Source organism: Phocoena sinus, chromosome 17, assembly GCF_008692025.1.
Source record: "Phocoena sinus isolate mPhoSin1 chromosome 17, mPhoSin1.pri, whole genome shotgun sequence".
In the NCBI taxonomy this organism is placed as follows: Eukaryota; Metazoa; Chordata; class Mammalia; order Artiodactyla; family Phocoenidae; genus Phocoena; species Phocoena sinus.
This window is the reverse complement of record NC_045779.1, coordinates 35105761-35177849: the sequence shown is the minus strand read 5'-3', so window position 1 is coordinate 35177849 and position 72089 is coordinate 35105761. Positions and strand designations below refer to the sequence as shown.

Genomic DNA, 72089 nt, shown 5'->3' with positions numbered 1-72089 from the left:
GTAAAAGAATGAAATTAGAACACTCCCTAACAACATACACAAAAATAAACTCAAAATGGATTAAAGACCTAAATGTAAGGCCAGACACCATCAAACTCTTAGAGGAAAACATAGGCAGAACACTCTATGACATAAATCACCACAAGATCCTTTTTGACCCACCTCCTAGAGAAATAGAAACAAAAACATAAATAAACAAATGGGAACTAATGAAACTTCAAAGCTTTTGCACAGCAAAGGAAACCATAAACAAGACCAAAAGACAACCCTCAGAATGGGAGAAAAGATTTGCAAATGAAGCTACTGACAAAGGATTAATCCCCAAAATATCCAAGCAACTCATGCCACTCAATATCAAAAAAACCAAACAATCCAATCTAAAAATGGGCAGAAGACCTAAATAGACATTTATCCAAAGAAGATATACAGATTGCCAACAAACACATGGAGGAATGTTCAACATCATTAATCATTAGAAAAATACAAATCAAAACTACAATGAGATATCTTCTCACACTGGTCAGAATAGCCATCATTAAAAAATCAACAAACAACAGATGCTGAAGAGGGTGTGGAGAAAAGGGAACCCTCTTGCACTGTTGGTGGGAAGGTAAATTGATACAGCCAGTATGGAGAACAGTTTGGAGGTTCCTTAAAAAACTAAAAATAGAACTACCATATGACTCAGCAATTCCACTACTGGGCATATACCTGGAGAAAACCATAATTCAAAAAGAGTCATGTACCAAAATGTTCATTGCAGCTCTATTTAAAGTAGCCAGGACATGGAAGCAACTGAAGTGTCCATCAGCAGAGATGAATGGAAAAAGTTGATGTCAGACATATATACAATGGAATATTACTCAGCCATAAAAAGGAATGAAACTGAGTTATTTGTAGTGAGGTGCATAGGCCTAGAGACTGTCATACAGAGTGAAGTAAGTCAGAAAGAGGAAAACAAATACCATATGCTAACACATGTATATGGAATCTAAAAGAAGAAAAAAAAAAGATCAGAATAACCTAGGGGCAAGAATGCAGGGGAATAAAGATTCAGACCTAGTAGAGAATGGACTTGAGAATACGGGGAGGGGGATTGGTAGGCTGAGACAAAGTGAGAAAGTGGCATGGATATATATACACTATCAAATATAAAATAGATAGCTAGTGGGAAGCAGCCGCATAGCACAGGGAGATCAGCTCAGTGCTTTGTGACCACGTAGAGGGGTGGGATAGGGAGGGTGGGAGGGAGGGAGACGCAAGAGGGAAGGGAGATGGGGACATATGTATATGTATACCTGATTCACTTTGCTATAAAGAAGCAACTAACACACCAATGTAAAGCAATTATACTCTAATAAAGATGTTAAAAATAATTCTGTTTTTTAAGGTTGTGACAAGTATAGTTGGGTTTGTTTTACACATAAAATTAATGCATATATAGCATATTAGTTTCAGGTTCAGAGATTAATTTATAAAAATAATATTAAGTTGGCCAAAAAGTTCATTTGGATTTTTCCATAACATCTTACGGAAAAACCCAAACAGAAGTTTGACCAACCCAATATTTTCAGTATTAAGTTATGCTATTCTTCGGGTGTTCTAAACATCTCTGTTCTTCCTCTGTCTTTGCCTTTTTCTCAGATGTAATCAAGCACTTCACCAGAAAGATAAAACTATGTATTTCTACCTACAGGTGGAAATTTTAAAACATTTGTTTTATCAGGAACTGGGTAAAGCACAAGAAAAATTGAAAAGAGAAAAATTGAAAAAAATACGTTTTAAGTCATATTCTCCAGTCCTCAGAAGTCTGTGACTTCAAAATAAAGTAGTACTTCCTTTGTTTTACTGATTTATCTTGGTACAGACACTTATCCTGTTTGACTTAGAGATGCTTGTCTTTTGTTAAGTTTCCTTCTCCCAGGTGCCTCTGGAAATCCTGAGAGCGTTTGTTATGCTCTCAAAACATAGGCTTTCAAAATCTTTTCTGGTACTCACTAGTCACTTGGACCCAGGACCCTGATTCTAGACCTTGTTCCCCAGTTCCATGCTGAGCTTCAATTCATATATATCTCTGGAAGGGTTCCCCTTCTTCTTTGACTTCACCTCAAGCATAGTGGCAAGTTCATGTCTCAATTCTCTGAAGCACAACAGGCGTATGCAATGTGTTTAACAAGGCTGTTCCAAAAAGAAACAAGAGAAGGGAACTGTAATACAGAAAACATATATTTGGTTGTGGTTGTTTATAGAATCTATAATCTCAAGCCACAGGTCAAAGGTCTCCTGGGACCATTTTTTCCATTAGATTTTGGCCTCCCTCACTGTGGTAAAAATCAACTTCTGTGCCATCTCTTGTCTTTCCTGTCTCATAGAGTTCAGCTTAATTCCTGGTAAATGGGCAAGGAGAATTTCCTAACTACACCTCTTCTTCTGTAGGCTAGATGCCAACTCCCTGAGGCTAAAAAGAAAAGAAATAGATTTCCTCTTGACACCCCCAGGAGATCTCAATTTCTGCCCTTGATTGACCTGTCCCAGCCTGATTCATGGTGCATATGCATTCTCTTCAGGGAGAAATTCACCCCCTTCCCACAGGTGTTGGTCTACCCAGGCACCCTTAAGGACAATTCCACAATACAGAATTCCCTGTGTATTTCCCAAAGTGTAGAATACTATACATTGAAAAACATAAATGAAATCAACAAGGTTGGGGCTAAGTAGTAACACTTTAGTTTCTGTTTCCAGCATTTTGTGAGCAAATGCTTGCATGGGAAGCATACAAACAAATGAAGAAATAATAGGGCTAACCAAGGGCAATCTAAATCAGAGCCACATTACCAAAGAGAACATCTGCTAACTTAGTCTTAAGTGTCTGCATATAGATTACTTTTCTGATATCAAGATATTCTCAAGAAGAAAACGTAGGTAACTTTCTGTATGTCTGAATAACTTTAAAAATCCTCAAAAGATAAACCTTCCCAGGATAAAGAAAAAAATCTTTCACAAGTGGAAAAGAAAAAAATCTCCATCCTAAAAAACAGAAATTAAGTTCTAGTAACTTTTTAAGAGTCAGCATTTTAGAACAGTTTTAGGTTCACAGCAAAATCAAGAGGAAAAGACAGAGATTTCCCATATACTCCCTGACCTGACACTCACATAACTTCCCCTATTACCAGCATCACCCACCAGAGTGGGTGGTACATTTGTTAGAATTGATAAACCTACACTAACATAACATAATCACCCAAAATCCTTTATTTACATTAAGGTTCATTCTTGATGTTGTCCATTCTATGGGCTTGGACAAATGTATAATGACATATATCCCTCATTGCAGTATTATACAGAATTTTTTCACTGCCCTAAAAAACTTCTATACACTGCTTATTAATCTCTCCCCTTCCCCCAATCCCTCACAACCACTGATATATATAGTCTCCTTATTTTTGCCTTTTCCAGAATGTCATATAGTTGGAATCATACAGTATGAAAAGTACTACTTTTCACACTGGCTTCTTTCACTTTGTAAAATGCTTTCCATGTATTTTCATTGCTTGACAGCTCATTTCTTTTTTAGTTCCATTGTCTGAATGTTCCACAGTTTATTTATCTATTCATCTATTTAAGGATATCTTGGTTGCTTCTGAGTTTTGGTAATTATGGATGAAGCAGCTATAAATATCTGTGTGCAGGTTTTTGTTGTGGACCTAAGTTTTCAACTCTTTTGGGTTGATACCAAGGAAGATAATTGCAGAATTATATCATAAAAATATGCTTCATTTTGTGAGAAACCATCAAACTGTCTTCCAAAATGGCTATATGATTTTGCATTCCCACCAGCAATGAATGAGAGTTCCTGTTGCTCCACATCCTTGTCAGCATATGGTATTGTCAGTGTTATGGATTATGGCCAATCTAAAGGGTGTGTAGTGGTATTTCATTGTTGTTTAGATTTGCATTTCCCTGGTCACATATGATGTGGAACATCTTTACCTATACTTATTTCCCATCTGTATTTCTTCCTTGGTCAGGTGTCTGTTGAGATCTTTGGCCCATTCTTTAATTGGATTGTATGTTTGTTTATTGTTGAGCTTTAAAAGTTCTTTGTATATTTTGGATAATATTCATCAGATGTGTCTTTTGTAAATAGTTTCTTCCACTCTGACTTGTCTTCTTGAACTGTTGGCATTTCTTTCACAGGGGAAAGTTTTTAATTCTTTTTAAAAAAAATTTTATTGAAGTATAGTTGCTTTACAATGTTGTGTTAGTTTCAGGTATACAACAAAGTGAATCAGTTATACATATACATATATTGACTCTCTTTATAGATTCTTTTCCCATTTGGCCATTACAGAGTATTGAGTAGAGTTCCCTGTGCCATACAGTAGGCTCTTGTTAGTTACTATTTTATATATAGTAAAGTGTATATGTCAATCCCGATCTCTCAATATATCCCTCTCTCCCCTGCCCCACCTGTTATCCCCTGGTAACCTTAAGTTTTCTTGTTACATCTGTGATTCTACTTCTCTTTTGTAACTAAGTTCATTTATACCCCTTTTTTTAGATTCCACATATAAGCAATATCATATGATATTTGCCTTTCTCTGTCTGACTTAACTTCACTCAATATGACAATCTCTAGGTCCATCCATGTTGTTGCAAAGGGAATTATTTTGTTCTATTTTGTGGCTGAGTAATATTCCATTGTATATATGTACCACATCTTCTTTATCCATGTTTCCTACTCCTCCACCATCTTGATCCCTATTCTCCAGAAATTTTTTAATTTTAATGAAGTTTAGCTTATCCATTATTTCTTTCATAGCGATGCATCTAAAAGTGCATCGCCATTCCCAAGATTATTTTGGTTTTCTCCTGTGTTCTCTACTAGGAGATTTATAGTTCAATAGTTTTGTGTTTTCCATTCAGGTGTATGATCCATTTTGAGTTAATTTTTGTGAAGAGTGCAAGGTTGTTTTAATAACTTAAAACTTTTTTTATTTTACATTGGAGTATAGGCAGTTCACTATGTTGTGTTAGTTACAGGTGTACAGCAAAGTGATTCAGTTTTATATATATATATATATATATATATATATATATATATATATATATATATTCTTTTTCAGATTTTTTTCCCATATAAGTTATTACAGAATAATAAGTAGGTCTCTCTGTACAATACTAGGTCTTCGTTGATTATCTATTTTCTATGTATATAGTGTGTATATGTTAATCCCAAACTCCTAATTTATTCCTCCTCCCCACCTTTTCCCTTTGGCAACCATAAGTTTGTTTTCTACATTGGTGAGTATGTTTGTAATAAGTTCATTTGTATCATGTTTGTAGATTTCACATTTAAGTGATATCATATGATATTTGTCTTTCTCTGTCTGACTTACTTCACTTAGCATGATAATCTCTAGGTCCATCCATGTTGCTGCAAATGGCATTATTTCATTCTTTTTTTTAAATAAATTTTTATTGGAGTATAGTTGCTTTACAATGTTGTGTTAGATTCTGCTGTGCAGCAAAGTGAATCAGTTGTACATATACATATATCCATTCTTTTTTAGATTTCCTTCCCATTTCGGTCACCACATAGCATTGAATATAGTTCCCTATGCTATGCACTATGTTCTCATTAGTTATCTGTTTTATACATAGTAGTGTATATATGCCAATCCCAATTTACCGTTTAATCCTACCACCCTTCCCCCCTTGGTAACTATATGTTTGTTCTCTACATCTGTGACTCTATTTCTTCTTTGCAAATAAGTTCATCAGTACAATTTTTCTAGATTTCACATATAAGTGATACTACACAATATTTGTTTTTCTTTTTCTGACTTACTTCACTCTGTATGACAATCCCTAGGTCCATCCACGTCTCTGCAAGTGGCACTATTTTGTTCCTATTTATGGCTAAGTAATATTACATTGTATATATGTACCACATCTGCTTTATCCATTCCTCTGTCAATGGACATTTAGGTTGCTCCCATGTGCTGGCTATTATAAATAGTGCTGCAATGAACATTGGGGTGCATGCATCTTTCAAATTCTGGTTTTCTCTAGATATATGCTCAGGAGTGGGATTGCTGGATCATACAGCAGCTCCATTTTTAGTTTCTTAAGGAACCTCCATACTGTTCTCCATAATGGTTTTACCAATTTACATTCTCACCAACAGTGTAAGAGGATTCCCTTTTCTCCACACCCTCTCTAGCATTTATTGTTGGTAGATTTTTTGATGATGGCCATTCTGACTGGTGTGAGATGATACCTCACTGAAGTTTTGGTTTGCATTTCTCTAATAATTAGAAATGTTGAGCACCTTTTCATGTGTTTTTTGGCCATCTGTATGCTTTCCTTGGAGAAATGTCTATTTAGATCTTCTGCCCATTTTTTGACTGTGTTTTTTGTTTTGTTTTCTTTTAGTTCTTTTTTTTTTTGCTTTTTTTTTTATATTGAGCTCCTGAGCTGTTTGTATATTTTGGAGATTAATAATCCCTTGTCGGTTGCATCTTTTGCAAATATTTTTATCTGTACAGTTTTCCCAGCACCACTTATTGAAGAGACTCTTTTAATTGTATATTCTTGCCTCCTTTGTTGTAGATTAATTGATCATAGGAGTATGGGTTTATTTCTGGGCTTTCTATCCTCTTCCATTGATGTATATTTCTGTTTTTGTGCCAGTACCATACTGTTTTGATGATGGTAGTTTTGTAGTATAGTCTGAGGTCAAGGAGCATGATTCCTCCAGCTCCGTTTTACTTTCTCAAAATTGCTTTGTCTATTTGGGGTCTTTTGTGTTTCCATACAATTTTTAATTTTTTTTGTTCTAGCTCTGTGAAAAGTACCATTGGCTATTTGATAGGAATTACATTGAATATGTACATTGCCTTGGTTACTATAGTCATTATGACAATATTGATTTTTCCAATCCAAGGACATGGTATAACTTTCCATTTGTTAGTGTTATCTTCTCTTTGTTTCATCAGGGTATTATAGTTTTCAGAGTACAGGTCTTTTGCCTCCTTAGATTTATTCCTAGGTATTTTATTATTTTTGATGTTATGGTAAATGGGGTTGTTTCGTTAATTTCTCTTTCTGACCTTTCATTGTTAGTGTATAGAAATGCAACAGATTTCTGTGTATTAATTTTATATGCTGCAACTTTACCAAATTAATTAATGAGTTCTAGTAGTTTTCTGGTAGCATCTTTAAGATTACTTATGTATAGAATTGGATTGGCCAAAGCTTCATCTTTAAGATTTTTTATGTATAGTACTGAATTTGCCAAAGTTTCATTTGGGTTTTTTCATAAATTCTTACAGAAAACTTGAATTAACTTCTTGACAAAGCCAATATCATGTCATCTGCAAAGAGTGACAGTTTTACGTCTTCTTTTCCAATTTAGACTCCTTTAATTTCTTTTCCTTCTCTGATTGCTTTGGCTAGGACTTCAAGTACTATGTTGAATAAAACTGGTGAGAATGGACATTGTTCGCTTGGTTCCTGATCTTAGAGGAAATGCTTTCAGCTTTTCACCATTGAGTATGATGTTAGCTGTGGGTTTTTCATATATGGCCTTTATTATGTTGAGGTAGGTCCCTCTATGCCCACATTCTGGAGAGTTTTTATTAAAAATGGATGTTAGGGCTTCCCTGGTGGTGCAGTGGTTGAGAGTCTGCCTGCTGATGCAGGGGACACGGGTTCGTGCCCCGGTCCAGGAAGATCCCACATGCCGCGGAGCGGCTGGGCCCATAAGCCATGGCCGCTGAGCCTGCACTACCGGAGCCTGTGCTCCACAATGGGAGAGGCCACAACAGTGAGAGGCCCGCATACTGCCAAAAAATAAATAAATGTTTTTAAATGTTGTCAAAAGCTTTTTCCACATCTATTGAGATGATCATGTGGTTTTTATTCTTCAACTTGTTAATGTGGTGTATTACTTTGATTGATTTGAGGGTATTGAAAAATCCTTGCATTCCTGGGACAAGTCCAACTTAATCATGGTGTATGATTCTTTTAAAGTATTATTGGATTCAGTCTGCTAGTATTTTATTGAGGATTTTGAATATATGTTTATCAGTGATATTGACCTTCAATTTTCTTTTTTTGTTGTATCTGGTTTTGGTATCAGCATTATGGCGGCCTCATAGAATGAGTTTGGGATTGTTTCTTCCTCTGAAATTTTTTAGACTAGTTTCAGAAGGATAGGTATTAACTCTTATCTAAATGTTTGATAGAATTTGCCTGTGAAGCCATCTAGTTCTGAACTTTTGTTTGTTGGGTTTTTTTAATCACAGTTTCAATTTCATCACTTGTGATTGGTATATTCATATTTCCTGTTTATTCCTGGTTCAGAGATTTTCCCTTTCTAAGAATTTGTCCATTCCTTCTAAGTTGTCCATTTTATTGGATTATAGTTATTTGTCATAATCTCTTATGATCGTTTGTATTTCTGTGGCGTCCATTGCAACTTCTCCTTTTTCATTTCTAATTTTATTGATTTGAGCCCTCTCCCTTTTTTTTCTTGATAAATCTGGCTAAAGGTTTAACAATTGTTTTGTGTTTTCAAAGAACAAGCTTTTAGTTTAATTGTTCTTTTCTATTATTTTCTTGTCTCTATTTCATTTATTTCTGCTCTGATCTGCATGATTTCTTTCCTTCTAGTAACTTTGGGTTTTGTTTGTTCTTCTTTCTCTAGTTGCTTTAGGGGTAAGGTTAGGTTGTTTACTTGAGGTTTTTCTTGTTTTTCTAAGGTAAGATTTTACTGCTTTAAACTTCCCTCTTAGAACTGCTTTTTCTGCATCACATAGTTTTGGATCATCATGTTTTCTTTGTCCTTTGTATCTAGGTATTTTTTTATTTCCTCTTTGATTTCTTCAGTGGTCCATTGTTTGCTTAATAACATATTGTTTAGCCTCCACGTGTTTGTGTTTTGTACAATTTTTTCCTTGTAGTTGACTCCTAACCTCATAGTGTTGTGGTTGCAAATGATGTTTGATATGATTTCAATTTCCTTAAATTTACCAAGGCTTGCTTTGTGACCCAGCATGTGATCTATCCTAGAGAATGTTCCATGTACACTTGAAAAGGATGTGTATTTTGCTGCTTTTGGATAGAAAGCGCTATAAGTAACAATTAAGTTTGTTAGGTCTAATTTGTCATTTAAAGCCTGTGTTTCCTTATTGATTTTCTCTGTGGATGAGCTGTCCATTGATGTAAATGGGGTTTTAAAGTCCCCTACTATTGTGTTACTGTCAGTTTCTCCTTTTAAGGCTGTTAGCATTTGCCTAATGTATTGAGATTCTCCCCTGTTGGGTGCATATATATGTATAATTGTTATATCTTCTTCCTGTATTGATATTTTGATCATTATGTACTGTTCTTCTTTGTCTCTTGTAACAGACTTTATTTCAAAATCTTTTCTGTCTCACATGAGTATTGTTACTTCAGCTGTCTTTTGATTTCCAGTTTCACTGAATACTTTTTCTATTCCTTCACTTTCAGTTTGTGTGTGTCTCTATGTTTGAATCGGGTCTCCTGAAGACAGCTTATATACGGGTCTTGTTTTTTATCCATTCAACCAGTCTTCATCTTTTGGCAGGAGCATTTAATCCATTTAAATTTAAGGTAATTATCCATGTGTATGTTCTTATTGTCATTTTGTTCATTGTTTTGGAATTTTTTTAAGGTATTTTTTCATCCTTTCCTTTTTTTTTTTTTTTCTTTTCCTGTGACTTGATGACCATCTTTAGCATTATGTTTGGATTCTTTTCTCTTTTTTGTATGTGTGTATCATAGATTTTTGGTTTGCAGTTACCTTAATGTTTTGGTATAGCAAACTATATGTAAACCTGATTGTTTCAAGTTGCTGATCTCTTAATTTCAAATGTATTTTAAATATCCTGCAAATATCCTCTCCTCTTCTCATGCTTACTGTTTTTGATATCATTTTCTGTGTTGATGCTTTCCTATCTGTAGTGTATGTTTGCTTCTACTAGTGAGCTTTCCCATTTTGTATTTTTCTTGTTACTAATTGTGGCCTCTTCTTTTCTGCCTAGAGAAGACACTTTAGTATGTTTCGTAAAGCTAGTTTTGTGGTGCTGAATTCTTTTAACTTTTGCTTGTCTGTAAAGCCTTTTATTTCTCCATCAAATCTGTATGAGAACCTTGCTGGGTAGAGTATTCTTAATTGTAGGTTTTTCCATTTTATCACTTTTAATATATTGTGCCACTCCCTTCTGGCCTGCAGAGTTTCTGCTGAAAAATTTGCGATAACCTTATGGAGATTCCTTTGTATGTTATTTGTTGATTTTCCTTGTTGCTTTTAATAGTTTCTTTTTTCTTTAATTTTTTCAGTCTGATTACTATGTGTCTCTGTGTGTATATCCTGGGGTTAATCCTGTATGGACCTCTCTGTGCTTCCTGGACTTGGGTGACTGTTTTCTTTCCCATGTTAGGGACGTTTTTTAGCTATTATCTCTTCAAATGTTTTTCTTGGACACTTTTACTTTCTCTTCTCCTTCTGGGACCCCTATGATACGAATGTTGTTGTGTTTTACGTTGCCCCAGAGGTATCTTAAACTGTCTTTGTTTCAAATTATACTTTAAAACAAAGTCTATAATAAAAGACAAAGAAGGGTTTCATATAATAATAAGAGGATCAATTTAAAAAGAAGATATAAGATTTGTAAACATATATACAACTAATATAGGAGCACCTAAATATATAAAACAAAAGAAATAAAGGGAGAAACTGACAATAAAACAATAATAATAGGGCATTTTAACACCATACTTACACCAATAGACACCTAATAGAGACAGAAATCAATAAGAAAATAGTGACCTTAAATGACAGAATAGCCAGTTGAACTTAATAGATATCTACAGGAAACCCCATCCAAAAACAGCAGAATACACATTCTTTTCAAGTGCACATGGAATTTCTCTAGTATAGATCACACAAAACAATCTCAACAAATTTAAGAGGATAAAAATTACATCAAGCATCTTTTTCCAACCACAATGGTATGAAGCTAGAAATCAATTACAACAAGAAAAATTAGAAAAACACAAACACATGGATATTAAACAACATTCTACTAAATAAAAACAATGGGTCTGTGAAGAAATCAAAGAATACTTTGGAAAATACCTTGAGACAAATGGAAAAAAAACATTACTTTCAAAATCTACGGGACACAGCAAAAGCAGTTCTAAGACAGAAGTTTATAATGATACTAGTTTACTTCAAGAAACAAGAAAAATCTCAAATAAATAATCTAACCTACCATCTAAAGGAATCAGAAAAAAAACTTGCAAAGTCAGCAGAATGAAGAAAATAATAAAGATCAGAGAGAAAATAAATAAAATATAGACTGAAAGAAAAAAATCAGTGAAACCAAGAGGTGTTTTTTTGAAAAATTAAACAAAATTGATAAGCCTTTAACCAGTTTCATTAACAAGCAAAAAGAGAGAACTGAAACAATAAAATATGACATGCAAAATGAGAAAATAAAACTGATAGCACAGAAACACAAACCATCATAAGGGAATACTATAAATATTATATGCCAACAAATTGGACAACTTAGAAGAAATGGATAAACTCAAAGAAACATACAATACTCCAAGACCACCAAATCAGGAAGAAATAGATAATTTGGGCAGATAAATTAAATTACTAGTATTGAAACTGAATCAGTAATAATAAAAGAAAACAACTCCCAACAAACGAAAGTCAAAGATCAAAAGGCTTCACATGGAAATTCTATCAAACATATAAAGAAGAGATATTATGAAACTGGCATGCTGCTGGGTATGCTAAGAGGGCAGCTTTCTTGCCTATACTTCTCAAACTATTCTACAAACTGGAATAGGAAGGAATACTTTCAAATTCATTCTATGCAGCCACCATTACCCTGATACCAAAACCAGACAACAAAAAAACAGAAAAAAAGAAAAGCAAATTACAGGCCAATATTACTGGTGAACATAGATTCAAAAATTCTCAACAAAATTAGCAAATTGAATTCAACAACACATAAAATAACATAAAACATGATGAAATGGGATTTATTCCAGGGCTGCATAGTTGTTCAATAGCCATAAATCAATTTATGTGATACATAACATTTAAAAAAAAAAAAGAATAAAAACCACATGATCATCTAATAGATGCAGAAAAAGCACTTGACAAAATTCAACATCCATTCATGATAAAAACTCTCAACAAAGTGGGTAAAGAGGGAACATACCTCAATATAATAAAGGCCATTTATGACAAATCCACATCTAACATCCTACTCACCTTTGAAAATCAGGAACAAGACAAGCATGTCCACTCTCAACATTTCTATTTAATATTGTTTTGGAATTCCTAGCCATAGCAATCAGACAAGAAAAAAAAACAAAGTCCATCCAAATTGGAAGGGAAGAAATAAAATTATCACTATTTGTAGATAACATGATATTATACGGCAAAACTCTGAAGTCTCCACCAACAAACTGTTAGAACTAACAAATGAATTTGGTAAAGTTGCAGGATACAAGATTAATATACAGTTGTATATTAATTGTACAGTCTATTGCTTTTATATACACTAATAATGAACTAACAGAAAGATAAATCAAGAAAGCAGTACCTTTCAAAATCACATCAAAAATAATAAATAAAATACTTAGGAATAATCTTAACTAAGGAGGTGAAAGATCTGTACTTTGAAAACTATAAGACATTATGAAGAAAATTGAAGATGATGCTAATAAATGGAAAGATATACCATGTTTATGGATTGGAAGAATTAGTATTGTTAAAGTGTCCTTACTGCCCAAAGAAATCTATAGATTTAATGCAATCCCCATCAAAATATCCATGACATTTTTCACATAACTAGAACAAAAAATCGCAAAGTTTGTGTGGAACCACAAAAGACCTGGAATAGCCAAAGCAATCTTGAGAAGGAAAAATGGAGCAAGAGGAATGAGGATCCCTGACTTCAGACTCTACTGCAAAGCTACAGTACTCAACAAAGCATGGTACTTGCACAAAAACAGACATGTAGATCCATTGAACAGAATAGAGAGACCAGAAATAAACCCATGCATATATGTCTTTTCACCTATGATAAAGGGGGCAAAAATATACAATTGGGAAAATATAGTCTCTTTAATAAGTGTTGGTGGGAAAACCAAGGAGCTACATATTAAAGAATGAAATTAGAGCATTTCCTCATACCACATACAAAAATAAACTCAAAATGGATTAAAGACCTAAATGTAAGACCTTAAAGCATAAAATTCTTACAAGAAAATAAAGACTGCACTCTGACATAAGTCTTAGCAATATTTTTGGATCTGTCACCTCAGGCAAGGGAAACAAAAGCAAAAACAAAAAATGGAACCTAATTAAACTTAGTAGCTTTTTCACAGTGAAGGAAACCATTAACAAGATGAAAAGACAACCTACTAAATTAGAGAAGATATTTGCAAATGATATGTCTGAAAAAAGGTTAATACAAAAAAATTTTTAATTCATATAACAAATACAAATAACCAGATTATGAAATGGCTAAAGATCTGAATAGGCATTTTTCCAAAGAAAACATACAGATGGGAAACATGAAAAGATGCTTAATATCACTAAACATTAGGAAAATGCAAATCAAAACCACAATGAAATATCACCTCATACTTGTCAGAATGGCTATCATCAAGAGAACAAATAAAAAATGCTGGTGACAATGAGGAGAAGAGGAAACCCCAGTTCATTGTTGGTGGGAATGTAAACTGGTACAGCCACTATGGAAAACATTATTGAGGTTTCTCAGAACATTAAAAATAGAACAACTATATGATCCAGCAATCCCATTCCTGGATTATGCCCCCAAAAACAAAAACACTGATTAGAAAATATATATATTCACCCCAATGTTCATAAAAGCATTATTTATAATAGCCAAGATATGGAAGTAACTAAGTGTCCATCAACTGATCAATGGATAAAGAAATTGTGATAGATAGATGATAGATAGATAGATACTATAGATATAGATATAAAGAGACATGGAGAGAGAATATTATTCACCCATTAGGAAGAATATAATCTTGCCATTTGCATTAACATGGATGGACCTAGATAGTATTAGGCTTAGTGAAGTAAGTCACACAGAGAAAGACAAATAGTATGGGTTTTCACTTCTTTGTGGAATCTAAATAATCAAACAATTATATATAACAAAAACAGGAACAGACTCATAGATAGAGAACAAACTTGAGGTTACTAGTGATAAAAGGGATGTGGGGAGGGGCAAGATAGGGAAGGGGATTAAGAAATACAAAATAATAGGTATAAAATAAATAAGATACAAGGAAGTAATGTACAACAGGGAATATAATGAATATTTTATAACTTTAAATGGAATATAACCTAGAAAAACATAGAATAACTATGCTGTACATCTGAAACTAATATATCATTGTAAATCAACTATACTCCAATTTTTTTAAAAAAAGAGCTAGAATGGCTGAATGGATAAAAAGCAAGATCCATATACATGCTGCCTACATGAGACTCACTTCAGATCTCAAGACACTCACAGACTGAATGTGAGGGTATGGAAAAATCATTCCATGCAAAGGAAACAAAAAGAAAGCTGGGTCACAATACTTATACCAGACAAAATAGACTTTAAAACAAAGATTCTAATAAGAGACAAAGAAGGTCATTGCATGATGAAAACAGAATCAATCCAGCAGGAAGATAAAACAAATTTAAAAAAATTTTAAATATATGTACACCAAACATAGAAGCACTTAAATACAAAAAAAAAAAAAAACAAATATTAACAAACATACAGGGAGAAATTCACAGTAATACACTTATAGTAGGGGATTTGAACATCCCACTTACCTCAATGGACAGCTCATCCAGACAGAAAATCAATAAGGAAACTTGGCCTTATACAACACATTACCAGATGGAATTAACAGATAAGTATAGAACATTCCAACCAATAGCAGCAGAATGCACATTCTTTTCAAGTATACATAGAATATTCTCAAGGATACATCATATTCTAGGCCACAAGTCTCAATAAATTTAAGAATACTGAAATCATGTCAGGAATTTCTTCCGACCACAATGGTATGAAACTAGAAATCGATGACAAGAAAAAATCTGTTGGGGGACTTCCCTGGTGGCGCAGTGGTTGAGAGTCTGCCTGCTGATGCAGGGGACACGGGTTTGTGTCCTGGTTCAGGAAGATCCCACATGCCATGGAGCGGCTAGGCCCATGAGCCATGGTCACTGAGGCTGTGCATCCAGAGCCTGTGCTCTGCAATGGGAGAGGCCACAACAGTGAGAGGTCCATGTACTGCAAAAAAAAAAAAAAAAAAAGAAAAGAAAAAACCGTAAAAAACATAAACATGTGGAGGGTAAGCTATATGACACTAAACCACCTAGGGGTCAGTGAAGAAACCAAAATCATATCAAAATGACCTGGAAAGAAATGAAAATGGAAACAAAATGATCCAAAACCTATGGGATTCAGCAAAACAGTTGTAAGAGAGATGTTTATAGTGATACAAGCCTACCTCAGGAAACAAGAAAAATCTCAATAAACAATCTAACCTTATACCTAAAGGAACTAAAGAAAGAACCACAAGTAAAAACCAAAGTTAGTAGAATGAAAGAAAAATAAAGATCAGAGCAAAAATAAATAGAGACTAAAAAATAGAAAAAAATCAATAAAATAAGAGCTGGTTCTTTGAAAAGATATACAAAATTGATAAACTTTTACCCAGATTCATCAAAAAAAAAAAAAAAAAAACCAGAGGGGTCCACATAAAGAAAATCAGAAATAAGAAAGGAGGAGTTACAAAAAACACCATAGAAATATAAAAGACCATAAGAGATTACTACAAATGATAAATCTCCAACCTAGAAGAAATAGACAAATTCCTAGAAATGTACAATCTCCCAAGACTTAATCAGGAAGAAATACATAATGTAAACAGATTGATTACCAATAATGAAATTAAATCAGTAATTTAAAAACTCAACAAAAGTCCAGGACCAGATGGCTTCACAGACAAATTTTATCAAACATTTAAAGAGGAGTTCACACTCATCCTTCTCAAAGTCTTCCAAAAATATTAAAGGAAAGAACACATCCAAATTCATTCATTCAGGTTATCATCACTCTGATATCCAAACCAAAAACACACACAGAAAAGAAAATTACAGACCAATATCACTGATGAACAATGATGAAAAAATAGTCAACAAAATATTAGCAAAACGAATTCAACAATACATTAAAAGTATCATACATCATGATTAAGTGGGCTTTATCTCAGGGATGTAAAGATAGCTGCAAATTAATCAATGTGATATACCATGTTTAAAAATTGAAGAATAAAAATCATATGATCACCTCAATAGATGCAGAAAAATTTTTGATAAAATTCAACAGCCATTTATGATAAAAGGTTTCAACAATAAGTATAGAGGGAATATATCTCAAAGTAATAAAGGCTGTGACAAACCTATGTCATACTCAATGATTAAAAGCTGAAAGCATATCTTCTAAGATCAGTAACAAGAGAAGGATGCCCATCCTCACCAATTTTACTCATTGTAGTATTGGAATTCCAAGCCACAACAATCAGACAAGAAAAAGAAAGAAAAGAAAAGGAATAAGTAAAACTGTCACTATTTGCATTGACATGATAACATGCATAGACAGTCCTAAAGAACCTAGCAAAAAACTATTAGAACTAATAAATTCAGTAAAGTTGTCAGATATAAAATTAATAACAAGAAAGCTGCTGTGTTTCTATGAACAACTCAATCTATCAGAAAGAGAAATTTTTAAAATATCTTATTTACAATTGCATCAAAAAGAATTTAAAAATACCTAGGAATAAATCTAAATGACCTAAAAAACCTATACTCAGAAAACTATAAGACATTGGTGAAAGAAATTGAAGATAATACAAATGAAAGGAAAGATATACCATGCTCATGGATTAGAAGAAATAGTATTGTTAAAATGACTCTAGGGACTTCCTTCATGGTGCAGTGGTTAAGAATCTGCCTGCCAATTCAGGGGACATGGGTTCGATCCCTGGGCCAGGAAGATCCTACATGCCATGAAACAAATAAACCTGTGTGCCACAACTACTGAGCCTGTACTCTAGAGCCCATGAGCCTAGAGCCCATGCACTGCAACAAAGAGAAGCCACCACAATGAGAAGCCTGTGCACTGCAATGAAGTGTAGCCCCCACTCACCACAACTAGAGAAAGTCCGTGCACAGCAACAAAGACCCAACACGGCCAAAAAATAAATAACTAATAAATACATTAAAAATAAAGACTCTACTAGCCAAGGCAACCTACAGATTCAATGCAATCTTCATCAAATCACCAATGGTATTTTTCCTAGAACTAGAACAAATAATTGTAAAATTCATATGGAAACATAAATAGCCAAAACAATCTTGAGAAAGAAGAACAAAGCTGGCTGTCTCATGCTCCCTGATTTTGAACTGTACTACAAAGCTCTGGTCATCAAAACATTTTGGTACTGACACAAACAAAAGACACATAGATCAATGGAACAGAATAGACAGCCCAGAAATAATCCTGCACACATGGTCAATTAACCTATGACAAAGGAGGCAAGACTATACAATGGGGAAAAGACAGCCTCTTCAATAAATGGTGTTGGGAAAACTGGATATCTACATGTAAAAGATTCAGAATAAGCTACTTTCTTATACCATATACAAAAATAAACTCAAAATGGATTAAAGACTTAAATATGAGACCTGAAACCATAAAACTCCTAGTAGAAAACATAGGCAATATGCTCTTTGACATTGGTTCTAGCAATATTTTTTTGGATATGTCTCTTCAGGCAAGGGAAATAAAAACAAAAATAAGCAAATAGGATTCATCAAACTAAAAAGGTTTTACACAATGAAGGAAACTATCAACAAGAGAAAAAGGCCACATACTAAATGGGAGATGATATTTGCAAATGATATATCTCATAAGGAGTTAATATCTAAAATATATAAAGAACACATATAACTCAAAGTCAAAAAGCCAAACAATCTGATTATAAAATGAGTATAGAACCTGAATAGAAATTTTTCCAAAGAATATATACAGATGGCCAGCAGACACGTGAAAAAATACTCAGCATCACTAACCATCAGGGAAATGCAAAATAAAACCACAATGAGATATCACCTCACATCTGTCAGAATAGTTATCATCAAAAAGACAACAAATAACAAGTGTTGGCTAGGATGAGGAGAGAAGGAAATCCTCATGCACTATTGGTGGGATTGTAAATCTGTTTGGTCACTATGGAAACAGTTATGGAGTTTCCTCAAAAAATTAAAAATAAAAATATCATGTGATCCAGCAATTTCACTTGGGTATTTACTCAAAAAAATCCTACTAATTTGAAAAGATATATACATGGCATATATACATGCCAATGTTCATTTCCACATTATTTACAATAGCCAAGATATGGAAGCAACATAACTGTCCATCAATAGATGAATGGATAAAGAAGATCTGGAATACAGTGGAATATTATTCAACCATAAAAGAGAATGAAATCTTGTATTTTGCAAAACATGGATGTATCTAGAGGGTATTATGCTAAGTGAAATAAATCAGACAGAGAAACACAAATACCAAATGCTTTCACTTAGATGTGGAATCCAAAAAAACAAAGGCAACAAAGAAACAAAACAAAATGAAAACAGACTCATAGATACAGAGAACAATCAGGTGGTTGCCAGAAGGAAGGGAGTGGTGGGATGTGTTAAATAGGTGAAGGGAATTAAGAGGTACAAACCTCCAGTTATATAATAAATAAGTCACAGGGATGTATTTTACAGCATAAGAAGCATGGTTAATAATATTGCAATAACCTTGTATGGGAACAGATGGTTACTAGAATTATCATGGCGATCATTTCATAATGTATGCAAATGTCAAATCATCATGTAGTACACCTGAAACTAACTTAATATTGTACACCAACTATATTTCAATAAATAAAAGAAGTATTTGCATTGGTTAAAAGAAAGATTCTATTATGCATGAAAGAAGGGAATCAATGTTTTGTTTAACTTAATACAATCAATCCTTTTTTCTTTTTTCTCTGAGTGATGTCAGTTATTTTGGCATTTCTTGTTTCCTTAAGGTCATCAATAGCTGTTACAACATATAAATCTCCAAATTTCAGTGGTTTAACATAATAAAAGTGTGTTTTTTCTCACATAACAATTCAATGAGAACATTTGGCACATAACTTTCCATGTAATGATTCAGGACAAAGAATCTTTCCATGTTCTGTCTACCACATCCCCTAAGGGTCTCATGGTGTTTTGTTTACAGCTTGGGAGAAAGGGGAAGTGAAAGTAGAGAAACCACATCTACTTCTTTATCAATTTGGTTAAGAAGTGGTACATCTCTACTCATATTCCATTTACAAGAGGTAATTTTATGTCCCTCCCCCACCTACTAATATGCAGAGCAGAAAATGTAGTCATTTGGACAGCAGCTTCCTGGAAAATATTCTCCTTTATGGAATGGGAGCATGGATATTTACTAGACAGCTGAATGTGTCTGTCACAGTTTCCGATAGCTGGACATTTGGCCTCAGATAGACAAAATCATATGACAGTTATTGAATGAATGAATGAGTGTATTTATGTGCCTGTTTACTTATTTGAGGATATATGTGTTAATTGAACCTATAGAGACTACAGTGAACATCAATTGTTTTAGTTTGTGCGATATTCCTTCCTACTGGTAACACATTTTTTATGGTTTGGCTAGAGCCACAAAACCCACTGCCAATTCAGGAACACATTGATCAGGCCTTGTGATTCAGAGTGGACTTGACCATTCCTCTGGTAGCTGTAATTGGCTCATGAACCAATCTGGGTTCTCCACAGGATTTAGTAGCTTAAAGAATGTAAATATAGGGCTGCCAGCAGCTATCATGCCCTTCGTAAGAGTATTCATTAGAAAGCCTCAGAGACCATTGGAGAAGACCCAGCCCAAAGTTATTTTATTTTATCATCTTCATTTATCACATGTCCTTCTTACTTGTACTCTCTCTGGTGTGGTTACTAAAGAATGAGCAGCAAGAAGAGAAAAGAGATAATTAATAATGAGGATAAGTATATAAACAATGGAGGGGAGCATGTGCAGAAGATGCTGGCCTGGTTGGCAGCAGAGAGGGCAGAGGCTTAAAGGAAGATGTTGTTGCTCAGTAAGGTGTGGCCATATCAGAAAATATTTTTAAAGTTGGAAAAATTAGTGTGAGATTTCTTCTGTGGACAGTAGGTGAACATTAAGATTTTTGAAAAAAAGTAGAAATATTGAAACATAAAACAAGTAAGAATTTGTGAAACTTCAGAGTTAGGGATATATAGAGATCATTTTATCAAAAATTTTTTTCTCTATATATAAATTCTGATTCAGAACTGAAAATTGGGTAATTAGAAGATAAATCAGCATCTTTGTGGGAAAATAAAAAATGGAATCATGCAGGGTGTTATCAGAGTGGGCTTGGGCTAGGAAACTGGCCCGCCCTGTATAAGAATTATAGTAATTAAAAGCATTCCATATAGAGTTCCAAAGTAAGGAAAAGTCATATGCACTTAGATTTCAGGTGAAAAAATGGAGATATGGTACCACTGACTAAAATAGAAAAGTTAAATAAGAATGCCAGTTTTGGAGAAATACCATCAGTTCTGTTTTAAAAGTATACACCCAGAGAATGTTGAGTTTCTGAGTATAGCAAATCACACAGGAAAATTTTCCAGTAGAACTAGTTATAGGGGACTTCCCTGGTGGTCCAGTGGTTAAGACTCTGCACTTCCACTGCAGGAGGTGTGGGGCAACTAAGATCCCACATGCTGTGTGGCGTGGCCAGAAAATAAAAATGAACTAGTTATAGAGCATATAGTAAGGGCTAAGAACTACGATAAGTGATTTATTTACAGAGACTATCAAATTTGATTCTCACAACACTTGTTTGGGTGCTCAACGAGAAGGTTTAATGGCTTTACCTAAAGTCCCAGAACTACCAAGGGTCAGGGCTGGTAGTGAAGTCAAGACTCAGCTGTCTTCCAGGCTCATCCTCTCAATAATGACATCTCCCATTGTCCTGTCTTCCTGAAGATACTTTGGAGGAGTAACCAACTTGACTCAGTGACCAACATGACTCAGTGACATATAGGCCCTGAAGGAGGTGAAACAGTCATTACTTCCAAAGTAAGGTTGTACATATGTATTTTTAAATCATTGGTACAGAGATGATTGTGTATCCTTTGAGAAGGGCATGGGGCAGTTCTCACGCTGTGGTAATGAAGTGAGGAATATAGAACAAAGACAAGACTTAAGTATCTATACCCACAATAAGGTCCTGCACAGAAAAGAAGAACTAATAACAGGGTAGAAAAAGGAAACTCAGAGAAATTGGAAGACTTAGAAATGGCATGTTTTAAAGTATATAGTATCTTAGAAAGCCAGGAAGAAGAGGTTTAAAGAAGATGGATTTAATTACTCAGGTCTAAGGCAACAAAAAATCAAGGTACAATTGTGAAAAAATAGATTTGGCCATTATGATACCATGGGCACCTTAGTGAGTGCAGTTACTTAGCAATGTGGAGCAAGCCTGTGGTGGTGAAATAGAAAGATAAAGGTACAGAAATAGAAAGCTTCACATGGATTTTTTTCTTCATCTGCTTCTGTATCATATAATCATAACTGCATATAATTTATATTTCTACATTTGAAACTCTAATCAGAATATTCACTTCATTTAGACTTTGATCCTTTGCTCACTGGTTCTCTCAATTATTCTCAGGTCACCTGTCAGCTCATAAGCATCTCCATGCTCCAAAAAGAAGAGACGTTGCTGTCTATGTTCTAAATCCCAGTGACTTAGAACATGCAGAAATCCCTTAATGGGGAAACAGTGGGAAAGATCAGTGTAGTGATAAAGGAAAAAAGACAGACTTGGTAGAGCTTTTTAAAGGAATTTTGTCCTTTCCCTACTGTTACCTGTCTGATCACAAATCACTCACAGCCAGATGGAACTAGATTTGCATGAACTGATTTTCTGGCAAAGGCCAGACTTCTCTCACTTCTCAAAGAAAAGTATCCAGTCCTGCTGCAGAAGCAGCCCTCCTTTTAGATTTCAACATGGAATTTTTATGCTGTTTTGCTTGCTCCTCTTTGGTATTATAAAACAGTCAAGCAAGATGAATATGGCTGGTAATTTATACTGGTAACTTGCATTGAATTGTACTTGGATGACTTATTAAATGAAGGATATGATCAATATTACATCTGTCATAAATGAAAAACTCCACTTTTGAATGGATTTAATCCACTCATTGTTTTATGAGCAGAGTGGCCTCCATAGAGAGTCACAAATCCAAATAATGTCACTGAGTGATGGATTTTATGTTCTCTTCTCAGACATGGCTAAAAAATGTGTGAGATCCTTATGCAGAATGAGGGTTCCCCTTTGGCAAATCATTGAAGCACTGAAAGAATCTTTCATAGAAAATTTTCATGAGACTATCAGGAAATGTCTTTGTTCAGCTGCAAAGATTATAAAAAGCAAGGAAATAAATGGCAGATGGGTAAATATGGCCTCAGATAAAAAGAACCTCTTGTTTCCTTACTAGTCCCTATGAAATCATTTAATGAAAGAGGCTAGATTTGGAAATCTAAGGTTCCTTCACTTGGTTGATGTTGTTTAGCTCAATCACTGTGTTTTGCAACAATGACAAGGAAATTAAAAACCACAAGTTTCCTCATTTCCTTAACAATATTTCCTATTATACATAATATTTTGCATTAATTTGTAATGTTTAATCTCTTTTTGATGAACTATAATTCTTCCATACAAGACACAATCCATTTTGTGTAAACTCAACTCTAAGATAAAAATGGATGACAACCATTGTAGAGTTCTCTAGAACAATAGTAGTCATCCATTTTAAATTAATTTTAAATAAAATTAAAATTTAATTCTATAAGACATCAATGAGATAGGTTATATTATTGTCCCATTTTTAGACAAGAAAACTGAGAAATAAATATATTTTTTGTTTTGTTTACATATTGTCTGTGACTGACTGCTTTTTAAAAACTGAAGTATAGTTGATTTACAATATTGTGTTAGTTTCAGGTGTACTACAAAATGATTTGGTTTTATATACATATATATATTATATATATATATATATATATATATATATAATTCTTTTCCATCATAGTCTGTTTACAAGAGAGTGAATGTAGTTCCCTGTGCTATACAGTAAATCCTTGTTGTTTATCTATTTTATATATGGTAGTATGCATCTGTTAATCCTATACTCCCAATTTATCCCTTACTCTTTTTCCCTTTGGTAACCATCAGTTTGTTTTCTATGTCTGTGAGTCTGTTTCAGTTCTGTAAATAAGTTCATTTGTACTATTTTTTAGATTCCACATATAAGTGATATAATATTTGTCTTTTTCTGTCAGACTTACTTCATTTAGTATGATAATGTCTAAGTCCATTCATGTTGTTACAAATGGCATTATTCCATTTTTTCATGGCTGAATAGAAAATATTTTTAAATTGCTTAATATCAAATAGCATGCATCAGAACTCCAGAACTCTCACTCTTAACCATTAAATATAATTCCTCATAAACTTCATAAATCACTTGTAGAAGAAAATTTCCCAGAGTGAATATACATTATTCTACTGATTAAAAGAGCTCAAGTTCCCAGTACAACAGATGAAAAAAATATCTCACCAAAGCTCATCTTTTTGAAATCTCACAATAGGAGTGAGGAATAGTAACTAGAGATTTTAGAAAGAATAAATATCACCTACAAAGGGATGGAGAATTATCTGACATAAGGTACTTTAACAGCAAGTTTCAATGCTAAAAATTTATACCCAGCCAAACTGTTAACCAATAGACAGTAGAATGAAGACATTTACAGACAACTATGGCCTCTGAAACTTTATCTGATATGTCGCCTTTCTTAGGGAGTTACTTGAGAGTGTACTACAGCAAAAACAAATGAGTAAGTAGAGAGGAAGAAACAGGTTTCAGGAAACCACAACTGAAACCCAAGAGAGCAGTAATAGGCCATCCCAGGAAGATGTCTGTGCCCCAGGCCCTGAGAACCTTGAGGCAGAACTGCATAAAATTCACTAAAGAAAAAGCTTACTCATTAAAATGTAAGAAATGATGACATGTTTGTAAAGAAAAAAAAGAAGGAAAGAGGATTACTTTAAGTTATTTTCTTGGGGAATGGGAGAGAATGGATATTTCAGAAAGGGAAAATAATGGTTTGGTTAGAGTATATTGGGGAGGAGATTGGTTCAAGTTGGTGGAGTAGGACATGCACTCACTCCCTCTTGCAAGAGCACCATAATCACAACTAACTGCTGAACAATCAACAACAGGAAGACACTGGAACTCCCCAAAAAAGATACCCCACATCCAAAGACAAAGGACAAGCCACAATGAGATGGTAGGAGGGGCACAATCACAAAAAATCAAATCCTATAACAGCTGGGCAGGGGTGGTGACTCACAAACTGGAGAACACATACCACAAGAGTCCACCCACTGGAGTAAAGGTTCTAAGCCCCACATAAGGCTTCCCAACATGGGGGTCTGGCAATGGGAGGAAGAATTCTTAGAGAATCAGACTTAGAAGTCTAGCAGGATTTGATTGCAGGACTTCAACAGGATTGGGGAAAACAGAGACTCCACTCTTAGTGGGCACACACAAAGTAGTGTGCACATCAGGACCCAGGGAAAGAAGCAGTGACCAGACCTACCTGCTAGTGTTGGGGGGTCTCCTGCAGGCAGGGGGTGGCTGTGGCTCACCATGGGCACAAGGACACTGGCAGCAGAAGTTCTGGAAAGTGCTCCTTGGCATAAGCCCTCCCAAAGTCCATCATTAGCCCAACCAAAGAGCCAGGTAAGCTCCAGTGCTGGGTCACCTCAGGCCAAAAAAACAGCAGGAAGAGAACTCAGGCCCACCCATCAGCAGAGAAGCAGATTAAAGTTTTACTGAGCTCTGCCCACCAGAGCAGCACCCAGCTCTACCCATCAGCAGTCCCTCTCATTAGGAAGCTTGCAAAAGCCTCTTAGACAGCCTCATCCACAAGAAGGCAGGCAGCAGAAGCAAGAAGACCTTTTATTCTGCAGCGTGTGGAATGAAAACCACATTCACAGAAAGACAGACAAAATGAAAAGGCAGAGGGCTATGTACCAGATGAAAGAACAAAATAAAGCTCCAGAAAAACAACTAAATGAAGTAGAGATAAGCAAACTTCCAGAAAAAGAATTCAGAATAATGATGGTGAAGATGATCCAGGACCTCAGAAAAAGAATGGAGACAAAGATTGAGAAGGTGCAAGAAATGTTTAACAAAGACCTAGAAGAATTAAAGAACGAAAAAAACAGAGATGAACAATACAATAACTGAAATAAAAAATGCACTAGGAGGAATCAATAGCAGAATAACTGAGGCAGAAGAACGGATAAGTGACCTGGAAGACAGAATTATGTAAATCACTGCCATGGAACAGAATAAAAAAAAAAAAAAGAATGAAAAGAAAAGAAGACAGCCTAAGAGACCTCTGGGACAGCATTAAATGCAACAACATTTGCATTATAGGGTTCCCAGAAGAAGAAGAGAGAGAAAAGGGGTCCAAGAAAATATTTAAAGAGATTATAGTCGAAAAATTCCTTAACATGGGAAGGGAAATAGCCACTGAAGTCCAGGAAGCACAGAGAGTTGGGTTTAGGTAGGATAAACCCAAGGAGAAACATGCCAAGATACATAGTATTAAAATTGACAAGATTAAAGACAAAGAAAATTATTAAAAGCAAGAAGGGAAAACTGACAAATAACATACAAGTAAACTCCCATAAGGTTAACAGCTGATTTCTCAACAAAAACTCTACAAGCTAGAAAGGAGGGGCATGATATATTTAAAGTGATGACAGGGAAGAACCTACAACCAAGATTACTCTACCTGGCAAGGATGTCATTCAGATTTGATGGAGAAATCAAAACCTTTACAGAAAAGCATAAGCTAAGAGAATTCAGCACCACCAAACCAGCTTTACAACAAATGCTAAAGGAACTTCTCTAAGTGGAAAACACAAGAGAAGAAAAGGAACTACAAAAACAAACCCATAACAATTATGAAAATGGTAATAGGAGCATACATATTGATAATTACCCTAAATGTGAATGGATTAAATGCTCCAACCAAAAGAAAAAGGCTCACTGAATGGATACAAAAAAGAGACCCATAGGGCTTCCCTGGTGGTGCAGTGGTTGAGAGTCTGCCTGCCGATACAGGGGACACGGGTTCATGCCCCGGTCTGAGAAGACACCACATGCCACGGAGAGGCTGGGCCCGTGAGCCATGGCTGCTGAGCCTGCATGTCCAGAGTCTGTGCTCCGCAACAGGAGAGGCCCACGTACCGCAAAAAAAAAAAAAAAAAAAAGAGAGACCCATATATATGCTGTCTACAAGAGACCCACTTCAGACTTAGGGACACATACAGACTGAAAGTGAGGGGATGGAAAAAGATATTCCATGCAAATGGAAATCAAAAGAAAGCTGGAGTAGCAATACACATATGGGACAAAATGGACTTTAAAATAAAGAATGTTATAAGACACAAGGAAGGACTCTACACAATGATCAAGGGATTAATCCAAAAAGAAGGTATAACAATTATAAATATATATGTACCCTACCTAGGAGCACCCCAATACATAAGGCAACTGCTAACCACTATAAAAGAGGAAATCGACAGTAACACAATAATCTTGGGAGACTTTAGCACCTCACTTACACCAATCAACAGATCATCCAGACAGAAAATTAATGTGGAAATGTAAGCTTTAAATGACACAATAGGCCAGATAGATTTAATTGATATTTATAAGACATTGCATCCAAAAACAGCTGATTACACTTTCTTCTCAAGTGCACATGGAACATTCTCCAGGATAGATCACATCTTGGGTCACAAATCAAGCCCCAGTAAATTTAAGAAAATTGAAATCATATCAAGCATCTTTTCCAACCACAACACTATGAGAGTAGAAATCAATTACAGGGGTAAAAATGTAAAAAACACAAACACATGGAAGCTAAACACTACGTTACTAAATAACCAAGAGGCCACTGAAGAAATCAAAGAGGAAATCAAAAAATACCTAGAGATAAATGACAAAACATGATGATCCTAAACCTATGGGATGCAGCAAAAGCAGTTCTAAGAGGGAAGTTTATAGCAATACAATCCTACCTCAAGAAACAAGAAAAATATCAAACAATCTACATTTATACTTAAAGGAACTGAAGAAAGAAATAAAAACAAAACTCAAAGTTAGTAGAAGGAAAGAAATCATAAAGATCAGAGAAGAAATAAAAACAAAGGAAACAATAGCAAAGATCAATAAAACTAAAAGCTGGTGTTTTGAGAAGATAAACAAAATTGGTAAACCTTTAGCCAGACTCATCAAGAGAAAAAGGGAGAGGAATCAAATCAATAAAATTAGAAATGAAAAAGGAGAAGTTACAATTGACACCACAGAAGTACAAAGCATCATAAGAAGTACAAAGCATCATACTACAAGAAACTCTATGCCAGGAAAATGGAAGAAGTAGACAAATTCTTAGAAAGGTATAAATTTCCAAGACTGAACCAGGAAGAAACGGAAAATATGAACAGACCAATCACAAGTAATGAAATTGAAACTGTGATTAACAGTCTTCCAACAAACAAAAATCCAAAACCAGATGGCTTCACAGGTGAATTTCATCAAACATTTAGAAAAGAGCTAACACCCATTTTTCTCAAACTCTTCTAAAAAACTGCAGAGGAAGGAACACTCCCAAACTCATTCTACGAGGCCACCATCACTTTGATAACAAAACCAGACAGAGATACTACAAAAAAAAGAAAATTACAGACAAATATCACTGATGAATATAGATGCAAATAATCCTCAAAAAATACTAGAAAACAACACATTAAAAGGATCATAAACCATGATCAGTTGGGAGTTATCCCAGGGATGCATGTTTCTTCACTATATGCAAATCAATCAACATGAAAAACCATCACAAATTGAAGAATAAAAACCATATAAATATCTCATTAGATGCAGAAAATGCCTTTGACAAAATTCAACACCGATTTATGATAAAATCACTCCAGAAGGTGGGCATAGAGGGAAACTACCTCAGCATAGTAAAGGCCATATACAACAAACCCACAGCAGACATTATTCTCAATGGAGAAAAACTGTAATCATTTCCTCTAAGATCAGGAAAAGGACAAAGATGTCCACTCTCACCACTATTATTCAACATATTTTTGGAAGTCCTAGCCATGGCAATCAGAGAAGAAAAAGAAATAAATGGAATACAAATTGGAAAAGAAGAAGTAAAAGTGTCACTGTCTGCAGATGACATAATACTACATGTAGATAATCCTAAAGATGCCACCAGAAAACTACTAGAGCTAATCAATAAAATGGGTAAATTTTCAGGATACAAAGATAATGCACAGAAATCTCTTGCAGTCCTATACACTAACAACGAAAGATCAGAAAGAGAAATTGCAACAAAAAGAATAAAATACCTAGGAATAAACCTACCTAAGGAGGTTAAATACCTGTACTCAGAAAACTATAAGACTTTGATGAAAGAAATCAAAGATGACACAAAAAGATCAAGAGATATACCATGTTCTAGGATTAGAAGAATCAATATTGTGCAAATGATTATACTACACAAAGCAATCTAGAGATCCAATGCAATACCTATCAAATTACCAGTGACATTTTTCACAGAACCTGAACAAAAATCTTAAAATTTGTATGGAGACACAAAAGACCCTGAATTGCCAAAGCAGTCTTGAGGGAAAAAAACAGAGCTGGAGGAATCAGACTCCCTGACTTCAGACTATTGTACAAAGCTACAGTAATAAAGACAATATAATACTGGCACAAAAACAGAAATATAAGTCAATGAAACAGGATAGAAAGCCCAGATATAAACCCACACACCTATGGTCAACTAATTTATGACAAAAGAGGTAAGGATATACAATGGAAGCAGACAGTCTCTTCAATAAGTGGTGCTGGGAAAACTAGACAACTACATGTAAAAGAATGAAATTAGAACACTCCCTAACACCATACACAAAAATAAACTCAAAATGGATTAAAGACCTAAATATAAGACCAGACACTATAAAACTGCTAGAGGAAAACTTAGGAAGAACACTCTTTGACATAAATTACAGTAAGATCTTTTTTGATCCACCTCCTAGAGTAATGGAAATAAAAACACAAATAAACAAATGGGACTTAATGAAACTTAAAAGATTTTGCACAGCAAAGGAAACTATAAACAAAATGAAAAGACAAACCTCAGAATAGGAGAAAATATTTGCAAATGAATCAACAGACAAAGGATTAATCTCCAAAATATATAAACAGCTCATGCAGCTCAATATTAAGAAGAACAAACAACCCAATCAAAAAATGGGCAGAAGATCTAAACAAACATCTTTCCAAAGAAGACGTACAGATGGCCAAGAGGCACATGAAAAGCTAACATCACTAATAGAGAAATGCAAATCAAAACTACAATGAGGTATCACCTCGCATCAGTTAGAATGGCCATCATCAGAAAATCTATAAACGACAAATGCTGGAGAGGGTGTGGAGAAAAGGGAACCCTCTTGCACTGTTGGTGAGAATGTAAATTGATACAGCCACTATGGAGAACAGTATGGAGGTTCCTTAAAAAACTAAAAATAGAATTACCATGTGACCCAACAATCCCACTACTGGGCATATACCCAGAGAAAACCATAATTCAAAAAGACGCATGCTCCCCGATGTTCATGCAACACTATTTACAATAGCCAGGTCATGGAAACAACCTAAATGTCCATCGACAGATGAATGGATAAAGAAGATGTGGTGCATATGTACAATGGAATATTACTCAGCCATAAAAAGGAATGAAATTTGGTCATTTGTAGAGACGTGAATGGACAGACTGTCATACAGAGTGAAGTTAAGTCAGAAAGAGAAAAACGAATATCGTATATTAATGCATATATGTGGAATCTAGAAAAATGGTACAGATGAACCGATTTTCAAGGCAGAAATAGAGACACAGATGTACAGAACAAATGTATGGACACCAAGGGGGGATTTGGGGGGCATGAATTGGGAAATTGGGATTGACCTATATACACTAATATGTATAAAATAGGTAAGTAATAAGAACTAATAAGAACCTGCTGTATAAAAAAATAAATAAAATAAAATTTAAAGTTAAAAAAAAAGAAAGAATCAAGAATGGGCAGAAGTAAGAAAAAGTTATTTTGAAGCAGAAGTTATTACCAGTTGAGAGAATTTTATATTGTGCTTCTAAGATGACCGTGGTAGAAATTTATTTTATATTTCCGATTAGGCCACTCCCAAGGTACTTTTTTTCTAATCACTTTTGCTGGTTGGAAAGGAACTTTCTTGTGGATGATTCAGAATGAAGGAGGAGGGATGCTAAAGAGCTTTCCTTCTCTACCCCCGCCATCTTCACCCTTCACCCTGGCCCTATTGCCTAGAGGAGAAAGAGACTAGGTTCTGAAACAGAATCGGCCAAAATGGCCTGGATCTAGAGTAATATTTTCTGCAAATTTCCAAGTCTATGCTCGCATTGTGGGAGGGAATTCATCAAGGAGGGATGAGGAGAGACACTTTTAATAAAGGAATCAACATTTCAATTTGGAGTAGGAGTTAGTCAAGTCAAAGTGAGCAGTAGGGAAAATTTTCCCGGCTGAGGGAATAGCTTTGTCAAGAAGCGAGGAGACCATTTCATGTTCTGATAAAGTGTTCTGTGTGACTACATTGTGAAAGATCTCAATTCACGTGAGAAAAATACACCAAAAAGAAAGAGAGCAGTTCAGAAAATCCTTGCTGGAGGAATGGACTCCTCAAACCTGAGCTATTCAACATGGAACAGTTCTGAATCCATGTCCAAACATAGGGAATTTGGATGTTCCAATTTTTTTTTAAAAAAATGAGAAAAGAGAACAAAAAAATGTGAATGGAGAAATAAAACTTTACATAAAAAATCCACAAAGCAAGAAAAATGTTGGAAAGCAAATGGGATCACACTGAGTAAAGATAGTTCCTATAGTGTTCAAACATGTTGAAGAATTAGCTATAGATTTACAAGACCGAAGTCACATTAAGAGCATTTATGAACTATTTTCTCACTATGAAAGTCATGGATGTTGGATGTTCACATTTAACAAGGTAGGATTAGTGACCCACAGGGTGCATGTGCTGTGGCTTCAGGTGATACTTATTGGGAAGAATGTGTCCCAGGACCAAGTCAGGAAGTAAATGGCCTTTTCACAATCACAGTACATATCAAGGTAGCCAGGCCAATAAAAAGAGACCTGAAGTGGGTTTCACTAAAATAGAGTAGATCGCTTAAATTCTGGTCAAAATGACACTCATTTGAAGACAATAACTGCCTTTGAAATCTGAACAATGAGAGTTAAGAAACAAAACAGGATTGATTCAGGACATTTTCTGATCCATACCAGGATTGCATCAAAAGAACTGTGTTTCTTACTCTAGTGGTGTACAAGCTGTGTGTTTTCACATAGAGGTTTTATTGCTGCTTATGCTTTTTCTTATTAATCATATTCCATATATTTTGTCAGCCTGTGTACTGTGCTTTTGTTTTATATCCATGAGATGAGAGAAAATTATTCAGGAAGCAAGTCAGCCATCATTTTTGACAAAATATTCTCAAACATCTTATGGGAGCTCCTCCGTCCTCCAGAAGGAAACACAATTGACTTTAATATCAAAGTCACAGTTGTAGGGAGTACAGCTTTTACTAAGAGGAAAAGGTTGAGGCCTAAAGTAAAGAAGGTCAGGAGGAAGCAAGTTAGGGTTTAAAGAGAACTGGAAGCCTTTGAGAAGCACATATGGGCAATGGATTTTACTGGGCTAGAAGTTTGGGGACAAACATTAGCATGAAAAAAAAATGGGCATTTATCTATAATTTAATTTAATTTTATGCAGAGCCATATATTCCCTGAAAATCCAAGTGGCTGAGGATTCTGTGACTTGAGGCTTCAGTCATTCCTCTTTCCCTCAGGGACATAATTAACATTATTATTACTGAAATATAACTAACAAATATTTTTAAAGTATTCACTAGTTATCTATATATAATGGCTCTAGGATAGAATGTTTCTCTTTGAAATAACAGAATTTTTAAAAAGCAGAATAAAGACGAGTTATTTCTTTTTTTTTTTTTCTTTTTTTTTTTTTTTTGCGGTACGCGGGCCTCTCACTGTTGTGGCCTCTCCCGTTGGGGAGCACAGGCTCCAGATGCGCAGGCTCAGCAGCCATGTCTCATGGGACCAGCCGCTCCGCGGCATGTGGGATCTTCCCGGACCAGGGCACGAACCCGTGTCCCTGCATCGGCAGGAGGACTCTCAACCACTGTGCCACCAGGGAAGCCCAAGAGCAGTTATTTCTTAAAAATAAAAAAGGGAAGATACACAAACTCTACTACATTTTTTTATTACAAATAGATTATAAATTCCTTTTACAAAATTAAGGAAGTACAGGTTAGGAAAACTGTACACAGTTTTAAAAAAAAAACTTTGAATCACATCATACCTAGCTTCTTAATCTGCTTTTTCATTTATACTTATATATCATCAAGAGTAAAGAGTCAGATACTTGGCTTCCTTTTACTCCCCCCTTTCATTTATTTCTTTCATAATCAATAGAGCTGGTTTCAGATATTTTCTCTCAATTTTTTAATTTATCAAAGCTTGAAAGGGTAGCAAGGGAAAACACTAATCTGTATACATAGACAATGCAAAACTAAAACAAAGACTGTCCTCATCTTGGCAAAGAATTAAAACACTTAATACTCCTATGGGAAGAAAAATAGCCATTTCTTTTGATTGAAATACTAAACAATATATGCAATTATCTAGTAAGAATAAAAATTCAGTAAGATGACCAATAATGCTCTCTCTACTTTATATTAATACCCATTAGGCATTACAGAGGAAAAGAAGACTCAACATCCTCTTTTTTTTCCACATTCAGGTTTATGTTATTAAAATAAACAGATTACTTACAGTGGAGAATTTGTCTTGTGTTTCCAAATTCAATCTGATTGGGTAGTATTAAGCCTAGGAGCTTATTAGGAAACCTTTAAAAATAAGCTTATTCTCATTTCTGCTTGAATAAAACATTATTGTGAAATAAATCTCTTAGATGTGCAATTATATTATGTACATATCTTAAACTTTATTTTACCTATTTATTTATTTACTTACTTCAAGTATATCCTGAACGGGGTGTTACCTTCGTGGTCTAAATGTTAGTGAACTGTCATAAGTAAAAGTCAGTGGGCAACCAGGACTTCTGGAATATGAACTCAATCCCTCTCACTTTAATATGTCAGCCTACAGTGCTAACATATGTGAGTATATCTGCCATTGCCCTAAGAGCATATCACACCCCCTATGCCTATCCTTCTTCCTCATTAGATTGGAAACTCCCTGAGGATTGGGATCTTATCTTTCATGCCTTCATGTCATCTTCACTTCCTATCAAAACAATGGAAGTGTAGCAAAGTTGAACAAATATTTGCTAAATGAATTAATATATGTCATTCATTCACACCAGGTCATCAAACTACTTTTTTTGTTGACTTAGTGAGTATATGTCTTCAAACATGTCTGTTAGAAAGAATACCAACCCCTGAAAAAATGTAACACTATTTGAAATGTTCTATTTTATCACCACTCTGTTTATCTGTTCTCAAGGACTCATGGCTAAGGCATTTGAGACAGGAAAATAGAACATACCATGAAAATGAAGATAGTTTGAGATAAAACTGACCCTCACACTTAGCCCATGCAAAATCAAATTAAGTCCTCCACACATATATACACTAACAAACGTAAGGTAGATAGCTAGTGGGAAGCAGCCTCATGGCACAGGGATATTGGCTCGGTGCTTTGTGACCGCCTGGAGGGGTGGGATAGGGACGGGGGGAGGGAGGGAGACTCAAGAGGGAAGAGATATGGGAACATATGTATATGTATAACTGATTCACTTTGTTATAAAGCAGAAACTAACACACCATTGTAAAGCAATTATATCCCAATAAAGATGTTAAAAAAACAAACAAACAAATTAAGCCCTCCATATCTGATCGGGTTATTGAAATGGATGGCAGATCATCCCACAGAAAGATGATACTAATAAATAAATTTTGGGCTCCCAATGACAAGGTAGGGAGAATTTGTATATTTCTCTCAATCTTTTTTCTGGTATTTTTAGAACTTAATCTTCTACATTTGGGTCAACAAAGTTGGGAAGGGTCAACAACTCCCAAGAATAAAGGAGAAAGTAATAAGGTGGTTGTGGGGCTTTGTGGACTATAATTGAAATCCTTACTTTTTAACAGGAAAATTACTTTTACCCACATTTTTCTTTAGAGCTAAACAGACCCTTGAACTATACTTGAATCCCTCTCTTTAATATGTAGCAATACCATGCTTTTTTTGCTAAGAAAGCTGCACTGTGCTAGTATCAAAGTTGAGATGCAAGACTGAGTTGAATATCAAAATGTGTTTCTTTGTAGACATGTTGTGCCGGTTGAATCACCTATACACAAGGGAATTATTTACTTCATTTTAATTTATTTAAAATATCTTAGAAACCATTTGATGGCAAACCATTTTCACTGAAAAGGAAATAGTGACATCTGGTGGAATATTTTTATCTAAAAGCCTAGTCATTAACATTTCTACTCCCTCAAAATAAATGTTTAAAATATACATTCTTTCCCTGGAGAACAAATGTGCCTTTGTAATGGAACAGGCATCTGCTATATATCATGATGTTACATTATGGTTCCAATACCAGTAACTAATTCCCTTCTTAAAATAAAAAACATGGAGATTCTTCAGTTAATGTCCACAGCAATAAATCTTAAAAAAAAAACCCAAAAACTGATTACAAGGATTTGAGTCTTCTATAATCCTAGCCATTTTAGCAATACAATCTGAAAGTCACAAGCAACATGGTATGTACAGAAATATGTAAACATACTTGTATATGTACATGTGCATATATGTGTATGTATATATTATATGCTTATGTATATATTAATTATATATGTTATATTATTACATTATATTAATTATATAGTATATGTGTATCTAATATGTGCATACACATATAATTATGTATAATTATATGTACATACACATATATTAATTATATATTAATATTAATTATATATTTACACTATATATATTTAATATAATTATATATACAATATAAAAACATAATTTGTGAGGTCAGGTAACCTGGAGAAAAGTGAAACATGCTTTTATAATGCTCAAGAGGGCTTAACCCAGACCATAATGAACTTGCAAATATTCAAATGCCTGTGTAGCATATAATTTTTAAATTAATTTATAATTGAGTATGAATAGTGAGCCATGAAGTAGTCATAAATTACAGTACTGAATGATGATCTAGCTTGGTGCCCACATAGCAGCCACAAAGGGTAAATGTTTCCACGATTACTAATTGTACTACATGTCCTGGAATGTGAGTCATTTGTAGCTACTGTGTATTGCAAATTCTAAGTCAAATAAAGCCAAAGATCTCGTCTAGGTTACATGGTTCTTAAGAGGTAGTTTAGATCTTAGACTTGGATTCCCACAGACCTGGGTTAGAATCCTGGTTTCAAATTGGTTAAGTCATTTAATTTCTCTGTATCCCCATTAGTAAAATGAGGACAAAAGTGCAACTGAGTTGTTGTAAGTATGAATGGAAAAATATATGTAAAACACTTTAGCAGAGTGACTGGAAAATAATGCTTATTTGTAACAGTTATGATTACTCTTATTACTCCCTTTCTATGTCACACATTGTATAACACATTGTGTAACACAGTATGTTGTATCACATATTTATTTTTGTGTAAAAATTTCTGACCTTAAGTACAAAGGTCAGAGCTACACAGCACTTGAGAGCTTGGAATCTAGAGCAAAATCAGAATGTGGTTCAAACGTTGGCTCTGTCATTTACTGTGTGGTCTTGGGAAAGTTACTTAATTTTTCAGTGACCCAGTTTCATCAGTTATAAAATGAGGATAAAACTTTATCTTACCTCATACAGTTTTATTATGAGAACTTATTGTGAGGATTAAATGTGTTTATGCATGTGAAGCTTTAGAGCACTGCCTGGCAGAAGGTAAGAGCTTTATAAGTATTACTTCTTAGTATTGCATTGTCTAAAATGTAATAACACAGGAAACAAAAAGAACACTTGGTCTACTATTCCAAATAATTTCAGTGGATGTGAGTAGAGAAGTTGATCTAAATTTGACTCCTAAAGTACAAATAGCCCAGAAGAGAATTCCGTGGCCACTGCCACTGATCACTTCAGCTTGCTTATCCATTGATGAGTATATGTACTCAACTGAAATGTGTAATTGATTTTTCCTTCTTATGTATATATGATCTCACCTTGGGCCTAAATTATGCTCACTGTTGGGATTCAGACATCACTGGATATATCTGGCTGACAGGAAGAAATTACATTGGGGTAGTATTGTGAGTTGGACCTAGATGGTAAATAGAAGCCAAATCAAAAAGGGCTTTGAGTATTAAGCTTATCTATCAAATGGGAAAGTTGTAATGCATAGACTATTGTTCTGTGTCTTTCATGTAGCGTTTCCTGTAATGGACATAAAGCCCTTTCTCCTATATCATGTGGAAAACTAGAAGCTCAGGATTGGGTGAAACGAGCTCCTAATTCCAATCTGAGGCAGGAATCCTGTCAACATTCCTCTTGAGTGATTGTCCGTTCTCTGCTTGAACACCTCCTGTGACTGAGAACCATCACCTCTTGAAATATCACATTACGCCTTTTAGAAAGTAATTACTGTAACTAAAGTCAAACATGAAATATTGAGCAACCCGTTTATCTCTCTTCTTCATCTCCAAAATCCAAGTAAAACAAGTAAAGAATTACTTTTTTTAAAATTCCACAAGAGCAAAGAGCCAGGGATATTAATTAAACTTTGGAAGCTGATTTGGCAGAATAGAGAAATGAGAAACTCAAGTCTGCAAGGCAGAAGACAAACCATGGAAAGGCTCAGGTACATCTGAAGTGTGATGTAGGGCTGAAAATGAGAACTTATTGAAAGGCTGTTTAAAAAGAGTCAGACACCCAGATTCTCTCCCTCACCTCATAAAGCCAGAGAACTGCCCTCCCTCTTACCCAGGCGTATTGAATTCCTTTCTGAAGATGTTGAACCATGAAGGTTGTCAACACCTGGACACCAGGCAGAGCGGATGGTGGAGGTGAAGCACCTTCTGAAAACAAGGGGATTAAGTGTGGTTCTGTATATTGAACACTGAGCCTCTCAAAGGACCTTCCAGCACAGTAGTCACCACCCAACTCCTTCCCCAATTTCATCTGTGGAAAGTTACCAGCCCAAGAGAAATATCTCTGATACTGATACTTAAGGATCTCCCTAAGTGATCACTCTCCCCAAATAATCACTTTGTGGTAAGGTCTACCATTTGCCTAACCTCACGCACATCACAGAATTTAATTGCCTCACTGTTTTGGATTTTGTAGTGTATTATCTAGATTCTCTCTTTAGGACTGAGGTGATGCTCCTAGTTGCTGGCTGTATCAGTGGCTTATGGATCATAGCTGATTTCCTCTTAGGAAATCACCCCAAATGAAGAGAGTTGCCTTGCCCAGAGGACTAGCCCAAATCCATTGATTTGTAGATGATTACAGTCTTTCCCGGAGCACATCCCAAATCCAACAATTTGTAGATGTGAGGCAAAGAGGTCTGGCCCTCTTGCCTCAATTTAGTCCATCTCTCATGTGTTATCCCAATACCAGAGCTTTCCTTGTGTTTGCCTGATAACTGATTGAAACCATATTCCCACCCAATTTCTCTCTCTCCCCTTCAGGTGTTGATCCCAAGAAAATCCTGAGTAAACCTGCTGCACAATCTATTTTCCAGGGAACCTAATCTAACAGACTCACTCTAGAATATGAAAGGATGTCCCAGCCTTTAGTTTTTAGGAAAGACTCTAACATGAAACACTGAGTACAAATCAATGCACAGTGAGGAAGAAAAAAAGGAACTTGAAGGAGAAAGGCAGTACAGAGAATATTAATACTAAATTATTCTCAAAGAGATAATACTTCATTCATAAAATGAAAAGCAGGTTGCTCTAAGAACAGAACTTTCAGAGAACAAAGACAAGCTCTTGAGAATTAAAAATACAGTAACAGAAATAAAAATTTTGATAGACTGAAAGATAGAATTGTGGAACTCTTCAGAATATAGAACAAAATACAGAGAGATGGAGAATAAGAAAGACAGTATGAGAAACTTCGATCTGGGAGGCACAACATTTTACTAGAAAAGTAATTTTAAAAATAGAAAAGTTCTTTAAAAAACTAATAGAGAACATGAGAAAATTTCTCAGAACTGAAGACCAAGAGTTTCTAAAGTATCCACACAATCAATAAAAAATTCCACATTAATGCAAATCGCTGAGAAATTTCAGACTAGAAAGTATAAAGAGAATTTACTGAAAACTTTCCAGAAGGAGAATAAACAAATAAATGCAACATATATGCAAAGGATAGTCTTAGGCTTCTTACCAACAATCCTGAAAGTTAGAAAACAATGATGAAACCCATGCCTTTAAAATTTGAGGGAGTGTAATTTCCAATCCAGAATTCTAGGCCCAGGAATACTCTGAATCAAATTTAGGAAAGAATAGGGACATTTTCAGCTGGTCAAGTTTCAAAAATTTTATTTATTATACATGAGGAAGCTTACTGGAAAAAATGTTCCATTAAAATAGGGAAATAGAACAAGAAAGAGGAAACTGTAAAATTCAGGAAATAGGTAAAGGGTATTGAAAGGACCACAGGTGCATCAAGATAGGAGCCAGTGAGCTGAAGACCCCAAAGAGAATTTTGCTAAGAGAAAAGGGCACTGAAAGATTGACCAACATGTTTTACTGCATTGATTGAAGCCCTGCATCTCTGATGGAGAGTTTGAGGATGGATTAATAAAAGCACCCAGGAGAAATAGCAAAAATAGGATAATCATTAATTCTAAGGAAAACAAAACATTGTATGAGACAGAAAATATCATCTTAATACTTTATGTGACTCAATCATGAGCTATTTATATAAAGTACATTCTGAATATTGATTTAACCAGAAACAGTTATTTAACTAGCTGAGAGAAGGGGAGAAGAGGGACAAGGTGATAGAGAAATAAATTCCCATTTTCTATAGTAGAAGTCATTAGATTTAATGTTTTTAAAGCAGAATATGCATGATATTTAGAAAACAGAAGGAAATACTAGAAACATAAGTGAAAATAGTCCCTAGATGTTGCTCTGGGAGCATAGATTATGGTGGGGAGAGAGAAGATAACTGTTGTTTTAAATTACATGCTTTGCAGTGTTATTTGTCTCTGTAAACTGTGTGTGTATGAATTACTTTGATAAACATTTTTTTTTTTTTTTTTTTTTTTTTTTTTTTTTGGGTTACGTGGGCCTCTCACTGTTGTGGCCTCTCCCGTTGCGGAGGACAGGCTCCGGACGCGCAGGCTCAGCGGCCATGGCTCACGGGCCCAGCCGCTCCGCGGCATGTGGGATCTTCCCAGACCGGGGCACGAACCCGTGTCCCCTGCATCGGCAGGCGGACTCTCAACCACTGCGCCACCAGGGAAGCCCTGATAAACATTTTTAAAAAAATAAACATTTAAAATAAAATTTCTTTCTTGTTCTGACCTAATATCTGTCTCTCTACCTTCTGGTCCTAATTACACTCTCTGTGACTCAACATATAAAAAAAATTAAGACTTTCTCTTCACCATGACTATCCTTCAAGTACTTTAAACCAGAGCTCTTATTCTTCCTTCAGTTTGCATTTATAAGGGCTAAAATCACCTGTTTCATTCAACCGCACTTTATGTGAAACCATTTGCTTCCCTGACTTGATTGCTTTTCTCTGTACTCAATGGAGAGGTATCTGGAGCTGAGGAAGACACTCTGGAGATAAATCTGGCTAATTTACAGCAACATTTTCACTTCTTTCACTGTACATTATAATCCATTAAAGGCAGCAAAATCACATTAACTATCTTAGAATCCAAAACACATTAATGCTTCATAGTGAAAACTTAAAGTCTCTTCTGCACATATTATTTTTAAGTCACCTATCCTACGGGTAGAATTTGCTGTGTAGATCTTTTTTTTTTTTTTTTTTTGTCTTGGTAGAGAGCCTTATATTTACCTCTGTTAATGTGTGACTTATTAAAGTCACCTTATCGTCAAACTGAAAAGAGAATATATTTGGCTCTTGATCTATTCATAGACGATATTAGCTATCTCTTCCAAATTTGTGTCACATATATGTGATAGCTGTACTTTCAATTCAGGTCTTGAGTAAAAATGGCAAACACCACCAAACCTAGCAAGACAGAGTCCTTCAGCCACTGCAACACATGTTTCAGGTTCCCAACCATCTGTTAGTCAGCTTTAAGTTACAACTTGTTCAACTGTTACAATATCATCGAATCTGGCCCAGAGCCAGATAGACCAAGTAGGTAACAGTCCTATATTTTAGCCATTTTATTAGCCCAGTCATTAAAAAGATAAATTAATATAATTAAATGTATTACTCTTTATTCTGATACAAATTATTATGAAACAAATGCAAGCAGCTACTATCATTCCTACTTCATTAGCTATTCAGACACTGAGCCGTCATTTGGTTTGTCTGTTATAGTGACAGACCTGGATACAAGTTTTTTTTCTTTTGCGGTACACGGGCCTCTCACTGCTGTGTCCTCTCCCGTTGCAGAGCACAGGCTCCAGACGCGCAGGCTCAGCGGCCATGGCTCACGGGCCCAGCCGCTCCGCGGCATGTGGGATCTTCCTGAACCTGGGCATGAACCCGTGTCCCCTGCATCGGCAGGCGGACTCTCAACCACTGCGCCACCGGGGAAGCCCTGGATACAAGTTTTGATTTTGGTTCCTGACTTCAAGCCCTATTCTTTAGAAGTGTCTTGGAATATATTATTATTGCTGTTGTTGCTGTTGTTATCTTAATGTGAGTTTGTAAGCCAAAGATTTTTATCTTCATTTTCATACCCTGAAATCCCACGTGGATATAGCATAGCTCAGTCCTGGAGGTCTTGCCATGGATATTTACATTTTAACGTGCAAACCCTGGCCTCCCCAGGCCCAGCTATTCCCATTGCTTTCTGACAACTGACTGAAGATACAGCTTTAAGCCTTTAGATGTTCCTAGGCAAAGAGTCTGTACTTTGACATTTGCATTTATCTCATTATGTTTGACTGGCATATTGAGATCCATAAGCTTGTGGTTAATATACTGTCAAGAATTCTTAATTAAGCTGGTTGTACAAAAAAGGCATCAGAGTCTCTTGAGAAATGTATAATCTTTGCCAGTCATTCACTATGAATTTGCCTTGTTGCCCTGGTGGTATAACAGTAGCACTACAGGGAAGATTGGAGGCTTGACATAACAACCAAAGGCTTGTAACCTGGTTCTGCCATTTGAGTTGGGAGGCAAGGAAAACTGTCATGATAGAGAGGGGAGACATGCAGAATACCTAAGTTCATATTCCCTATGGACAAATGAAACAGAAAAACAAAATATATCACAGGCAAAGCTGCCAGTTGTCATACTCCAGGGAATTAGTGAACATTAACATGTTTACTTTTTACTTACTTTTTCCTACTAGCCTTTTCATGAAATCAGGGAAGCTGAGGCAAAAAACAAATCTCTACTGAATCAAAGCCACATATATGTGGCTGTGTACTGTAAGGCAGTGGCTCTCAAAGTTTGCTGCAGGGACAAGCAGGACCAGTATCAGCTGGCAATTTAGAAATGCAAATTCTCGGGCTTCCCTGGTGGCGCAGTGGTTGAGAGTCCGCCTGCCGATGCAGGGGACACGAGTTCGTGCCCCGGTCCGGGAAGATCCCACATGCCATGGAGCGGCTGGGCCCGTGAGCCATGGCTGCTGGGCCTGCACGTCCGGAGCCTGTGCTCCGCAATGGGAGAGGCCACAAGAGTGAGAGGCCCGCGTACCACAAAAAAAAAAAAAAAAGTGCAAATTCTCAAGTCCCACTCCAGAGCTATTTAATCAAAAACTTTAAGGGGAGGGCCCAGAAATGGGCGTTTTAACAAGTCACCCAGGTCACTCTGAAGCACTTCAGTTTGAGAACCACTGGTATAAAGGAACCACTCAAATTTTCCAAGGTGGGAACCTCTCAAAAGAGATGATAGAGTGATTCTGAGCAAGGTAAGGACAGCTCATGGAAAACTCTAGGCTGAGTATACTCACTTTTTCCCCTGCCTGCTTGGCTGTCATTGAATTAGCATCCCCTGTGTGGCAAAAGCCACAGGGACCACAGTGTCCATCAGATGTTCTTAGGGGTTTCCTTTAGGAAGCAGCATTCCTATAGAAGAGGCATGATGCTTTTCTCCCCATGATCCATTACCTGCCAAAGTAACATCCACCTTTGCCTTCTGTCTTCTTTGCCCTACCTCATGATCATGAGCCTTGTGAGAAAATTAATTTTGTTGACTTTGGACATTTGCATTCATGTCATTCACACCTTCCCTCCCCTTCCTGTTCAGGATTCCTCCAGGCATCCCCTTTATGGCCTGACCAGCAGGATGCTGTGGTTTAAATATAGGTCATGCAACGCGTAGTGCACCACTGGGATCTAGGCTGCTCTGCTTTCCTTATACCCTGTTTATTTCTAATGATCCCATTCTCAATTTTGTTCCAAACCCCTAGATAATGCTTCCCTGGCACACGATGGTTGAGATGTCTCAGCTCTGCTATGCCCACTGAGAATCTGTTAAATACAGAGAATGAGTATTGGGCTTTAGTCCAAGAAGGGTTTGGTGACATTTCCCTTAATTGTCATATATACCAAATATCCCTATGGCATGCACCCTTGAACAGCAACTGTTCTACTAGGAGGCATATGAGGGTACATGCTGAAACAAATGCGTTTAAATCTTTTCGATTGTGGATTCCTAAGTTGTTTTCCTTTTGCTATTCACTCACTGCACCTAACCTTTGCCAAACAACTGCAGAACTATGATCTGGCCACAGGTTTTATTTGTTGCCTTTAGTCATTTTCAATTTCTTAGCAGAAGCAAATATGAGAGTAAAAGTCAATGGAAAGCAGGTTTAGGTAAGCTCCATTCTGTCCATACATATTGCTAAGAATCCCTGCATGTACTTAAGGCAAGGAGGTAGTTTCTGCTTGGGTTTGGAACACCATAAATCAAATAACTATGGTTCAACCACCCCCAAGACCACTGACATGTCTCCCTCCCAATATTTATTGCCACATGTAAGAACTTACAAATGCCAGCATAAGTATGCTGCCTGCACCTGGCAAATTATTTCTGGTTTGTCAGAAAATCCAGGGGCTGCTTTTGTTTGATGTTAGCATGGTTCAGCTATTGTTCCAGTGCCGTTTGAATAACAATCATTTCACAGCAACAGAAAAGGTGGGAATCACCAGGAGAACCTCCAGACCTCATATTGTATAATCCTTTTCTCCATAAATGCTCACTGACAAGCCTCTCTTCATATGTGCCAGCATTTAAAGATTTCAAAGACAGAGGTGACCAGTGAGTTGTTTTCATAGCTAACAGGTATAGTTAGTTGAGTTGTCATTTTACATGGGTGAGAAAATGATGTGTTTGATGAGCATTTCGTGAGCATCTAGTATGTTTCAGCCACTGTGCTGGTGACAGTGGACACCGACCCTGCCTTCAGGAAGCTGACATCCTTTGGCACCATTTAGGAGTCCAAGTGGCTTTCTCCCTGCTTGTTTACCAACACACGTGTACCCCTTGATGTCTGAGTGGTTCTTAGCTGTTCTCTGTCGCACTGAGCTCTGTGGGATGGAGTTAGTTATATTGTCATTGTAGCATAGCTAGTGACAAGGTCATAGAGGATATGACCCAAGGCTGGCCATTCCAATATGGTCACATGATTCTACTAGAGCCAGTCATAGTATTTCCCAAGGCTTTTTACTTGAACTAACAAGGAGTCTAGGAAGATGTACAAGAAGCCATTCTGACGGCCACAAGGAGAGCCCCTGCCTGCAGAATGAAATCAAGTAGAGAGACAAGCAAAACAGTAAAAGAGAACCCTAATGATAATCTCTGATTTCCGGGTTGTAGCTATATCTGAAGTTGGCTTTGTTCCTAGAATTCTAAATTTCATGAGACAGTGATTACTATTTAGCTCAAACTGGCTGTAGATTTTTTTGATACTTTCAAACCAAAAACACTGAAAAAACAAAACCTATTTGAACATACAACTCCAAACTATCCCACAGAGCTATAGGATATATAAAATCTAAGGCCAAGTCTGAGCCACATTGACTAGAATGAGGTTCGGAGGACTGGTGGAAGAATTTATCAGTTTGATCAGAACTACATATCTAAAGAATGGAACCAATTCTCAGGTTAAATAAACTGAAAGGGCATTTAGAAATGTATTCATGGGGCTTCCCTGGTGGCACAGTGGTTGAGAGCCCGCCTGCCGATGCGGGGGACATGGGTTCATGCCCCGGTCTGGGAAGACCTCACATGCCGTGGAGCGGCTGGGCCTGTGAGCCATGGCCGCTGAGCCTGCGTGTCCGGAGCCTGTGCTCCGCAACGGGAGAGGCCGCAACAGTGAGAGGCCTGCGTACAGCAAAAAAAAAAAAAAAAAGAAAGAAAGAAAGAAATGTATTCATTAGTTCTTTTCTTAAAAAAGATTTATTTATTAATTTATTTAATTAATTAATTTTGGCTGCCTCACGTCTTAGTTGCATCACGCAGGATCTTCACTGAGGCATGCGGGATCTTTCCTTGTGGCGTACGGGCTTCTCTCTACTTGTGGTGTACGGGTTTTCTCTTTAGATGTGGCGTGCAGGCTCCAGGACATATGGGCTCTGTAGTTGTGGCACACGGATTCCACAGTGTGTTGGCTCTGTAGTTTGCGGCACACAGCCTCTCTAGTTGAGGCATGAGAGCTCAGCAGTTGTGGCACGTGGGCTTACTTGCCCTGCAGCATGTGGGATCTTAATTCCCCGACCAGGGATCGAATCTGCGTCCCTGCATTGTAAGGTGGATTCTTTACCACTGGACGACCAGAGAAGCCCCTATTCATTAATTCTTACACACCATGTGCTTTTTTTTCTATAAATATGAAATAAGAAAGCTCCAACTCATATCCCATGTCATGATAGTCACTGAAGAGGGAAGAATACAATGAGTAGAAAACATGGCCCTCGTTTCAAAGAGTTACTAACCTAGTTTGACAAAATTGATACATGCATATTTCCTGTTGCTTAACTAAAACCTAAAAGAAAAGTGATCAAAGTAGCTCACTTCTATAGCCTGTTCTACTAGGACTTTTTAGAATATGTTATGTATAGGACTACATAGGATCAACACATTTTCCCCAGTTAGACTCCAGCTGATGCTAGGATGCATTCTATGAAGGTATGTAATATATGAGGTAATAGAAATAACACTGAACTGAGAGCCAGGAGACCTCCTGTAGATGAGTTGTTAGCCCCAACTTGTCACGTGACTTAGGCTTATCATTTAAGTGAGTTCTAGTTTATTCATCTATTCAACAAGCAATTTAAACTTCAAAGGCTCTAGCACTAAACGTCAGAGATTCATTATTCAAAATATAACACCTCAGAATAAGGAATTAGAGTTGTCCCTTAAGACTATTGTTTCTTCAGTTACTCCACCCATGTCACCACTTTAGTGAATCCCCTGAGCTCTCTAGACAGAGATATAACACATCTAAATATTCAAGATGGTTGAAAATAAAGAATGGAAAGATATGTTAGGCAAACAATAACAATAAGCTTGTATAGGTACATTAAGAACATTATTAAACATATCATAATTTAACAAATTGTTATAAAGTGCACACCTTGCACCCACCACACACATCAAGAAAGGGAGGATTACTGGCAAGACTGGCCCCCACCTGAAACCACTGTGCGTGTCTTACTAAGCACAATGCTTTCCTTCCCTCCTTGAGATACAACAGTAACTTTATGGCAAGAATGTTCTTGCTATACATTACATTTTTACCATCATTGTTTTTCAACTCTATGTGAAACAGAATCATAGTACATACATTTCTTTGTGATTTGCTCCTTTAAAGTAACATTATATTTGTTGCAGCCAGCTGCAATTTGTTCACTTTCATTATCATATAATATTCCATGTGTGCCAATTATTGATTTATTTTTTTCTCTTACCCTTCCTTGCCTTAGCTTTGTGATACTGGAGCTAAATCTTGCACATATTTCTTTTCTGCCAACTCACACAATATTGAGATTTGTTAGTAGAGCACGCTGGAGAGGATCTATAGGAAGAAGAGGTTTTATCTTCCTGGTCCTAGTGTGTTTTCTTCTTGTTTTTGTGGTTCATAGCTGCCAGCTTCATCGGGGACACCTGGTGACACTCATGTCATGCATTTCAGTGACACCTCAGTGGATGACTGTTCAGGGAGTTTCACAGCACCCCTGCAGGCAGGTTCCTAGTGAGTTGCACTGGCATCCCAGTTCATGGTTTCCTGTATACCAACCCTGGCCTTTTGCACCTCAGCAAATTTCTCTGACATGCAGTGGGACACAGCCTCACCCTCCCCTTGAGGTGTGAACCTCATCCTTGTAGGGACCCTTCTTCAAGCTTCTTCCTTCCTTGGGTACTTTCTCTCAGCTCTAGGCTATCCCTGTATCTGCTCTTTCTATATTGGTTAGAATTCTCTTTCCCTCTTTTAGTAGTTTATCCTCTGCTATTAATTATCTCTTTTATTAAATTTTGAAATTAGTGATATGGTTTCTGTCTCTTGCGTGGACTCTAACTGATATATTTCATACACGAAAATATTTCTTAATTGTATTAATTTTTTTTCAAAGAACGAACTCTTGGTTTTGGTGATCTTCATCTTTGTATATTCCTGTTCTATATCACTAATTTTTGATCTTTATTTCACCCTTTCTTCTACTTTACTTTCCTTTACTAACGTCTGAGATGGATGCTCATTTTATTTGTTTTAATCTTATTTTCTAGTATAGGTATTTAAAGCTATATACTGCTTTCTAAGTACTACTATCGTTCCAACATGCATGTTTCTAAGATTTTGCTATCATTCAGTCTAAAACATGTTATTCCCATTTTAATTTATTTTTAACTCATGGAAGATTTAATTTTCAAACATTTGGGAATATTCTAGTTCTCTTTTTGGTATTAACTTTTAGATTTCATTTCCCTTTTTATCAGTTAACAGTCCCTATATGATGTCAGTTCTTTGAAATTGTTGATACTTTTATGTCTCAATATATAGGAAATTCTTATTTTCTATTTCTTGAGGTGATATTATTAGGTTCATACAAATTTTAAATTAATATATTTTTTCTGATGAATTTAATCCTTTTATCAGTATGAAGAGGATCTCTTTACCTCTCTTAATGTTTTGTCTAAAATCTAATTTGTCTATTATTAGTGCAGCTATAAAACTTTCTCCGTATTTGCCTAGTGTATCTTTTCCCATCCTCAGATTTTCAACCTTTCCATATTCTTAGGTTTGGGGTGTTTCTCTTTTAAATAGTGTAATTGTATTTTTAAAAATTCATTCAGAAAATCTTTACCTTCCTTTTATTCTACTTGCATATGTATAAATACTGGTACATTTGGGTTTAAATCTATTATCTATTTGTCCTGCTTAATAAATATTCTTTTTTCTCTTCTATATTGCTTACTTTTATATTGCTGAATATTTGTAGCATTTTCCTTTCTGGTTTCAATATTTTAATGTTTATCCTAGGAATTAAAATATGCATACTAAAAACATCAACATTAAAACATGTATAATCAACATTTACCTTCATCTCAGATAACACAAGGGCCTGAGAATATTTCACCTGCAATTTACTCTTACTCTTGACTGATATTTCACAGTTTTCCACGTATTTTGAATCAATAATTTTTAACTCTCTTAGAGATTATTCTAACTGTTTTGTATATCATTGTTCATTTACATTTGCCAACATGTTTACACTTTTTCCCTCTTAATTTGCTTTTGCATCTCACACCTTCCATCTGGGATCACTTTAATTCTTCCTTAAACATCTTTTGAATATCCTATTGAAATAACGCTATTAATAAATTCTTTTAGTTTCATTTCTTTGAAAATATCTTTATTTTGAAAAATATTTTTGATGGTTTTGGAATTCTAAGTGGTCAATTCCTTTCCACAGCAAATAGAAAATATCATTACACTTACTTCCACCTTCCATTTTTATGGTTCAGTCAGATGTCAGTAACTTAAACAGAATTTAGGTTAGGTTTGGTCTCTTCAAATTTTTAAAGATTTTTTTCTCTTTTTAGTTTTATGTAATTTTATTATGGTATGACTAGGTGTGGAGTTTTTAATTTTATTGTAGTTGGAATCCTCTGGGACACTTCACCCTGTACATGGAAGAATTTCCTTTTTTTTTTTTTTTTTTTTTTTTTTAAACATCTTTATTGGGGTATAATTGCTTTACAATGGTGTGTTAGTTTCTGCTTTATAACAAAGTGAATCAGCTATACATATACATATGTTCCCATATGTCTTCCCTCTTGCGTCTCCCTCCCTCCCACTCTCCCCATCCCACCCTTCCAGGCTGTCACAAAGCACCGAGCTAATATCCCTGTGCCTTGCGGCTGCTTCCCCCCAGCTATCTACCTTACTACGTTTGTTAGTGTGTATATGTCCATGACTCTCTCTCGCCCTGTCAAAACTCACCCCTCCCCCTCCCCATACCCTCAAGTCCGTTCTCCAGTAGGTCTGCGTCTTTATTCCTATCTTACCCCTAGGTTCTTCATGACATTTTTTTCCCTTAAATTCCATATATATGTGTTAGCATACGGTATTTGTCTTTTTCTTTCTGACTTACTTCACTCTGTATGACAGACTCTAGGTCTATCCATCTCATTACAAATAGCTCAATTTCATTTCTTTTTAAGGCTGAGTAATATTCCATTGTGTATATGTGCCACATCTTCTTTATCCATTCATCCGATGATGGGCGCTTAGGTTGTTTCCATGTCCTGGCTATTGTAAATAGAGCTGCAATGAACATTTTGGTACATGACTCTTTTTGAATTTTGGTTTTCTCAGGGTATATGCCAAGTAGTGGGATTGCTGGGTCATATGGTAATTCTATTTGTAGTTTTTTAAGGAACCTCCATACTGTTCTCCACAGTGGCTGAACCAATTCACATTCCCACCAGCAGTGCAAGAGTGTCCCCTTTTCTCCACACCCTCTCCAGCATTTATTGTTTCTAGATTTTTTGATGATGGCCATTCTGACTGGTGTGAGATGATATCTCATTGTAGTTTTGATTTGCATTTCTCTAATGATTAATGATGTTGAGCATTCTTTCATGTGTTTGTTGGCATTCTGTATATCTTCTTTGGAGAAATGTCTATTTAGGTCTTCTGCCCATTTTTGGATTGGGTTGTTTGTTTTTTTGTTATTGAGCTGCATGAGCTGCTTGTAAATTTTGGAGATTAATCCTTTGTCAGTTGCTTCATTTGCAAATGTTTTCTCCCATTCTGAGGGTTGGCTTTTGGTCTTGGTTATGGTTTCCTTTGCTGTGCAAAAGCTTTGAAGTTTCATTAGGTCCCATTTGTTTATTTTTGTTTTTATTTCCATTACTCTAGGAGGTGGGTCAGAAAGGATCTTGCTGTGATTTATGTCATAGAGTGTTCTTCCTATGTTTTCTTCTAAGAGTTTGATAGTTTCTGGCCTTACATTTAGGTCTTTAATCCATTTTGAGCTTATTTTTGTGTATGGTGTTAGGGAGTGATCTGATCTCATACTTTTACATGTACCTGTCCAGTTTTCCCAGCACCATTTATTGAAGAGGCTGTCCTTTCTCCACTGTACATTCCTGCCTCCTTTATCAAAGATAAGGTGTCCATATGTGCGTGGGTTTATCTCTGGGCTTTCTATCCTGTTCCACTGATCCATCTTTCTGTTTTTGTGCCAGTACCATACTGTCTTGATTACTGTTGCTTTGTAATATAGTCTGAAGTCAGGGAGCCTTATTCCTCCAGCTCCTTTTTTCGTTCTCAAGATTGCTTTGGCTATTCGGGGTCTTTTGTGTTTCCATACAAATTGCGAAATTTTTTGTTCTAGTTCTGTGAAAAATGCCAGTGGTAGTTTGATAGGGATTGCATTGAATCTGTAGATTGCTTTGGGTAGTAGAGTCATTTTCACAATGTTGATTCTTCCCATCCAAGAACATGGTATATCTCTCCATCTATTTGTATCATCTTTAATTTCTTTCATCAGTGTCTTATAATTTTCTGCATACAGGTCTTTCGTATCCTTAGGTAGGTTTATTCCTAGATAGTTTATTCTTTTTGTTGCAATGGTAAATGGGAGTGTTTTCTTGATTTCACTTTCAGATTTTTCATCATTAGTATATAGGAATGCCAGAGATTTCTGTGCATTAATTTTGTATCCTGCTACTTTACCAAATTCATTGATTAGCTCTAGTAGTTTTCTGGTAGCATCTTTAGGATTCTCTATGTATAGTATCATGTCATCTGCAAACAGTGACAGCTTTACTTCTTCTTTTCCGATTTGGATTCCTTTTATTTCCTTTTCTTCTCTGATTGCTGTGGCTAAAACTTCCAAAACTATGTTGAATAAGAGTGGTGAGAGTGGGCAACCTTGTCTTGTTCCTGATCTTAGTGGAAATGCTTTCAGTTTTTCACCATTGAGGATGATGTTTGCTGTGGGCTTGTCATATATGGCTTTTATTATGTTTAGGAAAGTTCCCTCTATGCCTACTTTCTGGAGGGTTTTTATCATAAATGGGTGTTGAATTTTGTCGAAAGCTTTCTCTGCATCTATTGAGATGATCATATGGTTTTTCTCCTTCAATTTGTTAATATGGTTTATCACATTGATAGATTTGCGTATATTGAAGAATCCTTGCATTCCTGGAATAAACCCCACTTGATCATGGTGTATGATCCTTTTAATGTGCTGTTGGATTCTGTTTGCTAGTATTTTGTTGAGGATTTTTGCATCTATGTTCATCAGTGATATTGGCCTGTAGTTTTCTTTCTTTGTGACATCCTTGTCTGGTTTTGGTATCAAGGTGATGGTGGCTTCGTAGAAGGAATTTGGGAGTGTTCCTCCCTCTGCTATATTTTGGAAGAGTTTGAGAAGGATAGGTGTTAGCTCTTCTCTAAACGTTTGATAGAATTCACCTGTGAAGCCATCTGGTCCTGGGCTTTTGTTTGTTGGAAGGTTTTTAATCACAGTTTCAATTTCAGTGCTTGTGATTGGTCTGTTCATATTTTCTATTTCTTCCTGATTCAGTCTTGGCAGGTTGTGCATTTCTAAGAATTTGTCCATTTCTTCCAGATTGTCCATTTTATTGGCATAGAGTTGCTTGTAGTAATCTCTCATGATTTTTTTTATTTCTGCAGTGTCAGTTGTTACTTCTCCTTTTTCATTTCTAATTCTATTGATTTGAGTCTTCTCCCTTTTTTTCTTGATGAGTCTGGCTAGTGGTTTATCTATTTTGTTTATCTTCTCAAAGAACCAGCTTTTAGTTTTATTGATCTTTGCTATTGTTTCCTTCATTTCTTTTTCATTTATTTCTGATCTGATTTTTATGCTTTCTTTCCTTCTGCTAGCTTTGGGGTTTTTTTGTTCTTCTTTCTCTAATTGCTTGAGGTGCAAGGTTAGGTTGTTTATTCGAGATGTTTCCTGCTTCTTAAGGTGGGCTTGTATTGCTATAAACTTCCCCCTTAGAACTGCTTTTGCTGCATCCCATAGGTTTTGGGTCGTTGTGTCTCCATTGTCATTTGTTTCTAGGTATTTTTTGATTTCCTCTTTGATTTCTTCAGTGATCACTTCATTATTAAGTAGTGTATTGTTTAGCCTCCATGTGTTTGTATTTTTTAAAGATCTTTTCCTGTAATTGATATCTAGTCTCATGGCGTTGTGGTCGGAAAAGATACTTGATACAATTTCAGTTTTCTTAAATTTACCAAGGCTTGATTTGTGACCCAAGATATGATCTATCCTGGAGAATGTTCCATGAGCACTTGAGAAAAATGTGTATTCTGTTGTTTTTGGATGGAGTGTCCTATAAATATCAATTAAGTCCATCTTGTTTAATGTATCATTTAAAGCTTGTGTTTCCTTATTTTTTTTCATTTTGGATGATCTGTCCATGGGTGAAAGTGGGGTGTTAAAGTCCCCTACTATGAATGTGTTACTGTTGATCTCCCCTTTTATGGTTGTTAGTATTTGCCTTATGTATTGAGGTGCTCCTATGTTGGGTGCATAAATATTTACAATTGTTATATCTTCTTCTTGGATCGATCCCTTGATCATTATGTAGTGTCCTTCTTTGTCCCTTTTAATAGTCCTTATTTTAAGGTCTATTTTGTCTGATATGAGAATTGCTACTCCAGCTTTCTTTTGGTTTCCATTTGCATGGAATATCTTTTTCCATCCCCTTACTTTCAGTCTGTATGTGTCTCTAGGTCTGAAGTGGGTCTCTTGTAGACAGCATATATAAGGGTCTTGTTTTTGTATCCAATCAGCCAATCTGTGTCTTTTGGTGGGAGCATTTAGTCCATTTACATTTAAGGTAATTATCGATATGTATGTTCCTATTTCCATTTTACATATTGTTTTGGGTTTGCTACTATAGGTCATTTCCTTCTCTTGTGTTTCGTGTCTAGAGAAGTTCCTTTAGCATTTGTTGTAAAGCTGGTTTGGTGGTGCTGAACTCTCTCAGCTTTTGCTTGTCTGTAAAGGTTTTAATTTCTCCATCAAATGTGAATGAGATCCTTGCTGGGTAGAGTAGTCTTGGTTGCAGGCTATTCTCCTTCAGCACTTTAGGTATGTCCTGCCACTCCCTTCTGGCTTGTAGGGTTTCTGCTGAGAGATCAGCTGTTAACCTTATGGGGATTCCCTTGTGTGTTATTTGTTGTTTTTCCCTTGCTGCTTTTAATATGCTTTCTTTGTATTTAATTTTTGACAGTTTGATTAATATGTGTCTTGGCGTGTTTCTCCTTGTATTTATCCTGTATGGGACCCTCTGTGCTTCCTGGACTTGATTAACTATTTCCTTTCCCATATTAGGGAAGTTTTCAACTATAATCTCTTCAAATATTTTCTCAGTCCCTTTCTTTCTTTCTTCTTCTTCTGGAACCCCTATAATTCGAATGTTGGTGCGTTTCATGTTGTCCCAGAGGTCTCTGAGACTGTCCTCAGTTCTTTTCATTCTTTTTTCTTTATTCTGCTCTGCAGTAGTTATTTCCACTACTTTATCTTCCAGGTCACTTATCCGTTCTTCTGCCTCAGTTATTCTGCTATTGATCCTATCTAGAGTGATTTTAATTTCATTTATTGCATTGTTCATCGTTGCTTGTTTCATCTTTAGTTCTTGTAGGTCCTTGTTAACTGTTTCTTGCATTTTGTCCATTCTACTTCCAAGATTTCGGATCATCCTTACTATCATTATTCTGAATTCTTTTTCAGGTAGATTGCCTATTTCCTCTTCATTTGTTAGGTCTGGTGGGTTTTTATCTTGCTCCTTCATCTGCTGTGTGTTTTTCTGTCTTCTCATTTTGCTTATCTTACTGTGTTTGGGGTCTCCTTTTTGCAGGCTGCACTTTCGTAGTTCCCGTTGTTTTTGATGTCTGTCTCCAGTGGCTAAGGTTTCAGTGGGTTGTGTAGGCTTCCTGGTGGAGGGGACTAGTGCCTGTGTTGTGCTGGATGAGGCTGGATCTTGTCTCTCTAGTGGGCAGGTTCACGTCTGGTGGTGTGTTTTGGGGTGTCTGTGGCCTTATTATGATTTTAGGCAGCCTCTCTGCTAATGGGTGGGGTTGTGTTCCTGTTTTGCTAGTTGTTTGGCATAGGTTGTCCAGCACTGTGGCTTGCTGGTCGTTGAGTGAAGCTGGGTGCTGGTGTTAAGATGGAGGTCTCTGGGATATTTCCACCGTTTAATATTATGTGGAGCTGGGAGGTCTCTTGTTGACCAGTGTCCTGAAGTTGGCTCTCCTACCTCAGAGGCAGAGCCCTGACTCCTGGCTGGAGCACCAAGAGCCTTTCATCCACACAGCTCAGAATAAAAGGGAGAAAAAGTAGGGAGAATTAGAAGTATGAGTAAAGAAAGAAGGAAAGGAGGAAAGGAAGGAAGGAAGAAAGAAGCAAAGAAGGAAAGAAAGGAGGGAGGGAGGGAGGGAGGGAGGAAGGAAGGAAGGAGGGAAAGAAGGAAAAAAGACAGAAAGAAAGATGATACAGTAAAAATAAAATAAAGTATAATATAGTTATTGAATTAAAAAATATTTAGAAAAAAAAAAAAAAAGGGACGGATAGAACCTTAGGACAAATGTTGGAAGCAAAGCTATACAGAAAAAATCTTACACAGAAGCATACACATACACCTTCACAAAAAGAGGTAAAGGGGGAAAAATCATAAATCCTGCTCCCTGAGACCACCTCCTCAATTTGGGGTGATTCGTTGTCTAAAGGAGGGAAGGAAGGAAGGAAAGAAAGAAAGAACGAAGGTAAAGTATAATAAAGTTATTACAATTAAACTTAATTATTAAGAAAAAGAATTTTTAAAAAAAAGTCATGGACGGATAGAGCCCTAGGACAAATGGTGGAAGCAAGAGTATACAGACAGGATCTCACACAGAAGCATACACGTACACATTCACAAAAAGAGGAAAAGGGAAAAAAATCATAGATCTCGCTCCTAAATTCCACCTCTTCAATTTGGGATCATTCCTTGTCTATTCAGGTATTCCACAGATGCAGGGTATATCAAGTTGATTGTGGAGCTTTAATCCGCTGCTTCTGTGGCTGCTGGGAGAGATTTCCCTTTCTCTTCTTTGTTCTCACAGCTCACAGGAGCTCAGCTTTGGATTTGGCCCTGCCTCTGCGTGTAGGTCGCTGGAGGGCGTCTGTTTTTTCGCTCAGACAGGACGGGGTTAAAGGAGCCGCTGATTCGGGGCCTCCGGCTCACTCAGGCCGGGGGTTGGGGGATGGGGGTAGGAGGGGCACTACGTGCGGGGCGGGCCTGCGGCTGCAGAGGCAGCGTGACGTTGCGGCAGAGGCCGGCGTGATGTTGCACCTGCCTGAGACCCGCCGTGCGTACTCCCGGGGAAGTTGTCCCTGGATCCCGGGAACCTGGCAGTGGCGGGCTGCACAGGCTCCGCGGAAGAGGGGTGTGGAGAGTGACCTGTGCTCGCACACAGGCCCCTTGGTGGCGGCAGCAGCAGCCTTAGCGTCTCCCGCCCGTCTCTGGGGTTTGCGCTTTTAGCCGCGGCTCACGCCCGTCTCTGGAGTTCCTTTAAGCAGCGCTCTTAAACCCCTCTCCTCGCGCACCAGGAAACAAAGAGGGAAGAAAAAGTCTCTTGCCTCTTCGGCCGGTGCAGGCTTTTCCCCGAACTCCCTCCCGGCTAGTCGTGGTGCACTAACCCCTTCAGGCTATGTTCAAGCCGCCAACCCCAGTCCTCTCCCTGAGCTCCGTCCAAAACCAAAACCCGAGCCTCAGCTCGCAGCCCCGCCCGCCCCGGCGGGTGAGCAGACAAGCCACTCGGGCTGGTGAGTGCCGGTCAGCACCGATCGTCTGTGCAGGAATCTCCCCGCTTTGCCCTCCGCACCCGTCGCTGTGCACTACTCCGCGGTCCCGATACTCCCCCCTCTGCCTCCCGCAGTCTCCGCCCGCGGAGGGGCTTCCTAGTGTGTGGAAACTTTTCCTCCTTCACAGCTCCCTCCCACTGGTGCAGGTGCCGTCCTTATTCTTTTGTCTCTGTTTTTTCTTTTGCCCTACCCAGTTACGTGGGGAGTTTCTTGCCTTTTGGGAGGTCTGAGGTCTTCTGCCAGCCTTCAGTAGGCGTTCTGTAGGAGTTGTTCCACGTGTGGATGTATTTCTGGTGTATCCGTGGGGAGGAAGGCGATCTCCGCGTCTTACTCTTCCGCCATCTTCAAGGTCCCGCCCCGGAAGAATTTCTTATTTCTCATTATTATATCTGCTCCTCCTTCTGTGACTCATCAAATGTTTGTTAACCTCCTTAGAGTTTCCCCCACATTTCTTGCCCCTTATTTCCATCTTTTTCCCTCTTGGTGTGTATATTGAGTAAATTTCTCTGATCAATTTTTCAGTTTACACATTCCCTATTTCATTATTCTATCTGCTGCTAAACACTTCCATTAAGTTTTCTTTGTTTAACTATTAATTCAGAAGTAGATACAGTAATACAACAAACATAATACTTACACAGCTTCAACAATTATTAGCTCGCAGCCAATCTTGCTTCATTTATATCTTTTCTCACTTCTCTCATACCCATAACATTTTTTTATACCCATAACATTTTGAAGCTATTCCCAGGTAGCATTTCACTTCATCTGTAAATATTTCAATGTGTTTTCCAACAGAAATAATTGTTTTCAAAATAATCACAGTAATATTATCACAAATTAAATGTGAAAAGTCTTTACTGTCACCAAGTATCCAGAGTTAAATTTCCTACTGTTTTATAATATCTTTTACTCTGGTGCTTTTTTTGTTTTTTCCATTAAATCATTGAGCATATTTATAAGAGGTCTTTTAAAATCTTTATTAGCTACTTTAATCATTTCTGTAATTTCTGGGCCTGTTTTCAATTGACCGCTTTTTCTACCAGTTATGGGTCTTTTTTTTTTTTCCTGCTTCTTCACATTTCTAGTAACTTATATTAGATACCAGACATCATAAATCTTATTTTTGAATATTGGGTTTTGTTTTTTCTCTTTAGATATATGGGCTTTGTTCTGGCAGGGACTAAGGGTACTTGTGAATCAGCTTGATCTTTTCTAGGGCTCTTTTTAAGCTTTTGTAGGGCCAGGTCAGAGAAGCTTTGCTCTGGCCTTTGTTTAGTCCCACTGCTAATATGTGCCCCTTTTATATCTCTACTTAGAGGCTGTATATTCAACAAGGTCTCTCCCCTCTGGCTAGTGCAAACACAAATGATTCCAAATCTTTGTGTTCAGTTTACTGTTCCTTAATAATTATTATTTTTAAGCTTTTCTTTTGCATATTCTTTGGAGTTTCACCTTACGTATACACAGATGGGTATTAAAACAAAGACTCAGGGAAATCCCTATGCAGATTTCTGTAGCTCTTTCTCTGCATAGCTCCTTCCTCTAGGATATTCTACCTGTAAATTCTGTCTCCTCAACTCCGTAAAATTGCTATACTCTGTTTGGGTTCCCTACCTCTGTATCAATTCAGAAATTGCCACCAGACCTACAGTTGTTGTAATTGTAGGGCTCACTATTTTTGTTTCCCTTCTCTCAGATCACACAGTTCTGAGCTCACCATTGTTCAGTGTCTGAAAACAGTTGTTTCATACATTTTTTCCAGTTTTATAGTGATATATATAATCTCTCATAATCGAAAGAAGTCTGATAATTATTTTCTTTTAACATAGAAACTATAGATGTTTTATAATCTTTGGATAATTCTAATATCTGAAATCTGTTTCTGCTCTCTATTTTCTTCTTTGGTTCTCACTTTTACTACCTTGTAGCCTTGATGTCTATTTATCTTTGGCAGAATGATCGTCACTGCATTTTTTTTTAATTACATGGAGATTCCCTAAGGCCTAGGATGTATGTGTCTTCTACCAGAGGCATTTGGATGGGAATCTTCTCAAACCTGGGAAAAAAAGAAAATAAAGAGGAATATTAGTCTACTGTCATAAATTTTTAGATATTTTTTTCCCCATTTCTCCTAGTTCATTGCTTAAGTCATATTTTTCAGTGTTTGGGGAGAAAGACAAAGATAGTTTTAATTATGGGTTGCCCTTATTTCCTCAGTGAGACCAGTCCTAGCTTAATGTGGGAGAGAATCTCTTATGAACTGTGGATAGGACCTTTTATGAAAAACAAAAACTTGAGTTTAAGCTTCTGTTTTCTTTGCCACAAGAGGCCCAATAGTGTCACTTTCACATATCCTCAACATAAAACAAACAACAAATGACAAATAAATGGCTTTAGTGTTCTGATATTCTGTTTACTTTGCCTGATTTTCTAGGTTTAGACTTTTTCAAATGTTTAATCTATGATATGCAGTTTCCTACTAGTATATATTAAAAATACATAAATAATATAGAACTAATTTGTAAAAAATAAATCATAACATATTATTCCATATATATTAATATAATTATATATTAATATATAGTATATACAATGCATATACTATATATTAATATAATATGTACTATAATATATATTAATATGTACTATACTATATGTGATATATATGATATATATTTGGAAAGAGCATATAATTCCACTATATCTTACTGTTTTCAGCAAGAGAAAGTAATCTAAATAATCTAATTCATCATTCCCAGAAATAGAATTCTTTCGAACCAATTACTTAAAAGCTGAAATCATGAAGGGTGAAGAAATTGTTCTCTTCTTCCTTCTCAGCCTCAGTGCAAGGTGAGGTAGTGATTTTGGGTAAGTGTGACTGCTCTGAAGACCACTCTTCCCATGTGGGCTGTTCTAGAGTACAGGCTTAGAAGGATAGATAGTATTCTCAGCTCCATTTGATTGTAGATCTATAACCATATTCTTTTTTCATCTTATAACTGGAAGTCTGTATCTTTTGACCACCTCTAGCCATATTCTTCAATCAGGTTTATCTATATAATAAAGCTTATGTTTGACCTCCAGTTCTCTGTTTCCTATGTCTTATTTCTCAATTGCTTCCCAAACTTGGAAAAGAAAAATAGTTAACCATTCTATCCAAACCCTTCCCCCAAAAAAGAAAAACACAACAGCATATATTAAAAGATATTTTTCCTTTTAATTCCTAGCTAAATTTGTATGGGGTATTATGAAAAGATAGATGAAAAAGAATGATGCAAGAAAAGAGAAACAAATCCTTTGTGCTAGTCATGGTCACTGAGATGGGAAACAAGACTAGTTATTTCCTGTTTCTCCTCTGCTACCCAGAGAATAACTTGACGATCCCTACTACTAAGTCAAATGGTGCCCCAAAGATACCTAGCTTCAGTATGTGGTTTTACAGTTTGTGGGTCCTCAAGATAATATGTTACATTGTTTTATTTCTCAGGACAACTAAAGTCATTACACACAGCAGTGTTTCCTTCTAGCACTTTTACTCAATGACTGCTCTAAACCTCACCTGTTAAATATTCATTTGAGGGACCTCTGCATTCCTTTAACTTCTTTGGCCAGAAAATAAGAAAACATGTATGAAATAATTAAAGACATCTCAATGAGGTTAAGGTAAGAATTAAAGAAAATTGCTTAGTTCTTAAATACACCTAAAATAATGAGCCACAAAGTCTCTGCTTTCTATGCACTCTCCAAATCATTCTGGTTTCTGGTGCCTGGGACAGGCTAAGATCAGCCTACACTGTAACTCAATTACCAGTCCACTAATATCAGTTATGCACAATGAGACAACAATAATATTGGATGACAAGAGAGTCTGTTGGAGTGTAAAAAAGTTAAAAGGTCAGAAAGGTAAACAGAATCAGAGAACTTTATAGGTCATTAAAAGGATTTTGAAAGCCATATGCTGTCTAGGAGGCAGCCAAGATAGAGATTGTAAGATGGGAGAAATATGATCTGTAGATCAAGTCCTAGTAACAACGCTGGCAGCAGCAGCATTCAAAACCATCTGCAGCCAGTTTAGCAAACAATCTGGAGTGCCACCAGGAACAAATTAAAATAGTCAGTCCTGAAAGAAATGAAAGCCTAGCATGGATGAGTGAAATGTTGCTTGCTGGAGAATGCAGAGCCTGTAGTCTTACAATATTCTAGAAACCATAAAAAGAATTTTTCACCACCAATGTAATATGGAGATTGAAAGTTAAATTGAGGGCCATAAAAAGAAACGTGCGTGGAAAAACTGCCTTTTGAGGCAATGAACATGAATCCCAATCCCATTGGTTCTGCTAGCATAACGTGCAGCTCAGTTGGGAAGGAACAAGGTTAACTCTGCCACAGTCTGTAAGGGACACTGCTCACCTGGCCAACCTTAGAAGGACAATAATGTTGAGTTTTGGAGCCAGCAATTTGAATAATGCCCCTTGATAATACCTAAAGTGGACTTTTAGATCAGAACTATATTAAGACTACAACTCGATTTGTTAACACTTGTTGAGAATGAACTCACATCATTCAGTAAACTTATTGATTCTTAAATAACAAGCAAAAGCAGAAGCAAACATACATGATCACTAACATTTACTAAATGCTTACTCTATAAGCCAACCCAGTTCTATGTGCTTTATATAAAGTCTAAGGTCATTCTGACATCATGAAATACTGTTATGATTTACCTGTTTCCTTTAGGCTAAGTGCCTGGTTGTCTTATAACTCCTCTTCCTAACCCTTCAATGACATTGCTCAGAGAGAAAAATCCATGCCCTGTCCTTTGCAATCATTGGAGCAGAGGATTCTTTAGAATAAGTATGGGTTTCTAGCATTGCAAATTTACATGTAGAAACTGATGAGACTAAATGTGCCTGATGTTGTAACATTACCAGTGAAGTGATCATCCCCATTTTACAGATAAGAAAGCCAAGGAACCATGAAATTTAGTAGCTTGCACTTTAGAGCAGTGGTCCCTTAGTATTCAAGACCTGTCTTCCCCAACCCCACGGATACCAAAATCTGTGAATGTAAGTCCCTTACATAAAACTGCCTAGTATTTGCACATAACCTATGCAAATCCTCCCATATACTTTAAATCATCTGTAGATTATTTATAATTACTAATGCCATGTAAACTCTGTGTAAACAGTTGTAAATACAATGTAAATGCTATGTAAATAGTTGTCAGCACAGGGCAAACTCAAGGTTTTTTTTTGGAACTTTCTAGAAATTTTTTTTTTCCAAATATTTTTGATCCACGGTTGGTTGAATAAGGGCCATCTATGTGTTGCTGGGCCAGAATTTGAACTCTGCTGCTTTAAAATCTTATACAAATCTAACCTCATAGTGGTTCTGCATTGTCCGTTGAGTTCCTCTTGAGCCAGCTTCTCAACCTCTCTCCCTCTTTTTCTGTTCCCCCATGTGAATGAAAAATATTGCTTACCATATCAATAAACAAATCATGTTGCAGCCATCAAGCCACAGCATTACAGCTGCTCGAGGAAGTTAGCCCTGAGGAGACTCAGGAAGAGAAAGAACAGGATACTGGCCCCAGATAGCTGAGGTGCATATCAAAGGAATGATTTCAGTGAGTCCAGACTCTTGCATCTTCCCATACATAGAAAAAGAAATAAATTCCTTAACCTGAGATATCTGGTTTTCTTTAATTAACAGTGACTCTTTTGACTACCTGGTCTTTGTTGCAAAAGCTCTTATATATCCTGGCTTCTCCCTTGCCTCTACAGAGCAGTCTCTAAGAGGTATCTGAGATGCCGTGTCCAGGGCTTAACTCCTCAGTTTTGTCCACCGAATAAAACATAATTCTCAGCTTTTAGGTTGTGCATTTTTTTTCAGTCAACACCCATTACTCATTGTATAAATTTAGAAACTAATGATATGCTTCAGTATCTATTTGAAACTGTTCACAATTCGGAACTTTTTTTTTTGTTTTTTGCGGTACGCGGGCCTCTCACTGTGGTGGTCTCTCCTATTGCGGAGCACAGGCTCCGGACGCGCAGGCTCAGCGGCCATGGCTCACGGGCCCAGCCGCTCCGCGGCATGTGGGATCTTCCCAGACCAGGGCACGAACCCACGTCCTCTGCATCGGTAGGCGAACTCTCAACCTCTGCGCCACCAGGAAGCCCGCACAATTCAGAACTTTTAAAGACAAAGCGCGCCGCAGGGAGATTTAAACACCTCCAGCTCTCCGTCTCATTTCTGCAATGTTAGAACTCCTATGCTCATTCTAAGAAGTTGTCACCTCTAGTTGCTTGCAAAGAGCCTTGCATAGCCTTTTTTCTCTCTTGGTAATGTCACTGAGGAGTTAGGGAGAGAAGTAACAGGATATATTTGGCAATACAAGCATACCTCATTTTATTGCACTTCACTTCATTGTATTTCACAGATACTGCATTTTTTTACAGATTAAAGGTTTGTGCCAACCTTGCTTCAGCAAGTCTATTGGCACCATTTTTCCAACAGCATTTGCTCACTTATGTCTTTGGGTCTCATTTTGATAATTCTCACAATATTTCACATTTATTATTTATTTCATACTTTATTTCACACTTTATTATTATTATATTTGTTATGGTGATGTGTAATCAGTGATCTTTGACGTTATTACAACTACTCACTGAAGGCTCAGATGATGGTTAGCATTCTTTAGCAATAAAGTATTTTTTAATTAAGGTATGCACATTGTTTTGTTTAGGCATAATGCTATTGCGCATACAGTAGACTACAGTATAGTGTAAACATAACTTTTTTATGCACTAGGAAGTCCCAAAATTCATCTCACTTTATTGCAGTGGTCTGGAACAGAACCTGCAATATTTCTGAGGTATGCCTATAATAACTTTCTATTTGAGCTCTGTCTAAAAAAGTTTTATCCCATTGTATTGACTTCTTAAAAAGTGTTAAGGATAATTTCTGTGTTATACTCACAAAGTCTATCCTCCTTTACTTCAGGAGTTACAAGTGTTGACCAGCATCACCATCCTGGTATCTAACATTTCAAGGTCACTGTGTTGGCTTCACTTGCAGACTCCAAAAGATCAACTATGAATCATGGGAGATGTGCAAGTGGGCTTAAACTTCCTCAGAAATAACCCTCACACAAGCACGAATGGAAAAGGATACATTAACTACAAAATGGTAATATTTGGTTAAACCACAGCATAACCAGTGAAAAATTAGATGAATATTTGAAGGTTTTTGTTTGTTTTACCATGATTCTCAGAAGAGGAACAGTAACAGGAAAAATCCATCTGCGAGGAAGCCAGATTTTATATGTAAATTCTGAGAAAGATTCAAAAGTCGGTTAAGATTTGCATATGACTTTGATATTTTAAGTAGGATGGGTGCCTTGTAAATTTGCTCTAAAATATGGTTAAGAGATTATTCTAACTTTGAAGATTACTGTTAAAACTGTATCTTGAGCCTAATTTATGATTGAGGAAGGACATTCTGATATTCTAAAAAAATGTAAAGTATCAGATTTACATACAGAGATGTATTACTGACATTGATAGCAATTGAGCCTGTGAATAAAGTTTACAATAGTCATGAAGCTATTTTTGTCTTTATCACTTCTTTACACATCAGACATAATATGGACTAGAATTCAGTGTTTTAATAGCTAATTCAATAGAATACCACTGATGATTATTCCATTAAATTAATACTAACTGCTGGTTCCCTAGTTTATACAAAATTTCACAGCAAAGGAAGAAACTAGGAAGTGGGATGGAAATAAACTGAAAGAAAAAGAGTAGAAGTCATGTATTCAAAGCTTAAATTTGCTAGGCACATCCTAAATATTTTTACATTCGGTATTCATTTGATTGACACTGCACTATTAATGGCCCTTTAGAGAAGAGGACTCCAACTATAGTAGCCAATGGGCAACAAGAAATTACAATTTAAAAGCATAAAAGTAGACTAGTACTATAAATGTTCAAGTCAGTGCTTTAGGATTCAGGATTTTGGCATATTCTGTAGATGGCATTATTGTGTCCTGAAGGAATATCTAAATGTTTATTTCAGTAATTTTTTTCGAGAAATATTTTCACATTCTTGTAAATGCCAGAGATTTCATATATAAATACACAATCATATATATGTAAATATACATATACATCTACTCTGAAAATAACTGACATTTATATTAACCATTCAAAAAGTTGGGCAAATTTGAAAACTTGTGCATATATGTTCATAGCAGCATTATTCGTAGTAGCAAAAATGGAAACAACTCAAATGTTTATCAACTGATAATGGATAAATGAAATATAGTATGCTCATACAATAGAATATTATTCAGCAATAAAATATAATGAAGTATTGATACATGCTACATGAACCTTAGAAACATTAAGATAAGTGAAAGAATCATAGTCATATAAAAGCATGATGTATATTTCCATTTATATGAAATGTCTAGAATAAACAAATCTATGGAGACAGAAAGTAGCTTAGTGATTCCACATAGTAAGGAATAGGGAGTGACTACTAATGGGTATGGGGTGATAAAATATTATAAAAATAGATAGTGGTAATGGTTGCATAAGTCTGTGAATATACTAAAAAAATAACCTCTGAATTAAATACTGTAAAAAGGCAAGTTTTATGATAAGTGAATTATATCTCAATTGATTTATAAAAATATAATTATGATCACATTTAGAATAATATAAATTTGTCAATTCATGAAAGCAACATACATCAAGAGAAAATCATTGACTAGAGTCATGTGACATATAAAATTAGGACAATTTTGATGCAGTTCCAGTCTAGATGTTATTAATTTTAAGGGTAGATAACTGATTATCAAAAAAGAGAATATGTGGGGCTTCCCTGGTGGTGCAGTGGTTGAGAATCCGCCTGTCAATGCAGGGGACGAGGGTTCGAGCCCTGGTCCGGGAGGATCCCACATGCCACGGAGCAACTGGGCTGGTGCGCCATGGCTGCTGAGCCTGCGCTCTAGAGCCCCCGAGCCACAACTACCAAAGCCCGCGCACCTGGGGCCCGTGCTCCGCAACGGGAGAGGCCACCGCAATGAGAAGCCTGTGCACCACAGTGGGAAGTGGCCCCCGCTCACTGCAACTAGAGAAAGCCCGCTTGTAGCAGCGAAGGCCCAATGCAGCCAAAAATTAAATAAATGAATAAATAAATTTATTTTAAAAAAAAGAAAATATGTGACCAAATCAGCTTTCATAAGCAAATAATTGCCAATCTAGCTTAAAATTTGAGAGTCACTTTAGTAAGCAATTTAAAAATATTATTATCTTTAGTAAACAAGACCATTATTTCATGGTAAATGAAGAGAAACCCACTCAATCCAAAAGTTAAGCTAATATAAATATATTCTGTCTTTTATAAGAAGATGTTGTTATTTTTACTCTCACAGGTAAATCTACTTTAAAAGACCCAAATAATACTATCTGTGACTCTTTAGAATAGGACATGGTGCACAAGACGAGGACTGATTTCAGCTGATACCACTGGTATGACCATACTAGTGGTTAAAATAGTGAAATAGTCTGTACTTTCTTGTAAATAGCCTCTACCTCTACTAGACTCTTAGTGCCTCCCTGCCTTCCAGTTGACCTGAACCGTACCCTAGATTCCAGCCTCAGATCTCTGTATAAAGCAAGTATAGGATTGAAAATCTGGTGTCCATACAATGCAGTTGTAAATAGTCAGAATATAACACCTGATTAGAAATAATAATTTGGCAAAAGCAACAGCTAATCAAAGCATAGCATTTGTAGCTTATAAATTGCTTCCACACATTTTTTTAAATTAAAGCATAGTCGATTTACAATATTATATTAGTTTCAGGTGTACAACATAGTGATTCATGTAATGCAAAGTTGTTTCAACAAATGAAAATCAATCAATGTCATACATCACATTAACACAATTAAAAACAAGATCATCTCAATTCAACACTGTTGACAAAATTCAACACTGTTTCAGTCATGACATTCAGCAAACTAGGAAGAAAATTACCTCATAATACATAATAAAGGCCATCTATGAAAAACCCACAGTTAACATCAAATTCTATGATGCAACTAAAGCTTTTCTTTTAAAAACAGGAACAAGATAAGGATGCCCATGTTTGCTACCTCTATTCAACACAGTACTAAAAGCCCTAATCAGAGCAATCAGGTAAAAAAAATGAATAAATAAAAGTAATCCAAATTGGAAAAATAAATAAAAGTAATCCAAATTGGAAAGGAAAATATTTATAAAATTATCTCTGTTTGTAGATGGAATGATCTCATATGCACCAATACTAATGATTCCACATTTTTATAAAAAGCTGTTAGAACTAATTTAAAAATTCATCATTCCCTTATGAACATACAAAAATCAACATCAATATAATTTCATATTTTTACATGTAGTTGTCCAGTTTTCCCCGCACCATTTATTGAAGAGACTGTCTTTCCTCCATTTAACACCACACACAAAAATAAATTCAAAATGGATTAAAGACCTAAATGTAAGACCGGACACTATAAAACTCTTAGAGGAAAACATAGGCAGAACACTCTCTGACATAAATTGCAGTAATATCTTTTTCAATCCATCTCCCAGAGTAATGGAAATAAAAACAAAAATTAAAAAATGGGACCTAATTAAACTCAAAAGCTTTGGCACAAAAACGGAAACCATAAATGAAACAAAAAGACAACCCACGGAATGGGAGAAAATATTTGCAAATTAAGCAACTGATAAGGGATTAATCTCCAAAATATACAAACAGCTTATACAGCTCAATATCAAAAAAACAAAGAACCCAATCAAAAACTGGGCAGAAGATCTACATAGATATTTCTCCAAAGAAGACATACAGATGGCCAAGATGCACGTGAAACTGTGCTCAGCATCACTAATTATTAGAGAAAATCAAAACTACAATGAGGTGCCACCTCACACCAATTAGAATGGCTATCATCAAAAAATCTACAAACAATAAATGCTGAAGAAGGTGTGGAGAAAAGGTAACCCTCCTACACTGTTGGTGGGAATGTAAATTGGGACAGTCACTATGGAGAACAGTATGGAGATTCCTTAAAAAACTAAAAATAGAGCTACCATATGATCTAGCAATCCTACTCCTGGGCATATATCCAGAGAAAACCATAATTTGAAAGGATACATGTGCCCCAATGTTCATTGCAGCACTATTTACAATAGCCAGGACATGGAAGCAACCTAAATGTCCATCAACAGAAAAATGGATAAATAAGATGTGTTACATATACACAATGGAATATTACTCAGCCATAAAAGAATGAAATAATGCCATTTGCAGCAACGTGGGGGGACCTAGAGATTGTCATACTGAGTGAAGTAAGTCAGACACAGAAAGACAAATGTCATATGATACCACTTACATGTGGAATCTAAAAACATGGGTACAAATGAACTTATTTACAAAACAGAACTAGAGTCACGGCTATAGTAAACAAACTTATGGTTACCTGGGAATAAGGGGTGGAGGGATAAATTAGGAGATTGGGATTGACATATACCCACTACTATATATAAAATAGATAACTAATAAGAACCTACTGTATAGCACAGGGAACTCCATTCAGTACTCTGTAATGGCCTATATGGTAATAGAATCTAAAAAAAAGAGTGGATATATGTATATGTATAACTGACTCACTTTGTTGTACAGCAGAAACATTGTAAATTAACTATACTCCAATAAAAAAGATTAGATAATTAAAAAATCAACACAAAAAATCAGTTGTGCTTCTGTACACTAACAATGAATAATCTGAAAAGGAAATTAAGAAAACAATGATATTGAAAAGAATAAGATACTTAAGAATTAACCACAATGATGAAGACTTGTACATTGAAAACTATAAAGCATTACTGAAGGAAATTAAAGAAGACAAATAAAAAGAAAAGGATCCTGGGTTTATGGATTGGAAGACAATATTGTTAAGAAACCAATGCTACCCAAAATGATCGACAGATGCACTGAAACCCTTATTAAAACCCAATGACGTTGAGGTCTATCCCGATGGGGCTTTTTCTGTAAACCTACATCGTTGGAAACGCCTCATAGATTAACTGTGTGGTTTCCTTTACTCATAGAACTACCTGTTAGATCTGTGGGAAAGAACTACAAGACAGAGCTGCCAAGTAAACTATGAAAAACCTAACGAACTTTTTATCTTAGGTATTGGCATATCCCAATGATCTGTACTGTTCTAGGGTGTGATGGCTTAGGAGTGAATATGATTTGAACCTAATACATTTTTAGAGGGTGTCAAATTCAGAACCAGGCAGATCCATCTCCTGACCCTAAATATGGTCCTAAAGTAAATCACTTGAGGAAATTGGATCCTAAAGATTACAGGTGAAGAATTTTGAAGTGTGTCCATATTTGATTGGAGATCAAAGAAGCCTAACTAAAAGAATTGTGGGCTGACTCACATGATAACTTCTTTTTGAAAGGGCTATTTTATCTTGAAGATTTATGAGTTTGGAGGAACTAAGATGATTGGCAGTGGAAAGAATCAGAATGTGTGAAATTCCTTAAAAATTTATTGACTTAAATAACTTTGTGTTACACATAATAAAAAAACCCTTTACTTTAAAAAAAAAAAAACCAATGACTTTTTTTTTGCAGAATTGAAAAATCCATCCTAAAATTCATATGGAATATTAAGGGATCTTCAATCGCCAAACCAACCAGAAAAAGAGCAAAGCTGGATTTCAAAACTTACTACAAAGCTACAGTAATCAAAAGAGTGTGTTACAGGCATAAAGACAGACATATAGACCAATGGAATAGAATGGAGAGCTCAGAAATAAACCCTCACATTTATCTGCTTCTGTTAAAACTTCTTAGAAGCTTCTTAGAAAATATCCCTGGGTTAAAATAGTCCATAACATTTATTTATACTTTTGGTTTACAGGATTAATACATAAAAATACATTCATGTTCTATTGGTCCAATAACTGTGTTGTGGCTATATTGCCAATAATAACCTTTCTTGTCTCAGTAGCCTAGCTGGTAATGGTATACAGGGTCAGGTAGATGGGTCAGGGTTCAAATCTTGCAGAAGAGTAGGATTTATATTAACTATGTGTACCAAGGAAGAGTTCTATAGTTAGAGAACAAGACAGAGGACAAGTTGAGAAGGGGATCTCATGATGCATGTTGTGTTAATACAGGCATACCTTGGAGATATTGTAGGTTTGGTTCCAGACCACTGCAATAAAGTGAATATTGCAATAAAGTAAGTCAGGTTTTTTTCAGTTTCCTAGTGCATATGAAAGTAATATTTTACATTATGGTGTAGTTTATTAAGTGTGCAATAACATTATTTCTAGAAAACAATGTGATACCTTAATTTAAAAACATTTTATTACTAAAAAAAATGCTAACTGGGACTTCCCTGGTGGCACAGTGGTTAAGGATCTGCCTGCCAATGCAGGGGACACGGATTCGAGCCCTGGTCCGGGAAGACCCCACAGGCTGCGGAGCAACTAAGCCAGTGTGCCACAATGACTGAGCCTGTGATATAGAGCCACAACTACTGAAGCCTGTGAGCCACAACTACTGAAGCCTGCACACCTAGAGCCCATGCTCCGCAACAAGAGAAGCCACTACAATGAAAGCCTGCGCACCGCAACGAAGAGTAGCCCATGCTCACCGCAACTAGAGAAAGCCCGCACACAGCAATGAAGACCAAACGTAGCCAAAAATAAATAAATAAATAAATGTATATTTTAAAATGCTAGCCATCATCTGAGTCATTAGCAAATCACAGTGGTTTTGCTGGTGGAAGGTCTTGCCTCCATGCTGATGGCTATGACTCATCAGGGTTGTGGTTGCTGAAGGTTAAGGTAGCTGTAGCAATTCCTTAAAATGAGGCAACAAGGAAGTTTGTCACATCAATTGATTCTTCCTTTCACAAACAAGAACTCTATAGCATGCAATGACACTTGATAGCATTTTACCCACAGTAAAGTTTCTTTCAAAATTGGAGTCAATCATCCCAAACCTTGCTGCTGCTTTATCAACTAAGTTCATGTAATATTTTAAATCTTTTGTTGTCATTCCAACAATCTTCACAGCATCTTCACCAGGAGAAAATAACATCTCAAGAAACCACTTTTGAGCTTCCCTGGTGGCGCAGTGGTTGAGAGTCCGCCTGCCGATGCAGGGGACACGGGTTCGTGCCCCGATCTGGGAAGATCCTACATGCCGCGGAGTGGCTGGGCCCGTGAGCCATGGCCACTGAGCCTGTGCGTCCGGAGCCTGTGCTCCGCAATGGGAGAGGCCACAGCAGTGAGAGGCCCGCGGTATCCATAAGAAGCAACTCTTCGTCCATTAAAGTTTTACCATGAGATTGCAACAGTTCAGTCCCATCTTCAGGCTCCATTTCTAATACTAGTTCTCTTGCTATCTCCACCACATCTGCTGTTACTTCATCCACTGAAGTGTTGAACCCCTCAAAGTTATCCATGAGGGTTGGAATCAACCTCTTTCAAACTCCTGTTAATGTTGATATTTTGATCCCTTCCTATGAATCGCAAATGTTCTTAATGGCATCTACAATGGTGAATACTTTCCAGATGTTTTCAACTTACTTTGTACATATCCATCAGAGGAAGCACTATTTATGGGAGCTATAGCTTTACAAAATATTTACCTTAAGTAATAAGACTTTAAAGTCAAAATTAATCCATGGACTTCAGAATGGATATTGTATTATCATGTATGAAAACAACATGAATCACATTGTCCATCTCCAAAAGAGCTCTGGGTGACCTGGTGTACTGTCAATAAGCAGTAATATTTTGAAAGGAATCTTTGTTTCTGAGCAGTAACTCTCAACAGTAGGCTTAAAATATTCAGTAAACCATGTTGTAAACAAATGTGCTTTGTTTGTTCTAGTTTTAGAGCAGAGTGGATTCAGCAGAATTCTTAAGGGCTCTAGGATTTTCAGAATGGTAAATGAGCCTTGGCTTCAACTTAAAAGTCACCAGCTGCATTATGCACTACCAAGAGAGTCAACCTATCCTTTGATGCTCTGAAGCCAAGAATTGACTTCTCTCCCCTACCTATGAAAGTCCTAGATGGTATCTTCTTCCAGTATAAAGCTGTCTTGTCTACATTGAAAATCTATTAATTAGTGTAGCCACATTCATTAATTATCTTAACTAGGTCTTCTGTATAACTTGGTAGAGATTCTACATCAGCATTTGCTGCTTCTCCTTGCACTTTTATTTATTTATTTATTTATTTTTTGCTGTACGCGGGCCTCTCACTGTTGTGGCCTCTCCTGTTGCGGAGCACAGTCTCCGGACACGCAGGCCCAGCAGCCATGGCTCACGGGCCCAGCCTCTCCGCGGCATGTGGGATCTTCCCAGATCGGGGCACGAACCCGTGTTCCCTGCATTGGCAGGCGGACTCTCAACCACTGTGCCACCAGGGAAGCCACCCTTGCACTTTTATGTTATGGAGATGGCCTCTTTCCTTAAACTACATGAACCAACTTCTGCTAGCTTCAAACTTTTCTGCTACAGGTTCCTCACCTCTCTCAGCCTTCGAAAAATTGAAGAATTAGGGCCTTTCTCTGGATTAGGTTTTGGCTTAAGGGAATGTTGTGGTTGGTTTGATTCTTCTATCTAGACTATTAAACTCTCTCCAAATCAGCAACAAGGCTGTTTCGCTTTCATATCATTCATGTGTTCACTGGAGTAGCACTTTTAATTTACTTCAAGAACTTTTCCTTGGCTATTTGGTGCAAGAGGCTTAGCTTTCAGCCTATCTCAGCTTTCAATATGACTTCCTAAGGCATGATTTCTAGCTTTTGATTTAAAGTTAGTGATGTGTGCCTCTTCCTTTCACTTGAACACTTAGGGGTCATTGTAGGCTTATTAACTGACCTAATTTCAATGTTGTTGTGTCTCAGAAAGTAGGGAGGCCCAAGAAGAGGGAAAGAGATGGGGAAGGGTTGGTCAGTGGAGCAGTC

General features: G+C 36.4%; 1 long non-coding RNA gene and 1 other non-coding gene across 2 annotated transcripts; both read left to right on the top strand.

Annotated features, from left to right (window-relative positions):
• Positions 1–63403: 63403 nt before the first annotated feature.
• On the top strand, positions 63404–68408 carry LOC116742518. The gene is made up of 3 exons (XR_004346483.1): positions 63404–63416; positions 65902–65907; positions 68329–68408. It is a non-coding gene; the product is annotated as an uncharacterized LOC116742518 (long non-coding RNA).
• Positions 68104–68234, top strand: LOC116742828. The gene has a single exon (XR_004346601.1). It is a non-coding gene; the product is annotated as a small nucleolar RNA SNORA18 (small nucleolar RNA).
• Positions 68409–72089: the final 3681 nt, after the last annotated feature.